Source organism: Lucilia sericata, unplaced genomic scaffold (genome assembly GCF_015586225.1).
Source record: "Lucilia sericata isolate MDLA Ls3-8-SP2 unplaced genomic scaffold, ASM1558622v1 Contig000053F_arrow, whole genome shotgun sequence".
NCBI lineage: Eukaryota > Metazoa > Arthropoda > Insecta > Diptera > Calliphoridae > Lucilia > Lucilia sericata.
In genome coordinates this window covers 579849-651937 of record NW_023994089.1, presented here as the reverse complement: position 1 = coordinate 651937, position 72089 = coordinate 579849, and the positions used below count along the sequence as shown (strand labels likewise).

At 33.3% G+C, this 72089-nt stretch overlaps 2 protein-coding genes across 2 annotated transcripts; both read right to left on the bottom strand.

Annotated features, from left to right (window-relative positions):
- Positions 1–43859: 43859 nt before the first annotated feature.
- Positions 43860–47302, bottom strand: LOC119616038. Its single transcript, XM_037972182.1, has 2 exons — positions 46982–47302; positions 43860–45760 (listed from the first exon to the last, which is right to left on the bottom strand). The coding sequence occupies exons 1-2, from the start codon at positions 47300–47302 to the stop codon at positions 43979–43981; spliced, it is 2103 nt and encodes a 700-aa protein (XP_037828110.1). The 3' UTR covers positions 43860–43978.
- A 294-nt stretch (positions 47303–47596) lies between these two features.
- On the bottom strand, positions 47597–49529 carry LOC119616032. The gene is made up of 2 exons (XM_037972173.1): positions 49008–49529; positions 47597–48942 (listed from the first exon to the last, which is right to left on the bottom strand). Exons 1-2 carry the CDS (start codon positions 49020–49022, stop codon positions 47611–47613), a joined length of 1347 nt encoding a protein of 448 aa, XP_037828101.1. The 5' UTR covers positions 49023–49529; the 3' UTR covers positions 47597–47610.
- Positions 49530–72089: the final 22560 nt, after the last annotated feature.

The window sequence follows — 72089 nt, the reverse complement described above, 5'->3', positions numbered from 1 at the left end:
GCATTTGTGTTTTATCTTTCACATAGAGCCTATTTAATCGTCTATTTTATTGGAAAATCATTATAATCACACAGAAACAAAAGTTTTTTGTTTCAACAGATTATATTCTAAGAGAAAAGTTTGCTTTTGTTATTGTCCTTCATTCATTCTTTCTCCTCACTTTACTCCTCTTCACAACCGAATGTATTGTTCCGTTTAAAGTAAAGAATCGTTATTATTTCTTTAAAAGCACAACCAAAATCGAGAACAACTATATTTGGGTAAATTTTGTTTGGGAATGAATAAGAAAAAAAAAACATTAGTTGTAAATTTGTTTTTTCTCTAATTCTTTTACAGGGGCAGAGAGAGAGAGAGAGAGAAAGTTAATCACATCAAAAACATTTTACTAATACTTTCACGTACTTCCTTATTTAAATATAATTGTTTATGTGTTGGTAAACATGTTTGTCATATTGTGTATGTATGTATACGAAAGTGTTGTGTAAAAGATATATTTCCGTTTCTGTTTCTAGGTGCAGATGTGGGAAAATATTTCAAGAATTCAAAGTTTCTTTTGTAACCAAAAAGTTTCCTGTATTTCTTTTAGATAAATTGTTAAAGTGTGTGTGCAAGTTTAATGTATATTTGTGTATATGGGTGTTTGATTTTGTGTGCTTCAGTGTGTTCAAGGATATAGACAACAATTTTTGTGAGAGATTCTTCACCAAAACACTAAAAGAATTATATTAATAGTTTAAGTTTATTTGGGTTTATTTTCTTTTTTACTTCTTTCTGTCTTTATTTTTACTCACACGTAGTTTGCAAACATATTTTGTGAACAACTATTTTTCAGATGAAATGAAAATACTCATACTTACAATATATTATCAACATACTTTAAAAAATATATATCGTAGATGCTGAGATCAACAGCACTTTCATTCAGGTTTCAAATAAACAAAAAGTAAGTTTAGGTAATAATAAAAATTAGCGAATAATACAATTATTTGTCAAAATAATCTTCATTAAAAAACCAAGACATCTGCACATGTCACTAAGTCACCGACAATATTTATACCCTATACCACTATAGTGAGGGAGGTTTGTGCATAGAAATATTGATTCTGAATCGATTTAGCTCATATTTATGTCATATATTCTAATGTCTTTACAACACTGAGCACAACTTAGTTTTATTTAAACCTAAATTATACTGACCATTATTGTACTGATTTCATTTTACACTAAATCCCATACAAAATCCCCCTCAGAAATTGACTTGAACTTAATTTCCTTATACGCCTACTAGTATTGCAATGAAATTTAGCACAAATAATATTTATATAAACACATATCCCTGCAGTGTTTCATCAAAAAAGTTGCGCTTTTAGTAATTTCAATATCAATATTTAACTGCTGTAGGGTATCATATAGTCGGCCCAACTATATTTTCTTACTTGTCAATTTTAAACTAAACTATTGAATGACAAACTATAAGTATTGTGATTAATAAAAAGTGTTTTTCACATTTCACATTTTTCACATAAAGTTGTCAAAGAAATTATTTATTTAACAATAAACTTGAAAAGTAACATCAATCAAAATTTGAAAAGTTACAAAACGTCACCTGAAATGCAAAAGGGCGTAACAACACTTTTCAAAATTTTACAAGAGAGGCAAAAAACTAAATAAAATGAAAACTATTGTTGTTATAAAAATGTCTCCTTCCATGTATTATATCTAAACATGAATAAACATGTTTGAATATAAATGTGACTCCAGACATTGTCTATTGTGATGCTTTTCAGAACATTCTGACTTGAGAAAATAACTAATTTGTTGTTACGCCCTTCTGAATTTCATGTTAATAAAATTGTTTTTTTTTTTGACAATAAAGTTTAAAAATTTGCTAAAACTTGTATTTCGATGTGGTGAACCATTTTCAATCAAAAAGTCGATTTTAAAATTTATGGTTGTTACGCCTTTTTGCATTTCAGGTAACGAAAAAGAAAAGAATTTAATGCTAAAAACCCTGAAAATTTTATAAAGATCAATTTCATAGTCTACATTTTATGTCGAAATTTCAAGTAGACGAGGTGCTACACCCACATATATACATATGTATAAAATGAATACATATCGAGACCTATAAATCTCCAGGGCCAGATGGCATATTCCCAGCACTATACCAGTAATCGACCACTACCATCATGCCATGGCTAATTATGATATTTAGGAGCAGCCTGGAAACAGGATATATTCCCAAAATATGGAGAGGTTATAGTGGTATTTATTCCCAAAGCAGGAAAAGTAAACAATCGTATCGCCAAAGACTATCATCTCTCCTGATAATTTCTGTAGGGTACAACACGCATACCTGACAGGGAGGTCGGTGGAGACAGTCTTACATGACGTTGTCGGAACTATAGAGAAGGCACTTGAATATGTTATGGCATCTTTCATAGACATTAAGGGTGCGTTTAACAACGTGAACATGTCCGCAATAGTCGGTTATGACCTAGGTCATAACCTAGGTGTTGATCAGCGGATAAAAAATTGGACTGCCCAGCCTTACAAGAACACAGAGTACTTTATCTTGGTAGAGCTCTTTTCCATGATCTAGACTGTCTCAGAGATGCGTCACTAATAAACATGATCGGTTTTATTAATAGCACCGGCTGGTTTACACGGAGACCGAACGAACCAAGTACTCAACGAAATTAGGGAGGGAAACCATTCTCTCAATATTTTAAGGGTATGACAATGGGTCACGAGGCTTCCAAGTGAACTCGCTTGCTAGCGAGCACCCACGTAACCTACCTACTTATCTACCTCGGGGACAAAATGGGCCGATTGGCTTGGCACCTCCCATAGAAAGAAAACATTAAATTAGTATGTATATCTAAGAATATATAATAGATAGAACCCTCAAATCACAGACACTTTAGCGTTAGTGTGATTATTTATTACAAATATTGCAAACATAACTTTAACATTTTTGTGAACACTGGGCGGTCTGTCAATATGTAGCGTGTCGCTTTCCATATAAAGACTAATATCAATTATTATCTATAATATATACCTATTTAGTGTAAAGATTTAACATAATTACACGTATATATTGGTTAATTATTGTAATTTGCTACTTAAGTTGTAAGAAAAATCATTTAAAAAAGTTTATAATTCTAAAAACTACATAATATGTAGTGTAGATGCTAAAAAAGTACAACAATAATTAGAATTATCCATCCCTGCATTAATATATTTTCGTTAATTTTCATTGCAAAAGCAATAAACGAGAGACAACACAACCTCCTTCAATGACAGCTCATATGAGACTGAATTGTGTTTTCTATGCGTGTGAGTAGTCTGTGTGAATTTAGTAACGGTCAAAATACACAGTATATAGGAGTTGTCGATCGTGGTTCTAGACATATACGTAAGTTCTACAATATAATTTTCCAACCCCAAATAGTATATATGTATAATCTCGATCCTTGTAGATAGCGGAGTCGATTAAACCCGTCTGTCTTTCTGTTTCTTTGCCTGTCCGTCTATATATTGGTATAAATTAGTTCTTAGAAAACTCCAGATATCTTCGAGATCCAAATCTTCAATAATTCTGTCAAACATACTTTTCAGAAGTTTCCTATTGAAAATCAACAAAATTTGTCCATAAATAGCAGAGATATAAGCAAAAATCTGAGACTACCTCTGAAAATTTCTTCAACAAATTGTGGATAAAAGCATAAAAAACATCAACAACAAGGAGATAAAGCAGTTATATTTAGATAATACAGCTTATATTAGTATGAGGTATATTGGGTTTGTGCTGATGTTTGTAACGCACAATAATATTGGCCCTTTACCCACCTTAAAGGAGGCTTAGAATCGTTTTCTGAGTCGATTTTGAAGAAAATTCAATGACTATTGGTACCTGACCTTCTATTACAGGGACGAAGCCTATTGAAAATGGTTAACATCGGTTCATTATTTCACCTAGCCCCCATACAACTGAACCCGCCGAATAAGGCTCTTATGTTCATAATTATGTTTAATATAATCGTATCTCCTAATACCCCAGTGTTTATAATCCCTGCGCCCGGCCAAAGCCCGGCTATACAGGATACTTCTTTAAAGGAATTAAAAATGCAACATATACCAAAGTTAGAAGTAATTCTATGATGGATAAAGTGCTTCTTCTTAAATTTTAAACAAATATTCCAATACATTTCTGTTTTAAAAGTGTAACATATTCATATGCTTTATGGCACTTTATGGTGTGTCATATCGTTCATAGACGTTTAAAAATTGGATCTTAGTTATGTTAGAATTCTACGCGAGACAGACTAAATGATATTAGAGCAGCACATTAGAATCTGAGAAAACTTCTTAACATGGGATGTGCAACAGAAGAAACGCAAATCCGGTAGTCCACTATAACTACTCATGGAACGCCAGATATATCCTATTGGACACTCTTTGTCCTGGATTGCAATTAGTTCGTTACACCGATAGATTCTCTCGGAAACCACAGGTTTCACAAAAACGATTGATTATATCACAAAAATTTGCTAAATTACAAGCTTACATACGACGCTAATCTAATCTATTCACTTTATGGTTTGTTCTTATATAAAAGAAAGTCTTGATGATTTTTCAGTAGTTAGTTTTCATTTCCTAATGTTACCTTTTAAATTTATAATAATAACGAAAATAGTGAACTAAAAACTTTTCCCATATAAACTATGTAAGACACCTAAATAACTTAGTTTATTTATAAAATTAAATTAATTAATAACTTTGATATTAGTGTAATAAATTTAGATACTCTTACTCTAAATTTCTTACAAATACTCATTATATATTTATTGATATTAAAGTTACGAATTTATGAAAACTTTTTTATTTTATAAATTTTACAAGTAAATTTTCTTTTACTCAAATTGTGGTACGTAGACGATTCATTATCTTAAACTCTAGCGTCTGGCTTTCTTTTGAGAAAATTTTTACCAAAAATGTTTATGTTAATAAAACTGACTATAAAACATGTGGCAGGAGGAAAAATTTCTTTAACCTACTTGTAATAATTTCATGTAAAAGAGAAAAAAATACAAAAATTTTTACACATACTCATACATAACTTATAAAAATATACTCGTATCGCTTTGTATGCATACATAGTTGTACCTATATGCCTTGTAGTTCGGGATGCCAGTCTTGAACTGGTGATTTAATTTTTACTTATGGTCATAAGTGTATGTAAGTCGGAAGTTGCGAGACCTTGATCGAAGATAGATAATGTGGAACATAGAGGTAACCTCCGTAGGAATTTACTGTTATAAGGAAGACTCTAAGCTCGGACCAGGAACTCGAGCAGATAAGCCTGACACATGTTAAACCGTGCGAGGCAAAGAATGATAAGTCTTCTCAGTTGCAGCTAGTCCGATGTTAGATTGATGGTACCCATTCTAACTAGATTTTATATTTGGGAGTGATGTTATACCGGATATAATTGGACAAGGACAATGAGTTTTTAACATAACATCCCCCTTTAATTTGGAGCTTCCTAACCTACAATAAAAATATTTGAAGCGACATATTTCTAGATTATTTAAGGACACAATGGTTATTGGCTTCACCTATCCATTACTAAGTGTTAAATGTTAAATCATTTAAGGCATACGTTGATTCCTAGCAAAACTGCTGGTATGATATCTATGGGTATTACATGAGTACAAGTACAACACACATACATAAATTTCAACTTTAACAACTTTTTTTGTGGCAACAAAATTACGATAATTTGTAAGCATTTTTGGTTTTTTGTTTCTGTTCATTTCATTGTTTGTAGCAACAATTTTTTAACACAAAAAAGGTGTTAAATAAAATAATGTTTTTGTTGCTGCTTTTTTCGTTCTTTTAAGAAATCATACAAGAAAAAAAACCTTTATACAAAAATTAAAAAAGGTTTAAAAGAAATTTAAAAACTTTTTCGACTTTATGCTTTTTACATTGTAGTCGTAAAGAAGAAGAAAAAAACGAAAAACATTTAAATTTACGTTACGTAAATTTCGTACACGTAAATGTACTAAAAACGAAAAAAAGCAAAATTATTGTAAAAACATTAATTTGAACATAATTTAGAAAAAGTAACAGAAGAAAAAAACACGTGTTAACTTTTTACCGAAAATGTAGACAAACCTTCTGCTTCTGTCCTTGCAATGTTTCCACTTTCTTACTTCTTTTGGTTGGCTTCCTTTTTCGGCCAAAAAGTCAAAAATATTTTAGGTGAAAATATAGTACGTTAATGTTTTCTTCTGCCGGTTTCCTTGGTTAACTTATTGATTTTCAGTAAATTTCATGTTTTCAAAGGCACCCAACCATCCAGCCAGCAGCAGCCATCAGGGTTTCAATTAAGAAATTTTTGTTTTGTTTTACTTTTTTTTTCTTAGGTATTTATAAAACAAATGTTTTTCTATTTGTTTAAATTAGAATTTGAAAACTACGCAAATGGAGTGTAGTAAACAGTTCAATAAACTCAATGGAGTCTTGTCAGTTAAAATGTCTATTATGTATTCTCTTCCTTTTAAAATCAAATTCCTTAGGTATATATTTTTTTTATTTTTCCTTTAAATGATTATTTATAGAATCAAACAATTTATTAAAGATAACTTTGAACACCTTGAAAAGGTTGAAAAATTTTGAACTTTTTTACTTTAAAAGGTCGTAAACAAAAATACTTATACGTTAGAATGTCTTGCAAAGGATGTTTATTCTTTGTAATTTAATTATATTTTATTTTTTTATTATTTCTTGGAACGTAAATTTTTATACCCTACACCACATCAGTGGGTATACCAATTGGCTTAAAATCGTTCTCTGAGTTGATTTAGCTATGTCCGTCTGTCCGTCCGTCCATGTAAACCTTATAATCAAACTACAGGTCGCAATTTTGAAGATAATTTATTTATTTATTTATTCTACTATCCCAGGGATAAAACCTATTGAAAATGGTTAAGATCGGTCCATTATTTCACCTAGCCCCCATACAACTGAACCCACCGAAAAGGGCTTTTGAGCTCATAATTACGTATAATATAAATGTATCTCTATGAAAGTTCGCACAACTAAGTTTTATACAAGCCTCGTTGACTTTGCCGAATTTCGAAATGATCGAACTTCATTTGACCCTAGCCCCCACACAAAGCCCCCTTCAGAAAGTGACTTGAATAACCGCAATTCATTTATTAGCACTGTTATTGCAATGAAATTTAGCACAGACAAATATTATATATATTATATAAATATTATATAAATACAAATCTATCCAGCCCATTTTATCGGGATCGGTCCACATTTGCTCCTATCCCCATATAAAGCCTCTTTTAGAAAATAAGTTTTTCGCCAATAAATTGTTTTTTTTTTTTTTTTTTTTTTTTTGGTCAATTATGGACCGATCCTCGTCAAATTTTCTAGAACGATTTTAGTGAGTCAAGGCCATTTTCTGAATGGGACCTTATATGGGGGGTAGGATCAATTATTAACCGATCCTTATGAAACTTTACAAAACGATTTAGGTTCCTGTAAAATATGTTCATGTCGAATTACATCGCTATAGATGCTTCTTTTAGACAGTTATGAGCGAAAAGAAAATTACTTTTTCTGAAGAGGACCTTATATGGGGGATAGGGTCAATTATACAATTTCACAATGACATTAAGATTTCTATAAAATATATTCATGTCCAATTTCATCGCTATAGATGCTTCTTTTAGACATTTATGAGCGTTAAAGTCTATTTCTGAAGGGGACCTTATGTGGGGGATAGGGTCAATTATGGACCGATCCTTATACAATTTTACAATGATATTAAGTTTCCTATAAAATATTTTCGTGTCGAATTTCATCACTATAGATGCTTCTTTAAAGCAGTTATTAGCGTTAAAGTTATTTTCTGAAGGGGACTTTATATGGGGGGTAGGGTCAATTATGGACCGATCCTTATAAAATTTTACAAAGGTATTAAGGTTACTATAAAATATGTTAATGTCGAATTTCATCGCTATAGCTGCTTCTTTTAGTCAGTTATGAGCGTTAAGTTCATTTTCTGAAGGGGACCTTATATTGGGGTTAGGCGAATTCAAATAAACTGCATCAATATAAAAGGTCTGTGCAAAATTTCAGCCCACTAGCTACTTCCATTTGGACTCTATCGTGTTTTCAACAGACAGACAGACGGACGGATATAGCGAGATCGTCTTAGAATTTAATAAGGATCCAGAATATATATACTTTTATGGGTCTTAGATGAATATTTCGGTGTTACAAACGGAATGACAAATACAATATACCCCATTCTTTTCTGATGGTTGGTATAAAAATAAATAAATCACATTAAATATTCATAACTGGTGTAGGGTATCATATAGTCGGCCAAGCCCGACTATACTTTCATACTTGTTTTATTATAATTTAAGTTGCTTTTTATTTTTAACGGTGTTTTAATTATATATGTAGATTAATTATAAATTAACTATAGAAAATGCAAATTATGATTGAATATATTAAATATAAAATATTATTGATTACAGTTATTAATTGTCCAATTTGTTAAATGTAAAAAATAAAATAATAAAATAAAATTTTTCATATGATTTGACCACTCTGGCGTATGAGCAATAAATAATATTTATAATAATATTTAATAATTATACACCACGTTAGTAAAAGCGGTTGTCAAGAGCAACACTTTCTTTCAACTTTGAAATTCAGAAAAATATTTTACACAGAAATATAACTATGAGTATTATATTTTTATATTCATTTCTATTGCCCCACAACAATCCATCTAATCCTAAATATATTATATCTTGAAATTACATATAATTAATCCAAAAGCTTTAATAAACTCTAAAACATTTGATACAAAAGTTAAAAACTATAAGCAAAGAATCAAAACTAAACTGACACTTATATTTACATTAATTTTCTAAAAAAAAATCTCATAAATTACAAAAAGGGTCAAAGTAATGGACATATGTTTGCCATAACTACCTATATAAGGTAAAAAATGTATGCTTGAGCAATAAATCCCTGAACTAACAAATACAAAAACAAACAAAATAACAAAAAATTAAACTAAACTTCCATGTAGTCTCAAGTTAATTAAAGTTTTTGCAGAGAAAAAAAATTTGCATAAACAATTCCAATGTCATTAGTTTTATTTTCTAAATTAAATTTCTTATAAAAACACTACTGATGTATTAATTTAAAAAAAAGTATAAATATGCATACTTTTTTTATAGAAGTATATAGTGGGAGTAATAATTTTCGTACATTTTCTCTACTACTAGTTTTATTTAAAAAATACTTTATTGTAACTTATCTTATGAATGGCATTTTTCCGATCGTTATAAGATCGTTCATCACATATTATACACTAGATAGGCCGGATGTGACATATTTAACATTTTCAAACGGAAAACCAGAAAAGTAATAATGGGAAAATAAAATGTAAAACATACAGAAGTTCCTTTCTATATATAGTGTATTTGTATATTAGGGTGTCCCATAAATTACTTTTTTGTAGGAATACCTCTCAAGCGATGAAAATATATATATATATATTTTGAAAAATAACTTCTTTTCCTGCCAGCAATTGAAAATCTTGATCACAGTACAATATGTTAAAAAATTAGTTTTCAATCTTTTAGGAATGGATCTAAAAAATTTCTCAATTTTGAGCATATCGCGAAAAAAAAAATAATTAAAATATTTTTTGGAGTATTTTTGGTCTGCAAAACGACATTTTTATCAATTTATCGCTAAATTTTTTTCACCATTTCTCGTTAAATCATGTCGCAAAAGCCGCTAGAAACTGTCAGGTTTAGGTTTTTGCAAAGGCCGCTAGAAAATGTCAAATCAATGCATTAACACTGCAATGTCCGGAAAACTAAGAATATTATATCTACACTATAGCATAAACTTAGGATTAGACTAAAGACTAGACTATAGACAAGACTATAAACTATACTATAGACTTGACTCTAGACTAGATTATAAGTAGACTATAGAGTAGACTATAGACTAAGCTCTATACTCTATAGGCTATCGACTAAACTATATACTAGACTGTAGGCATTTTTTCCCGCAATTGTCATCTAGAAAACGTCAGATTTGAAGGAAAAAGTCAAAATAGGCAGCAGTATTTGAAGCACAATAAAATAACTATTAATTAGTGTTGTAAGTACAACAGAAACATTTTCCAGGGATGATTTAACACAAGGTAATAAAGGCGATGCTAACACATTCAAAGTAAGAGGTTTAGGTTCAATTTTGGGCCTTACATTTGTTAGTAGTTCTCTAACAAGAAGGCTGGACTGGAAAGTCAGTGAATAGTACACTCACAGCGACCATCAGGCCATAATGTTCACTATCTTTGAATCAAATATGAAGTATAACGCAAAAAACATAGCACATGCGAGTTACAGAGGATGGGCATCCAACAAGCTTGATAAAGAATTCTCCAAAGTTGCAATCACTAGTAGCCTAACATTGGAGGGTAAAGCGGCAGAAATTGCTAGACACCTAATGTCTAAAATGCCGACAAGAAGGCTCCCTGAAAACTAGGAAATAAATAATCTCCGAAAAAAATTCTTTAAAGCCAGAAGGAGAAGCCAACGCCAAAGAAACCGACATGATTGCATTGATAGACAACAGGAACACAAAATAGGAAAAATAGAATTCAACGATATTTCAAGAAGCTAGAGTAAATGCTTTTTTATAAAAATGTCTCGAAGCAGAAGCAGACCCCTGGGGGAAAGCATATAAAGTAGTTACTTTTCATTTTCTACTTATTAAGAAGAATAGTTGAAACTTTGTTTCCTAAACACATTAACGTTCTGTGCACAAGAGACACAACTATAAGTCAAGAGACAATAACTACAGTAACGGAGTAAGAGCAGGTTCAAATTGCAATGCTGCTATCTGAAAAAGCACTAGAACCAGATTGTATTCCAAAGAGAGCACTGAAAATAGCGATATTATGCGGTCCAAGCCTATTTGCTAAGTGTTCAATAGTTGTTTGGAAGAAGGTATATTCCCAGAAAGGTGAAAGAAACAAACATTAGTTCTAATTCCGAAACTTTATAAACACTTGGGAGAGCCTTTATCCTACAGACCAATATGTCTGCTTGATTCCATTGGCAAGACCTTGGAAAGCGTTATAAACAAACGACTTCTACCTACTGTGGAAGCAAAGGATTGACTCTCCGACCGTCAATACGGATTCCGGAAGTCAAGATGCACGATAGATGCAATAAACATTGTATTAAATATTGCTTAAAGGACGATTGAAGAACAAGGACAGAAAATATTGCCCAATAATAACCCTAGACGTTAAAAACGCATTTAATACAGCAAATTGGGAACGTATCATAGATACCATATGCAGACTTGGAGTACCCGTTTACTTGGCAAGGATTATTGGGAGCTACTTCTCCAATAGATATCTTTGCTACAACACTGACGATGGCAACCTCAGACGTTCCACAGGGATCGATCTTAGGTCCACTACTGTGGAATATCATGTATTAAATCTTAAATCTTAAAATTCCAGATGAAGCCATGTTTCGCGGACAACAGACCTAAACAGTGCAAAAAAAGACTAATCTCAACATTAGTAATATCGAGGTTCCTACACGTAGCTCCTATTTGTTCGGAAGCTTTTAAAGTAAAAAAGAACTGAAAACCGTGTACAGATTATGTGCTCTCCTATAGAACAAATTCTAAAGACGCAGCTTAAGTTGTAGCCGGAATGATCCCTATCGATATATTAGCGTACGAAGCAAGACGGGTGTATGAGCAAAAAAAATCAAACCCATCAAACGCAAAGGAGATATTGAAAATTTAAAGATTATAATCCATGCAAATATGGCAGAAAAGTTGTGAAAAAAACCTAAAATGGAGATGGACGTTTAAACTGATCCGAAAAATAGAGGCATGGGTATTCAGATCTACGCGAAGTAAACTACTACCTAACGGATTCCTCACTGGGCACGGAGTACCTGTACCCTCCGTGTCTGTACAAATTCTGTACAAATTTGGTCTGGATACGACTCCAAATTGTCCGTATTACAATACCCAAACTGAAGATGCTGAGCATGTTATGTTCTGCTGTCCAAGATTTGAAAATGCGCGTTTGTCCATTGAAGTAGTCATAGGACGGGTTATTAATGTTACAAACATAATAGATGTGGCAATGTGAAATGAATGCCGAAGTGCTTTACGTGAGTACCTATCTCACGGTGGTCTTTTTCAACCACTGGGTGAGCTTTGTGACGACTCACCACCGGCCCTTCAATCTTCAATGAAGAAATCAGGTAGTAATTTCCGTACATGGCTAAAGCCGGTCCATGCACAAGCACTTTGCTCAAGTGCTTGAGCTATCTAATCTCTGACCATTGCTGCCCCGTTGCTTAACTTCCGAGATTTAAAACATCACTTCTGTTTACAACCACGCAGATGTTGATTCGGCAACAGCACATAGAGACGTAACCGGAAGACCAAAGTTCGAATCCATCAAATAAGCCGAGACTGTGTTCTTACTCACAGGGACACTCTGTGGTAATTCTGGTATGAACAGAGTTTACTCTGAACATACCTGGACAAGAATGGAAAATTTAATGGTATCACTTGTGTATGACACCTTTCATCCATCATCATTCAACCCAGCACATACGACTTATTCTAGGTAAACGGGTGGGTGAGGCCCGCATACCCCACATTCATCCCGTACCATATACAATTAACACCAACTCATTTCCATCGCTTAGTCCCACAGTCACTCCTCTGTGGGGTATCTGTTGTTTCGGCAACAGCACCGAACTTATCCCGAAATATTGACTTTGCCTTATATCAGTCCTTTAACCGCCACTTACACGCTCACTTACTTCTCGCGAATTTGAGTTTAAGCCACAGCCACTACGTGGATCCCGAAGGAACCTCAACCAACTGACCAGCCAGGACATAGTCCTGCGGGCAACTGGCCACCCGTAGTACCAGATTATGTGGTTCTCTGGTTAGACCCCATGTCAAATCATACCAAGGACAAGCCGAGGTGTGAAGTGACATCAACAGTTTATAGTCCCGGCAGACTAGAGGTACTGGTAGCACCTCTATACCCCCGATTTGCAATACACCAAGCTGGGATCTATCATCAAGGAAACATGTCCGGGGGGCGTGGCAATGGGAAAGAAAAAACACTGGTTGTAGCTTTATTAAAGAAGTCCACGAAAACTTGTTAGACTGACTGAAGTTCTAATAATATTCGTTTAAAGCGCCGGTTTGTTCGCATAGAAAGAGAATTTAAAAATTAATTAAGTGTAACAAGTAACATAAGCGATGGGAGCCTGTCATGCTAAAAATGCTTCATTGTTTCTCGCAGACAATTTTAGGTATAGATTTATGGAAAGTCGATATCGAGTTGTGTGCATGGATAAAAAGTATGTTACCATGAAGTGATATAATCAAAATCACATTTTTCATTCCGCCTTTATATACGTAATTATTTAGATATTTTAGAAAACAATTTAAAAATATATTCGTCGTCATTTATCAAATGTACACTTTTCAGAAAAATGTATACTTCTTTAAAAGTTCTTCTATTACTATTTCCCCATATTAATGGACACTTAATTCTTCGATCAACTGTATCTACAAAGTATTATATCTCACACACATTGAAACTCCATAAACAATCAGTTTTTCTATCTAAGTTTTCAAATGCTTTTTTTTCTCTCCATTTCATGTGTAACTTTTAAGCAACAGTTGTGTTTAACATTCAAACCATGTCGGAATATTAGAGCGAACGGGTGATGGGGTAAAGGAGAGACAGAAGGAATAAACATTGAAATAGTGTTTAGGTTTTAGTTTTATTTTTTGTTAAAAACTTTTGTTTGAATGTATGTATGTATGCTAAGAGTATATTATGTACGCAAGTGTATGGGTATTATCCTTGAGCTTATAATGTATGTGTGTGTAGTATTTCAAAGTATTAGTACGAGTACGTACATACATACATATGTACATAGGTATAACAAGAGCAGCAACAATACACATTGGCATTGTGTAAAGTTAAAGGTAACTTTAACATCCTCAATAGGAAATACAAGTGGTGTGGGCTTAAGTTTAGTGCTACTAAATTACAAGTACTTAAGAAGTTTTAAGGAAATTTAACTTTGATCGCTGGAATGTTAATAAATGTGAGAAAAAAAACGAATTTATTAAATTAAAGCCATTCTAAATATATTATGAAAACTCTTAAATTGGCGAAAATACTTAATTAAAATTTAATTTCCTGCTGGGCATCCAACTGTTTCATGCATTTTACTTCTTCAATTGTTAAAAGTTTCAGTTGTAAAGTATGACTTTTGTAAAGATTAAAATTCCCACAGCGGTTCTTAGTTACTGTTTGGAGTTTTAATCTATTGCTTGTTTGTAAAAGTTCAATTGTAATTAGTGAAACTAATAGGAAATTGCATGATAATGCGAATGAACATTTTTCCAACTCACAAAGATCGAAAACTAATAAAGTGATTAAAATCTTAATTTAATAATTTACTGCTATAGATTACAATATCAAATCTTTATTTATAGAATTTAGTGTGCAATTGCAATTCTCTAAAGGATTTCATATGATTATTTGGTAAGGGTACATTAGGGTGGGTCGAAAAAAAAAGTTGAGTCAGTCACCCCCTACGATTAAAGATATGTTAATAACATTTCCAAAAATAGAAAAAATATTTTTTTGCCACGCCTAGAAATACCGCCCTTTTTGTTTTTTATATGTCACGCCGCCATTTTAAGTCCGATCGTAACATATCATATATCAATATTTATGGCTTGACTTTAGCTATATTTCACTCTTAGACAATTTTTTATTTCAACGTCATATTCTTTTCGCGACTTCTGATATCTCGGATCCTTCCCCAAAATCTAAAATTGTGGCTATACTGGAATAAAGTACATTTAATTGCATAAAATATAGGCTTTTAAAATGCTCACTTTTATGCATAAGGAGCTATTTTACAGGTATTTAAATATACCTGTATAGTTCAAACTACAAACAATTAATTTGCTACGGATATGGTCGAAAACAATTTTTTTCAAATTAATTTACAATACAATAATTGCATCTTTCCCCTATATTAACAAAAGAAAGATCATTTTATTTAGCGTTTAATTCTATTAATTAATAACAAAATCACAAAGGTACATAAAAATTTAACATTTTATTTTATAAAAATCGATGAAAAATTAAAGTGTTATGCTAAGTTTTAGAAAAATGTTTTTCATGTTTTTTTCCATACAACTACTTGCATGTTTCTTTTTTTTTAACAACTTTTAAAAATGTTTATACTAATTTTTATAAAATGTGATAAATTTATTTTATGATTCTTTTAAATAGTTACATAATTTTAAAGAAGTTCTTTAATAATAAAAACTAATAAAAAACGAATAATCGGGAATGGCCGACCATATGATACCAGATATGAGCATAACTAAAATATGATTTATTTTTATTCCCTACACATCTTTAGTGGGGAGGGTATATTGGGTTTGTGCTGATGTTTGTAACGCACAATAATATTGGACCTATACCCACCTTAAAGTATACCAATCGGCTTAGAATCATTTTCTGAGTCGATTTAGCTATGTCCGTCCGTCTGTCCGTCCATGTAAACCTTGTAATCAAACTACAAGATAATTCAATGAAATTTGGCACACGATCTTCTATGATATTGGAAACGAAGCTTATTAAAAATGAACCCGCCGAATAGGGCTCTTAAGTTCATATTTATGTTTAATATACTCGTATCTCGACAAAAACCTGCAAAACCAAGTTCTATACTAGCCTTGATGACCGACATGAATTTTATAGTTATAGGGTCTCATTTGACCATAGCCCCTATACAAAGCCCCCTTCAAAATTTGACTTAAATGTCCACAATTTTATTCAACAATAAATGACTTAAGTATATCTGAGACAAGGTACAATTCAACTTAAATGCTTTATTATGAAAATGCTTTATTATGAAATCACATTTTATTTTTGTAACAGGTGTAGGGTATTATATGGTCGGCCTCGCCCGACTATAATTTCTTACTTGTTTAATATAGCATTTATATTGAATTTTTTCCTCCTCCGACCAAAATTAGCGATTTCATTGACAAAAAACAAAAGGCCTTATCTACAAAAACATTTAAATATTAAAGGTAAAAAGTCCAATTTATTCATTTTTATATACGCCATTGTCAACTATCATAATAAGTAATAGGTTTCACTATTAAATAATTTGTTTATTTACTACAAATAAATCGCGTTGATAGAAAGAAACTTTTCAATTTCAATAGTTTTTTGCTTCTCCTGTAAAATTTAAAAAATGTTAGGTAGGGCCGTTTGCGTTTTAGGTGACGATATACTATTTGAGCAACTTATTGATGAAAAACTGATTTTCTGAAAGAGACTATATATGGGAGCTAAGATGGACCGATCCTATACAAATTTGGTGGAGGGTTTTATGTTCTTATAAAAGATAGATGTGCAGAATTTCATCCTAATTGTAGTGTTTAAGATGGAATTAACGACCTTGAAGCCATTATTAAGAGCTCCAAAGCTCTATTCGGGGAGTATGGTTGTATGAGGGCTAGGGGAATGATGGGCCGATTTAATCCATTTTCAAACAACTTCGTCCTAGGGTAAAATGAAATATATCAGCCTATTTGCATCGAATTATCTGGAAAATTTCGACTTGTAGTTTGATTACAAGTCGGATGGACAAAGCTAAACCACTATACATAGTGCTGTAGGATATAATAAACTTTCCTAATTTTTGATAGGAAGTAGGATCTGGAAGGGTTTGTAACTGAAAAAATAACAGTTTTATAATTCATTTTCAAAAAAAATGTTTTCGACGGTTTTTCCTGGCAAATTAATTATTTGTTGTGAGAACGGTTGATAATGAATATATGAAAAATTTTAAATATCTATAAAATAGCTGTGTGAGCATAAAAGTGAGCATTTCAAAAGCCTATATTTCATATAATTAAAAGTTCTTTATTGTTGTATAGCCACAATTTCAGATTTTGGGGAAGGATCCGAAATATCAGAAGTCGGGCATAGAACGTTACGTCTAATTTAAAAATCGTCTAAGGGTGAAATGTAGCTACAGCCAAGCCATAAACATTGATATATCATATGTAACGATCGGACTTAAAATGACGACGTAATATATAAAAAACAAAAAGGGCGGTATTTCTAGGCGTGGCAAAAAAATAATTTTTATATTTTTGGAAATGTTATTAACATATCTATAATTCTAGGGGGTGACTGACACAACTTTTTTTTTGTCCATAGAGACCGACCCACTCTAGGGTACATACATATGTGTAGTATATAAAGAGGGAATGGAATTTGTATAAAAATATTTGAAAAATTTCATACAACAGAAAAAATATTTTGATTTAATAATAATAAAAAAGCGAGGGACTATATTCAATAGTCTCTATTTCCAATAACACAAGTTTTATTAATATTTACATATTTATATTTCGAAAACCATTAGGCCGATTAAATGGATTTGTATTCATCATGTGCTCCAAATATTCAGAATGATATTTTTGTAGAACTCATTTGTTCTTTCAAATAGCGATAATTTGGATCTTGTTCCAACTGGAAGAAGACAACTTCTATGGGAAGTAAGCAGGACTGAGCCGAATCTTAAATACCCTCCACCAGCTACTTTTATATTAATACGTTTTTAAAACAAATTTTGAAATAACATTTCTGTCTACAAAAATAGTATGTAAGCCAAATTTTTTATGGGTATCACTATTTGGTAATGAGTTATGTGCCTTTAAGTGTTTTTCTGAAAGGGACCTTGGATGGGAGCTATGATCAATTATGGACCGATAGGAAAACAACTTCACAGTAATATTTCTGTTTATATAAGCAATACTTGTGTCAAACTTTATATGGATATTTTAATTTAGTAATGAGTTATGCGCGTTTAAGTGATTTTCGGGAAGGGTCCTTGTATGGGAGCTATGACCAATTATGAACCGATCGGAAAAAAATTTCACAATAACATTTCTGTATGCGAGAGCAATACTTGTACCAAATTTTATATGGATATCTTAATTAAGTAATGAGTTATGTGCGTTTAAGTGATTTTCGGGAGGGGACCTTGCATGGGAGCTATGATTTTAATTTGTATAATTTTGTAAAGATATCAACATTCTGACGGCAGTTATTAACAAAAAACTCTTTTTCCGGGAATATGTACTTTTGTATGGGAGATATATGAAATTATGGACCGATTCTGGCAATTTTCAGCAGGAATCAAGATCTTGTGTAGAAACGAATGTATGATGACTTTCATGAAATTATCTTGCATAGTTTTCGAGAAAATTACATCAGAATGTGTAAAAAATGCTTATTTTTTCGGAGTTGTTTTAAATTTTGATTCATAACTAATAGTGAATATTTTGGCTGAATTTCGTTAATTTATATTGCTTCGTTTTAACGTGAGCATGTTTTACACAGACGGACATAGCTAAATCAACTCAGAATTTCATAAGGAACCAGAATATATAGACTTTGTTGGGTCTCAGATGAATATTTCTTGGTGTTACACACGGAATGACAAACTTATATATACCCTCTATCAACACTGATGGTGGTGGAGGGTATAATAAATTGGTATTTTTCAGAACGTTTTATACCCTGCACCATTATAGTGTTGAGGGTATTATGTGTTTGTGCTGACGTTTGTAATACCTCAAAAATATTGGTTCTTACCCACCTTAAAGCGTACCAATCGGCTCAGAATCACTGACAGCGCCCCTTATCTCCACTTCTGCTCGTCATGATGCTGGATCGCGTACTACAAATGTATGCCTTGAGGAACTTGATTACACCAATGGTATACATTTGCTCTCTCACTCGCGTTAAACAATAGATGACTAACTGCATCAGTTGTTAAAGATTGGTCTTAAAATTAACAAAACTGTATTCCTGCGAATAAAATAATTCCAACGATGTAGGAGTTAATATAAAGATACTCATATCTGCGTAGTGTTTAACCAAAAGCTATAGAATCGACATCTACTTATATGCAGGTAGTGGTGGAAAAAAATCTTATTGAGACTCCTTCTATATCTAAAATTTAATAAGCGAACATTTTTAAATACGTAATACATATTTAGTAATAAATTTAAACAAATTATTTGTTTTCTTTATTCATTCGTTTTTGTCTCGACTATTTTTCACATTATTTCAATATGACCATGATGTCATAAATCAATTTGGCATCGGTTTATTGACCAAATCTGTTAAAGTACATAATTCTTTTAAATATTTTACAATAAAATCGACTAGACTTTAATGGCACAAACAACATGGTCTAACAATAAATAACATGTCAATATATTCTTATACATACTTATACAGACATATGTATATACAGACATACATACTTATAAATAAAATATTAACTATTCAATCGAAAAATGCTAATTTGGCAAAGGAATAAACGGTATTTGCATGCGGCTTAAATAAATCAACATGAAGTGGTGTCGTGCTGTTCCTCAAAATTCACTTGATAAATTGCACATGAAAATCATATGCTGACTATTTGCTGACAGTTTAAAAAAAATTAAATAAAATGCCAGAGAAAAACTCTTCTTCCCCATAAAAGAAGTGACTTAAACTAAACCAATAAGGATTAATAAATAAAGTTCTGTCAAATGACAAATAGGCGTTGTAATTTTCGGTTCGTGTCGTTTTTAGCCCGTTTGTTAACTGTGTTAAGAGGCAATGGCAGCATGAATAAAATATTTACAATTCCACTATTAATCTCAAGAGGATTAGCTATGTATACTTTTCATACCCCTTTAACTTGTGGCAAATACATTCTTTTTTAAATATGTTTACTTGTAAATGCATAAGTTCATATTGAGAGCCGCATTTAAAGGTAGTCTTTTTTTACGCCCTCTTCCTCTTTTATACCAACACATACTTTAACAAGCCAACAACCGTATTTGGCCATATTTCATTACTTGGGGTGTTGAGTTACACCTTAGTGAAATAAATCAAATAATACAAACTTGTTCTTTCTTGCACTTATCTTTTACTGGTTCTCTTTATTTTTATTATTTTTTCATTTTTTTTTATATTTAAAATTTAAAAAAGCGTAAAAGCTTTACTGGTGGCTAACATTTGTATGTATAAATGGGGGATTTCATGTCAAGTGACTCAACTTTTCAAAGCGATGTCTTCCGATCGGTATAAAATTTAAAGGATAAATTCTAATAAGTTTTCTTATAAGCCAAAAAAGTCTAAAATATTTTTAAAATTTGCTTAAATATTATTTTTCAAAAGATTGAGGAAATAGCTATCTAAACTATTTGGTAAAAATTTTGCTCAGAACAATTGGTAATAAGGTACATATATGAGAAAAAATACATGTTTTGCAAAAATGTCAAACTTTGACTCATAGGAACTCAAAGTGTTCTTGAACGACCTCGTTGGAAATTGTGTCTAAATTACTATCCGACATTAATATTATTGGTACATCCTGATCGAAAGAACTCAGTTTCAAAAGATGGCTCATTTGACATGAAATTACCCACATGTATATCATCACTTTCATTTACACACAAACAAATGTAATTCGATAGTAATAAACGACGATGCTTATGTGATTATGGCTTCCGAATTCATAAGACCAAAAAGCTCTATGGTCTATAAGAAATAAGTTTATTCGCCGAGATTTAAAAATACCAATGGCAAAGAAGAAATCTTTGAAAGTCCGACAAAATATATGTTCAAACTACAAAACCGCCCTAACCCGTTGGCCAGTCTTCTCTCTCAGCTTCAAATAGAACAAGTAAGAGTGTTATATTCGGCTATGCCGAATCTTATATACCCACCATCAAATCACTGCCATATAAATAAACTTTGATATTTTTGAATATTTTATTATTATATATCGATACTAATGTGAACATCAGGGTAATATTTGAAATAGTTCTCTTAATGGGGGGTTCAACTATTGACAGTGAAGATTTCGGATTTGACGGTAGGAAGATTTCAGTTCCTTATTTATTTAAAATTTTATAGTTCTACTTATATTATACGATCCACAAAAAATTTGGTTATGAGATTTTGGATCGCAAGGAATTTATTTGAGTCGAATTTCATTGCTATACTCATATTTTTAAGTCAGTAATGGGCCTTAAAGTAATTTTCTGAAGGGGACTTTTATGGGAGTAGGATCAATTATAGACCGATCCACATAAAATTTGGTGGAAAGATTTTGGGTCCTAAGATACTTACTTATGTCAAATTTCTTTGCTATACTCGTATTTTTACGCCAATAATGAGCGTTAAAGTCATTTTCTGAAGGGAACCTTATATGGGGGGTAGGGTCAATTATGGACCGATCCACATAAAATTTGGTAGAGAGGTTTTGGCTAGTATAAAACTTACTTCTGTTAAGTTTCACCGCTATAGTCGTATTTTTAAGCCAGTAATGAGCGTTAAAGTAATTTTATGGAGGGGACCTTATATGGGGGATAGGGTCAATTATGGACCGATCCACATAAAATAAGATGGAAATGTTTTGGCTCCTAAGATACATACTTATGTCAAATTTCTACGTTATACTCGTATTTTTACGCCAATAATGAGCGTTAAAGTCATTTTCGGAAGGGGGCCTTTTATGGGGGTAGGGTCAATTATGGACCGATCCACATAAAAATTACTATAATGGTTTTGACTCCTAAGATACTAACTTATGCCAAATTTTTTTGCTATACTCGTCTTTTTACGCCAATAATGAGCGTTAAAGACATTTTCTGAAGGGAACCTTATATGGGGGGTAGGGTCAATTATGGACCGATTCACATAAAATTTGGTGGAGAGATATTGGCTTGCATGAAACTTATGTGCGTCGAATTTCATTGCTATATTCGTATTTTTAAGCTAGTAATCAGCTTTTTAGTCATTTTCTAAAGGGGGCCTTATATGGGGGAGTAGGACCAATTATGGTCCTATGTCCGCCATAATTCAGGATTCTATTTCAGAAGTCAAAAAACTGACCTATGCGAAATTTTGTGGTATTTGCTTCATAAACAACGAATTTGTGAATGTTTGAAGCTCTTTATACAATATTCCGGGGGGTACATTTTTATGCGGGCTATGTGAAATCGTTGACCGATTTTGCCCATTTTCAATACCAAACATTTTTGATCAATAAAAAATATTTTGGGAAAATTTCATCTCAATATCTCTTTTTTTGTGGACGCTATCGTGCCAACAACAGACAGACGGACGGACATAGCTAGATCGTCTTAGAATCTTACGAGGTCCCAGAATATATATACTTTATGGGGTCTGTGAACAATATTTCGATGTGTTACACACGGAATGACAAAATCAATATACCCCCATCTTTTTTGATGGTGGGTATAAAAAAGGCTTCGCAGAGGCGATCTTCTAAACCACTAAGATGAACAAATACGCTATCCTTCAAGAGTAAATAATTTTAAGTTTAGTTTTAAAGATTTGAATATTTATACCAGCAAAAACCTGCATTGAAAAGTAATGAATGAAAAAACTAAAACCCCCGCTTTAAAGAAGTTGATGACATTGGAGGCAAGTACTTACCACGCTCGCTTACAAATCACTACTTAGGTAGGTAGGTAGGTAGGTTGATAGGAGGATGTATACTACATCAAATCCGAAGAAATACACCTAGGCCACTATCGGGCCTGTTGTGCGCTCCAATTCAAGAAAAAAAAAAAAAAAAAAAAAAAAAAAAAAAAAAATTGTTCACTGAATGTATTATTTTTCCATGTTCAGAAACTCAGTTTCCTGGACGTAATTCCTAAGAATCTTCCAATCGGTGTTGGTTAAGAATGTTATTTCTGGAATAACATCACTTCCAAGATACTTGGATCTAACTTCGACGAATGCCTGACAATGGCAAAGAAAGTGCTCCAGAGTTTCACTGTCCTCTCCACATGCTCTACATTCGTCTGAATTCGCACGTCCAATTTTGTATAGATGTGCTCGTAATCCTGTGTGTCCACTGAGAATACGTACCATCATACTAACCTCAGACTTGCTCATTTTGAGAAGATTTCTCGTCTTGCTCTCATCAGGGTCACCCCATAGAATCTTTGTGGTTCTACCCACCGTTTCATTATTCCAAGAGGCCTTATGGGATTCTCTCATCCATATTTTTAATTCAGCTTTTGTTGCGTCGAATGGTTTTGCGTTTGTCAGGTTAACTACATCGAGCTCCCTTCCCTTTAAAGCTATTACATTCGCCCTTTCGTTGCCGGCTACTCCCGAGTGGCCTGGTACCCATATGATGTGAACCTTACCTCTGGGAGAGTATTCAGTTAAAGCTTTCTTACAATCCAATACGGTCTTAGATTTAATTCTATCACCTGATATCGCACAAATTGCCTTCTGGCTGTCGGTAAATATATTAAGCCCTGTGGGCGCCATATTTATTCTAATCCAATTTACACATTCCGTTATTGCTCGTACTTCTGCCTGGAAGCTTGTGTTATGATTAGGTAAACGGTGGTATATTTCTGTTTCTGGGTCTTCAATATAGAACCCCAGACCCACTTTGTCCCCTAATTTAGAGCCATCCGTGTAGCAACGGATTCCTACTGGTATTTGCTCTAATGTTCCGCTTGACCAAGACATTCTATCTGGGATTAGCGTTTCAAAGTTTCCGACATATTCAGTGTCTGGTATGCGATCAGGCACGTCCGATGAATGTGTATAACCTTCCAATGTGTCCAGTATACATTGATGACGTGTCCTATAACCGTTTTTGGCCAGTTCGCCTAAAGTAAAGAGCCGTTCGGCTGTAAGCGCCGCCTCATATCTTATATATGTTTCAATGGGTGGAATATCTAGCAACGTTTCCAGAGCCTTGGTTGAAGTAGTACACATGGCACCACTTATACCCAAGCAGCATGTACGCTGAACTCCCTGTAGTAGTTTGATATTACACTTTTTGTCCAAAGCAGTCCACCAGATTATTGAAGCATAAGCTAGAATTGGTCTAATTACACTTTTATAAAGCCAATTTGTCATAGTAGGACTAAGACCCCATTTCATGCCTATGGTTCTCCTACATATCGCCCAGCACCGATGTGCCTTGTTGATCCTATCCTCTATGTGGTGTCTCCATTTTAATTTCCGGTCAAGTATTACACCTAAGTACTTAACTTTGTCTGTCACCGGTATCTTCTTGCCCAAGAAGCAAGGTTCAGTATATGTAGAAATTTTTGTCTTTCTTGTGAAAAGACAGATTTCCGTCTTCGCCGGGTTAACATTGAGGCCTCTCGGTTGAGCCCAGCTCAAGGCCGTATTCAGAGCCTCCTCAGCTCTTCTACACAAGTAATTTGGATCCTTTCCCTTTAAAAGTATTACGACATCGTCTGCATAGCAGACAGGTCTAAGTCCTTTCTCGGTTAGGGTCCTTAGGAGGCTATTAATCGTGGTGACCCAGAGTAAAGGTGACAAAATGCCACCCTGTGGTATACCGCGAAATACCTTTTTCCTGATAGTTATATCGTACATCTCGCAGCTTATCCATCTGTTCCTTAGCATGTAGTTGATCCAGTTACGGAGCACCCGGTCAACATAAAACTGGTCTAGGGATTGGATAAGGGTATCAGTGTGCACGTTATTGAAAGCGCCTTCGATGTCAATGCATACTGCCAGTGTATACAGTTTGCTATCGAAAGATTCACTTATGTAGTGGACAACTTCATTTAAAGCGGTCTCCACGGTTCGTCCCTTTACATAAGCATGCTGCTTATATTTAAGGTCATTGTATGGTATGCTGCTTTTAACCATGCTATCGACTATCCGTTCCAAGGTTTTAAGTAGGAAGGACGTAAGACTTATCGGTCGATAGGACTTAGGTGTCGCATAGCTAGGTTTCCCTGGTTTGGGTATAAATATTACCCTTGCATCCTGCCATTTAACTGGGGTATATGCCAATTTTAAGCATGCAGTGAATATCTGTGACAGATGTACGGAAACCAGTCCCGCCTCCATCTGCAAAAGTGCCGGGAAAATTCCATCCGGCCCTGCAGCTTTATAGGGAGCAAAGCTCTTGATTGCCCCTTTAACCATGTCAGTTGTAATAACTATTTCCGTGTTACCCTCCCCTTCCTCCAATATCGGTTCATCTATGTTATTCGATATACCGGGTGGGAAATGAGAATCCATTAGGAGTTTCATTGTCTCCTCCATATCCTCAAGCCTCCTGCCCGTGTCATCGATCATAGATTCCGGTTGGACATGAGTTTTGGATAGGAATTTTTTTTATCTTCGATACCTCATTTACGCTATCTACCTGTTCACAGAAAAGTTTCCAGGAGTCTCGTTTGGCTCTTCGAACGATTTTCTTATATTCACCAAGTTTATTACGATACTCATCCCAGTATACTGCGGTCTTTTTACGCCGTGCCCGGTTAAATAGTTTGCGAAGAGTCTTCCCAAGGTTCCGGATCTCCCCAGTTACCCAGGGTTTTTCCTGGGCAGATCTCCGCTCTCGCAGAGGGCAGCTGTCCTCGAACGATTCAACCAGGGCACTTGTGAACGTTTCCACTTTGGCATCTATATCCTCTTTATTTCGACATTGAAAAGTGTCCTGACCTAAACGGTTCTTTAGTAAGGCCCCGAACATTGTCCAATTAGTTTTAGACTTATTCCGAAACTTTATCGGCTTTGGTGGTGGCCTTAGTATTTTGAATCTTATGTACCGATGATCAGAAAAGGAGTGCTCGTCCGAAACTCTCCAATCCTGAATTTCGTTTATAAGCTCTTCTGAACATATAGTTATATCTAATACTTCTTCTCTGATTCTATTGACGAAGGTAGCTTTATTACCTAAGTTCAATGTTATCAAGTCTTTAGTATTAAAGAAATCCATGAGGGCTTGTCCCCTGCGATTGGTGTTTGTACTACCCCAAGCTACATGATGCGAGTTGGCATCACAACCTATTACAATTTTCTTATTTTTCCTTTGTGCCTCTTCAACCAGTTTCATCAGATCCGACGTTGGTGGTAGGGTCGGAGAATCGAAAGGCAGGTAAATAGATGCAAGGTATATGTTGCCTCGACCTTGCTTCAGCACCGTTGCATCCGATGTTGATAATCCTGTTGAGAGGAGAAAACATAAGTTCTTGTGACATAAGATACATGTTCTCGGGCGAGATCCTGTATCAGCGTAGAAAAGTTGGAAATTTACGTGATTTAATCCAGAAACCTTGTTGCGAATCGTCCAAGGTTCCTGGATTAAAGCTATATGTATTTTACCTGTGTTGATTTTAGCCATCAGAGCGTTGGTAGCTGTCTCGCTCCGATGGAGGTTTATTTGGATAACCTCAATCATGGTCATCCATTAAACTGTCTTCCAGCGAGTTGGTGGTCACCTCCTCGCTCTTTGGATTTGACTCCTCCGGATAGCCTGAAGTGGCTATTAATGCAGTGAGTACTGTTGATGGCACTGCGGTGTCCTTATCAGGCATAGGAATAGCAGTATTTTTAATAGACACATTCCCAATTCTGGAGAGCATTGCTGTTCTGTCTTCTGGCGGGTGAGTGATTTCCTCCTCGCTTTTAGGATTTGACTCCTCAACATGGCTAGTACTTGCTAATGATGCTTTGGGTACTGTCTTAGGTGTTTTAGTGTCCTTGTCGGGGCCGGTTTTGACAGCCCTTTCAATCGGCGCCTTCCCAATTTTGGAAAGGGCAACTACACTTTCTTCTGGCGAGTTAATGGTAAATTCCTCGATTTTAGGATTTGACTCCTCAACGTTATCAGTAGTGGATACTGTGGTCTTAGGTTTTTTAGTGTCCTTTTCGAGGCTTGTTGTAACAGCCCTTCCAATCGGCACCTTCCCAATTTTGAATATGACAGATTTAGAGGCGAAGTAAGCCCTACCTTTATTCTTGGCAAGACTAGCCATGGATTTCTGGTCGATACCTATTACAAATAAAGTTCCCTCAGGTTCTTCTTTCCTGTAAAAGACATCCCATTTTTCCACGGCCAGCTCAGCATTTTGACCTCCAAGAATTTCCAGTATACGTTCATTAGCCAGTTTACTGCCCCATCCTTTTATGTAGACAGTGGACTTTAGGAGCACCGGAAGCTCGCTCTTCTTTGCCAGTCCCAGCCTAGCGCCGTCCCAGGGAGGAGGGATACTTTCCACCAAGTTCTTTAGGGTGCTAACACATTGGTGAGATGCCAACCTCATCAACATCACGCCCATGCTGAACTCGCAGCTCTCGCTCTCTATTGGTTGTTTGCCCTTTGAAGCTATTGCATGGTCCACTATCTTATTGTTGACCAGGTCTTCTATTTTACTCTGTTGGTCTATTGGAATTTTGCCTGTCGGATTACCGGCATCGTAAACTGCATAGCAGAGATCGTCCCGGTGCCTACTTCTGGCAACTTTGGCGTAAGATGGCGGCTCTTTACCTTTTCCTCCGTCTAGCTTCTCCTTCCTCGTTTTTCGGGGCTTCTTTTGAGATTCCCTTACCTTCGAGGTTGATTTCGCCGACGTGTTCGTCTTCGGAATATCTGGCTTGGCGTTGTCACCCTTACTCGCAGGATTCTCACTTGAGATTCCTTTGAGTGAAGTATGGCTTGGCTTCGACTGTGTATTAGAAGACGGGGAGCTCTTTTTCTTCTTAGGCTTATTCTCAGTTGTCAACTCCTCGGGTGACCTGATCCTTTTTGCCTCAGATCTTGTGAGAGAGTCCGATTCCTTTGGAGTGTCGTGGGATTGACTAACTATGATTTCCTGAAGCATCTTTTTCAACTTCCTCCTCTGTGCTCCAGAAAGTCTTTTCTTAGTAATAGGTAGTTTAGCTATGCTATCACTCACCTCTTTCACCATTTGCTCTACTTCATCCTTTTTGGGATTTGCTATAATGGTATTATTATTATTATCATCTGAGGATTCAGAGTCGGAACCCTCACCTATATTTAAAGGCTGAGGTAGCTTAGAGCTCTCTCCGAGTACATCCTTCTCTTTCACCCCTATATTTTTGCCAGCGGCATGCTGTACACTTGACGCATTGTCCGCCACGGAGGCCAAGGTACCCACCTCCGTAGTAGTATTCTGCTCACGATTGCAGGATGACGACGACACGTGACTCGCGAGTAGATCAACACTTGCCGCCGGTACTGGGTTATTTAGGCCCTGCACCGTAACTTTTATCTTTTTATTTTTATTTTCCATATTTGTTTTTTTTTTTTTTTTTTTTTTCCAGTTTTTTGGTCCGCGGGGAATATAATATTCCCAGGTGGTGGACAATCTGCCCTCCCTCAGCTTAAGTGAAATTAAAGCTGGGAGAGGACAGATGGTCCATCACCACCCCCTATCCGCCACCCGGGGACGCGCTCGGTAGGAAAAATCTGGAAAACTACTTAAATAAGTACTTACAAATAAGGATTTAAAACGTTGTTTTGTTTTAAAAACATAAAATTGCTCACACAGAATGTGAACCTGGGCTTCTTGTTCGTTCGTAATGCAGACGGTAAGTAGTAGTCATTAAAAAGTAGGTGGTTAAGTAAGTACAAGGCATTACCAATATTTTGCCGGGTATTGTTAGGCCTTCATAAAAACTCAAGTGCAATAATTAAATGGAAATGTAAAAAATATGAAAATTATATTCTTACTTAAAATCCAATTACTAAACTCTAAACTAATTTTATGTTTACAGTTTTCTACCCAAATTCATTCCCAACTTAGTAATCAAACGTGTCTGTCTACAAAAAGAAAAATCCTTTAAAATAATACCGCTCATATAGACTATTTAATGGTCCTCATTTAGAATTATAGTATATGTATGTGACTAAAAGATGTTGTTAAGAACAACAAAAACAGTCTTGTAACTGAGATTGTTGTACATGTTGCAAATACTGTTGTGGAAAATTATTGTACTAGTAGAAATAAATACGAATTTCTGTGCCTGGGCATATAAATAAACACATTGAGTTATAGAAATTATATGGGCAATTCCATGAAAAGTTAAAGTACGAATGACAAAATAAACACCTTTAAATAAACATAATTCAACAAAATTTGATATATCTCCTTTTGTTGCACCAAAGATGAAGGCTCTTTAAAACGGTCCATTATTAAACCTAGCCAACATATAACTGGTCCGCATATATCACTTGATAGCTCATAATTATGTTAAATATACTACCTAGGTCCCATTCGAAGTGCAATATCAGACAAATTCTCAAAACTCATATACATACTTATAAGCTCTAGTATTACTATAAAATTTAACATCAATAAGTTTTATATGACCGTTAATCACATCATCAAATTTTATGAATATTGACCCATATTTGACTGAATTTCCCATTTGTAAACAAGATTGCAGAAGTTTGTTTTACAAATTTAATGTGTGTTAGTAACCTAAGATACATATTAATATTGTTATATGATAGTCTTGTTAAGCAATTCTTTATATGCAAATTTCGAATACTATTTGTGGAATTTTATAAAATACAATAACTGACAACATCACAAAAAAGTATTATATAAAAGATTTCCTAAGAAATTTCGACAAGGCTTAGGGGAATTAATGTTATTACTTGATTTTACTAAATTAAATGTATTTTTAGCTATATTTAGATCGAAAGATTACTTAACAGATCCAAAAGGGAAAAATTAAAATCTCAGTTAAACTTAATGTCTCGAAGTAAAAGGTAATCTAATTAAAAAAATATATAGTTTACTTTAATTTAGAAACCACTTTGGCAATACCAATCTTTTACACGTTGTAAATTGGTATTTGGTATGTATTACACCTGATGTTTTTCAAATGTGTGTCTAGTTTTTTTTATTTAACAGATTTACTAAAAATTCAATATACACTCACAAAAATGTTATAATAAACAACAGTTCAGTAGGACATGACTGGTCATATTCTATACCGAAGGTCTAGGATGGTATGGGACCTCAGTTGATTATTGATCAACTACTTACATAATAAGTTACAGTATTTGTGTATGTCCATACGACTAACTGTCTGATTAAAGCGCGTTGGTGTCCGAAAATATACCCTACAGTCAACTTAAACGCTCATAAATTGCATAAAAATTATCTAAAGTTCGGTACATAAACACAAAACCCACTAAAGGCCATATTCTGAAAATCACCTTATTGAAATTTCATTGTAATCACAATACAAAGCCATGACTGCAATGACAACCCGTTTGGATAATTTAAATTTTATTCTGAGTGTATTAGTGGTTGCGGCATTCATAAGTACACATGTGTTTTGTACATGTGATTGTAATGAAATATAAATAGTAAAATGTATATTTAGACATTAGCCACGATATAAAGAATAAAACAGACACACATTTGTAGATGTCTATATAGAAAATCTGTATGCATATTTGTATACATATTAGGGATATAACTAATTTTAGTGTGGCATTCCACCACGTGATGTCAAAAACATATATTTTTTTATCACAGAAAAATTTAATAACACTAGTCTGCAATTAAATCCTTTAAGAAAAATAATAATTGAATTGAATTAATTTACAAAACCTACATCTGAGTTTCATTTGTTTCTGTCACGTCGAGATTCTGAAATATTAGGTTAGGTTTGGTTGATAGGAGGATGTATACTACATCAAATCCGAAGAAATACAAATAGGCCACTATCGAGCATGTTAAGGGCTCCTTTTCATGAAAAAATAACCGAAACGTACCATCATACTAACATCAGACTTGCTCATTTTGAGGAGATTTCTCATATTGCACTCATCAGGGTCACCCCATAGGACCTATGTGGTTCTACCCACCGTTTCATTATTCCAAGAGGCCTTATGGGTTTCTCTCACCTTCAGATTCATCTTTCAGCTTTCTTGCAATCCAATACTGTCTTAGGTTTAATTCTATCACCTGATATCGCCCTAATTTCCTTCTGGCTGTCGGTAAATATAGCACTGTGGGCGCAATATTTATTCTAATCCAATTAACACATTCCGTTATTGGACCTCTGCCCGGAAGCTTGTGTAGTATATTTCTGTTTCTGAATCTTCAATATTTACGCTGCCTACCTGTTCACAGAAAAGTTTCCAGAAGTCTCGTTTGGCATTTTGAACAATTTTCTTATATTCACCAAGTTTACTACGATACTCATCTCAGTATACTGAGGTCTTTTGACTCCCAAGGTTCCGGATCTCCCCTGTTACTCAGGGTTTATCCTGGGCAGTTCTCCGCTCTCTCAGAGTGCAGCTGTCCTCGAACGATTCAACCAGGGCACTAGTGAGCATTTCTACTTTGGTATCTATGTCCTCTTTATTTCGACATTGAAAAGTGTCCTGACATAAACGGTACTTTAGTAAGGTTCCGAACATTCTCAACTTAGTTTTAGACTTATTCCGAAACTTTATCGTCTTTGGTGGCGGTCGTAGTATTATGAATCTTATATACCGATGATCAGAAAAGGAGTGCTCGTCCTTACTGAATTTCGTTTATAAGCTCATGTGAATATATAATTATATCTAATACTTCTACTCTGATTCAATTAACGAAGGTTTCTTTATTACCTAAGTTTAATTTTATCAAGTCTTTAGTTTTAAGAAAATACATAAGGGGTTGTACCCTGCGATTGGTGTTTGTGTTACCCCAAGCTACATGGTTATTTTTTCTTTGTGCCTCTTCAACCAGTTTCACCAGATCCGACGTTGGTAGTATATAGCAAGGTACATGTTGCCACGACCTTGCTTCAGCACCGTTGCATCCGATGTTGATAATCCTGTTGAGAGGAGAAAACATAAGTTCTTGTGACATAATATGCATGTTTTTCGGGCGAGACCCTGTGTCAGTGTAGAAAAGTTGGAAATTTACGTGATTTAATCCAGAAACCTTGATGTGAATCGTCCATGTTTCCTGGATTAAAGCTATGTGTATCTTACCTGTGTTAATTTTAGCCATCAGAGCGTTGGTAGCCATCTTACTCCTATGGAGGTTTATTTGGATAACCTCAATCATGATCATCCATTAAACTGTCTTCCAGCGAGTTGGTTTTCACCTCCTAGCTCTTTGGATTTAATTCCTCCGGGTAGCCTGAACTGGCTAATTAATGCCTGATAAGAGCACTGCGGTGTTCTTATCAGGCATAGGATAGCAGTTTTTAAATCGACACCTTCACAATAACGAAGGAATAAAATGTATGTATTGTATTTTAAAATAATTGAACATATTTAATGAAAAACTTTAATGCGTTTGGTGTGTGAATTAAAAACCGCGGAAAAATAATATTTGTTACTGCTTTATGCAACTATGCTATGCCAAAATTGTCAAAGTTATATCCCTAATCTATATATATAAAATTCTAACGTTACTGACTGACTGACTGATTCATCAACGCACAGCCTAAACGGTTAAAGCTAAAGAGCTGAAATTTGGACAGGGGGTCGGTCTCCCACCAAATAGATCCACTAAGACGGGATTTTTGGAAATTCGAATGTTTAGGGGGTAAAAAAGGGTAAAAACGGGTAAATTCGGTAACCTCATATCTCCTAAACTAGAAAAGATACAAAAAGAGTTTAAAGCTTATCGTCGTTCATTTAAAAAATAAGTGGACAGCTGTCTGGTACTTTTTTTAATTTCGGCCCCTTTAGGGAATAAACGGGTAAAAACTGTATATTGGTACTTTTTTTGCACCCCATGTATCTTTTAAACCAGTGAACAATCAAACAATATTTTTGACTCCTTCATAACTTGACGAAAAAATAAAAATATAAATTTAGTACTTTTTGGTTATTCGGGTGTTTAAGAAAATTGTACCTATTTTTGGTACTTTTTTCATAAAACATTGATTTTGGTTTATTAACTTATACATATAAATACATAATAAATGGCTCCCACTACGATGTTGCAACATTTTCGAATAGAATTTTTATTTCGTTAATGGGTAAAAAAAGGTACCAAAGGGGTAAAAACGGGAAATTTGATTTTATTCAAACACAATGATCCAATTTAGATAAAATTTTTTGATTTAGAAACACTAAATATGCTAATGAGGTGTTATTTGGAACCCCGGTACCAAGTGATATTTTTTGGTACTATTTCATTCTCCATCTGGTACTTTTTGAGTTTTCTATGATATTGAAATCGAAACATGAAATTAATAATAAAGGACTTTTCGGTACTTTTTCGTTCTACACAGGTATTTTTTTGATTTTTCTTTAAAATTAAACCCAGAAGCATGAAATTAAGCATGTAGAGCCCGGAGTAAATGAGAATATATAAAAGGGGACTTTTTGGTACTTTTTCGTACTTCGACTGGTACTTTTTGAGTTTTCTATAAAATTTAACTAGAAACATGAAATTAAGCATGTAGAGCCCGGAGTAAATGAGAATCTATAAAAGGGGACTTTTTGGTACTTTTTCGTTCTTCAAAGGGAACTTTTTGAATTTTCTATAATATTGAATCTAGAAACATGAAATTAAGTATGTAGAGGATGGATTAAGTGAGAACCTATAAAAGGGGACTTTTTGGTATTTTTTCGTTCTACAAAAGGTACTTTTTGAGTTTTCTATAAAATTAAGCATGTAGATCCCGGAGTAAATGAGAATCTATAAGAGGGGACTTTTTGGTACTTTTTCGTTCTTCAAAAGGTACTTTTTGAAATTCCTATAATATTGAACCTAGAAACATGAAATTAATTATGTAGAGGATGGATTAAGCGAGAACCTATAAAAGGGTACTTTTGGTACTTTTTCGTTCTTCAAAAGGTACTTTTTGGATTTTTGTATAATATTGAACCTAGAAACGTGAAATTTAGCATGTAGAGCCCGGTGTAAATGAGAATCTATAAAAGGGGACTTTTTGGTACTGTTTCGTTTTACAAAAGGAACTTTTTGAGTTTTCTATAAAATTTAACCTAGAAACGTGAAATTAAGCATGTAGAGCCCGGAGTAAATGAGAATCTATAAAAGGGGACTTTCTGGTACTTTTTCGTTCTTCAAAAGGTACTTTTTGGATTTTTGTATAATATTGAACCTAGAAACGTGAAATTAAGCATGTAGAGCCCGGATTAAGTGAGGGCCTATAAAAGGGGAATTTTTGGTACTTTTTCGTTCTTTATAAGGTACATTTTGAATTTTCTATAATATTGAATCTAGAAACATGAAATTAAGCATTTAGAGCCAATTTAAACTGGAATATTTTCTGGTACTTTTTCGTTCTTTTTGAATTTTCTATAATATTGAACTCAGGAACATGAAATTAAATAAAATAGGTTTTTTGGTACTTTTTCGTACTTCACTGGTACTGGTACTTTTAGAGCTTTCTAAAATATTGAATATATGAACATAAAATTAATCACGCAGTATCCCAATTGAACGAAAATTGAAAAAGGATACTCTGGTACTTTTTTGTTCTTTTACTAATACTTTTCGAATTTTCTATAATATTAAACCTAAAAACATAAAATTGGACATGTAGCTTCCTGATTGTATAAAAATCTGTATGCGATTTTTTTGGTTTCTGGTTGAAAATTAAACATGCGTCATCCTGATTTAATAAAAAAAAAAATAAAAAAGGCACTGTCTGGTACTTTTTCGTTCTTCAACTGTTTTTTTTTTAATTTTCTGTAATATTGAGACTAGAATCATAAAATCAAACTTAAAGAGTACTCTAAAAGGGGAATTTTTGATATTACAGATACATTTACAATAATGATATTTATTTTATTCCATTACGATGAGGGTAGCGAAGCACACTGGGTATAGCTAGTATGCATATATACATATATGAATGTATAGTACATATAAATTGCATACACAAACATTATGTTCCATTCAGATAAAAATACCAAATGTTGTTTTTGTATAGTTTGTTTTTTAAGAATAAGACACTGCAGCTAACTGCACAACCACGCAAATTTGTTTAGATTACATATGTACACACATGCATACATAGCCATACAAACAAATGTACATGAACCCAAACAAACACACACAAAAGGTGTGAACTTGAGGTAAAATGTATCTTTCGAAAGATATATGAATAGTTACTTGCAACATGCATCATCCATGTCTTTACACACAGATACTCTTTACTCTTGTACTTAGTTGTGTAAAACCTCATCATAAAGGATGGTTGTAAATATTTTATGCACCAAGAAGCAGTCACTCATCGTCATCGCCTTGTGTAAATATACTTCGGTTTCTTATACACTTTTGCTTCATTATGGAAATATATTCACTTTTGCTGAAACCAAATGAAATGGGAAAGTTTTACATGTGTGATTTTTGTTTTCCAACCACTTTATCATTTGAGTTTCTTGTATTTTTGTTAAAATTCATTTGTGGACAGAGGAAACTGAAATAAAAGTAAGTAAGAAATAAAAAACGTAGTAATTTAATGAAACTTAATATTGTTACTAAAATAAGCTTTTACTAGAAACATTTTTAATTCTGTTAAACTTAGAATGTTAAAAATATTTTCTTTTTAATTTACTAGGAAGTAACTAAAACGTTAACAAACAAAACTCCAAAAATTTTTGGGTATAAATGGGACCATGAGTTTAAAAATAACTAGCGCTCTGGAAACATATATATTTCCCTAATCGGAACTCATGTAAGATATAAAGCGGCTGTAAGATATAGTGAGGCTTTTTGTTATACAGAAACATCAGGCGTTCCCGAAATAAAATGTTTGCCGATATAAAACAAACATTTTTATACATTAATCACGTATAAAAAAATCATGGTTAAATGGAATATAAGGGCTAATGTGCTAAATATGGCGCAACCACATATATTTCGTTAGCGAAAAGAGAATCAAGGCATTATCAGATGAAATGGTTCAACTTTAGACTGCACGCTCTCTTACACAAAGTAATTCATTACATGGTCAATGACAATTACTTGTAACGTGTAATTGAGCAATAACCAATTACAATTACTTTCAATTAAATTACTTTCCAATTAAAATTACTTGTAATTGTAATTAAAGTATTACTAATTACAAATTACATGTAATTATAAGGAACAAAATTCACAACTACAAGTAATTGTAATTGGAAATTCTTCAATTACAATTCGCAAAACTTCAATTACAAATAATTGTAATTGGCAAAACTTCAATTACAATTAAAAGTAATTGTAATTAGTAAAGCTTCAATTACAATTACTTCAAATGTAATTGTAATTGAAAATGTAGTCATTACCCCCCAAGCCTGATATAGGATCAGGCCACTTGGGGAGCGGTAGTTATTAATGGACGTGAACTTGAGAAAGTTAATCAGGATTTAAAAATCGATTTAGTGGGATCATGTCTTAGGTTGGCTGTTTAACCTGGTAGTTCACTGCGAGCGAACGGTCAAGTAGAGTCGAAGAGACTCCGCTCTGACCAGACCACTTCACTCGTCAGATGTAGTATTGTAAAGTATTAGATCCAGCTTGTAGCAGTGAGAAATCTCAGGATATCATTAAACTTAGATCCAGATATATCACAAAGGTTAAATATGAAGTAACTGACAGGAAAACGGTTTCTAATAACGGTTCTTCCTTTTCCCTGTCTTTGCAACTGCAACAGTGTTTATTGAAGGGTAGCCCAAGACCTAGCACCCAGTGTCCTGTTATTACTGCTATCAATCTCTCTCTCGTCTACATCGGTTTATAAGGTGTCTTGTGCGTTTCTCATTAAATGAGGGCCACAATATCTAGGTCTAGGTTATTCCACCTATGTTCAGCCTTTTGAAGATAGAATCTGCGGATACTACACTTGATAAGACCTAACGGGATTGCCACTGGAACTGCGTTGGAGATATCAAGAGCAGATCCCGTTCTAACTAGCTCACCTGCCTGTTTATTTCCATAATAGTTCCTATGCGCAGGGACCCAAACAAGGGTAATGTCAGACAGGCGACCCAGCCTTGACAAATCTTTCTTGCATTGTCTAACTAATAGGGAAGTGGTAGTATAAGAATTTAGTGAGAGAAGTGCCGCTTGACTATCGACAAAAATGTAGTACTCTACAAGCTGACATTATCGTGAATATTTCAGACTGAAAGACACTACAGTCGTTGGGAAGACGGTAAGACATACTTACCCCAGATTCTTCGCATAATACACCAGAACCGACAGCACAGTTCATTTTAGAACCATCTGTAAAAATTTAGGTGGTATATTAGCTCGGTAGGTTACCCCTACACCACTAGCTCCTGGAAGGAACTGAAAATCCGTGTGTGTAATATAATCAGATGGTTGGTTTAAGATTCGAGGTAATTGGCTTAAAATCTTAACATGTCCATATGTTTTTATTTCCAACTTCCTGATGAGTTAAACCTCGCTGCTAGCAGATATGGCCATAATATGCAGATCTATGTGTAGGAAGTGAAATATAGTTTTCAGAGCTTCTGAAGGACTATTTCTTAGAGCACCTGTTATCCCAATGCATACTGATCTCTGATCTTTGTATAGCTGATAGACAACAAATTTCTTCTTAGTTCAACATACAAGAGATCCGTATATAAGAATAAGTGTATTTCGCAGTTCTTCGGCAAGTTGCAGCGGTCGAGTTCACCAAAGCATTAGACATGATATCACTAATCACATCTGGTAACATTCCTGATACCAATATCACAACATAGTCCGCGTAAGCAACGACTTTTATCCCTCTGTTGTCCAGTTCAATGAGAATCAATTTAAAAACGATGAGCCAAAGTAGTGGAGAGATTTTGCCGCCCTATGGTGTGCCTGGTTCCACCTACTTGGACTTAACGCTGTTATCAAGACTTGCAGTAACTATTCAGGATTTCAACATAGTTACTAACCAGTTGCTGATATACTCTTCAACATCTATATTAGCAAGAGCTTGTTGAATTGCAGAAGTATTTATGTTATTGAACGCACTTTCTATGTCTAAGAAGGCTCCCATAGTTTTGTTTAAATTCGAGGAATCTTTCTATAACTCTGATAACCTCATGTAGAGATGTCTCTGTAGATCGTCCTTTAAGGTAAGCAAGTTGACTATTTGATTGCCGCGATAGGCTATATAGCAGTTTCTTAATATGTGAGTCAATGAGTCTTTCCAGCGTTTTGAGCTGAAAAGATGAAAGACTAATTGGACGAAAGTCTTTCGCATTCTCATGACTCCTTTTACCAGATTTGGGAATAAAAACGACCTTAACTTTTCTCCAATTTACCGGGACATGGTTAGAGAATGGCTGAGTGTATATATTCTATGAAGCCAGGGGATGATATATTCTTTTGGACTTTGTAACATCATTGGCAAAATACCATCTGGCCCTGGTGATTTGAATGGGGAAAAATTATATCGAGGTTAATTCGATTGTACTTATCCTATCCTACGGGTATCTGACAAATATGGAATCTCAAGAAATATTTCCAAGCTTTTGTCGAAATATAATCCTTATATAAAATATGAAGGAATTTCGTAGCAGATTTATTAACCAATCCTTATAGAACAGATTCGAAAACATGTCACAAATCTTAAGCATGGCTCAAGACGATCATCTTTAGTAGTGGCGAAGGATATTCTGAGACGAGCCTTAAATCTAGAAGATGTTTTTCCAGACTATTTATTCCCCACTCAAAAATAAAGAAGAAATGACTGATACTTCCATATCATATTCTCTAAGTGACTATGGCGCCACTTAAATTCCCGGCTTTTAAATATGTTAAATCGAAAAATATGTTAAAAAGTATTTTTTATGGTAAAGAATATCTGTTCCTTAATTTCAAGAATTTAAATTCTATTGAATTTTTTATGATTTAAAAATTTAAAAAAAAAATAGCTAATATCTTTTAGAAGAAACATTCAAATAAATTCTTCGAAATTTTCTATATTTATAACTTTACAAACTACTTCTTTATTCAAATTTATTATTATTTCTTTTATAACTAATACTTTTTCAGCTACAAAATAACCAACCACAAAGACTGAATTGAAAAAAACGATGCACAGTGGTATAGGAAAAAAAAAGAGGGAAATAATTCGGTAACTTCTAAACGGTTAATCCGATTTTAATGAAATTTGGTGTGCACAAAGAGGAGGTGTTGTCGAGTTTAGGTTTTGAATTTGGACCTTATAGGCCAACCAGGGGCCCGGCGGGGGGTCCTCAAATTAGGACACCTCGGCTATGTTAAATTTTTAAAACGATCCTATTTCTTCATTTGAGTTCCGATTTAAAAAAAATTTCGTATATAGAATCTCCTCATCGAGCACTATAAAAAATGTCGTCGTAGCAGTAAATTATCTCTTATAGTTTAGGAGATATTCGCATTTGAATATTAAAATTTTAAAATTTTTACCGTCCTTACTTTAGTTTTTTTGATAATAGCAGGTCCAAATATTTCCGATTTTCGCCATTTTTTTTTATTTGCTTAACAACAAGTTTATATACCAAGCAGTGAAAGAATTATGTAAAAATCATGACTGAGTCCAAAGTTATAGGCATTTAAATTTAAAAAATTAAAAAAAGGCGATTTTTTGTCATTTTTTTGGGAAAAAAGTATCTTTTTCTTTTTAAGTTATCTAAAAAGTTTCTAAGAAGATGTATATAGAATTTATACTTTTTGGAAAGCTGACTTTACATAAAATACGATAAATGAAACAAAACCTAAAAATTTTTGATACCGAGGGGACCAGGTCCATCCAAAAAAACCCTATTTTTTATGGAAAATTAAATTTTGAGCAAAAATTCTCAAATCGCATAGTCGATATCAAATTATAGTGACCTGTTTTATATGACCCAATAAGTTCTTAATCATTTTGTAACGGGTTTCGATAACCCCGCCCCTGGTATGGATATAATAGGCAAAAAACCAAAAAATCCCATTTTTGGGATTTTTTAAAACTTTTTTGGGAATTCCGGGATTTCTAATAAGAAAATTCGAAATTTTTATTTAATTTTGGATTTTGAGTAAAAAAATCTACCTAACTGTAAAATTTCATCAAAAAATATTCATAAATAAAATTTTTATTGCAATTTGAAAAATTTGTATCTTCGCAAAAACTGAATAAAAAACATTTTTTAATTTTTTTTAAAAAAAGTATTCCGCGAATTTTTTAATTTTCAAAAATTATATACAGTTTTGAAAAATAGACAAAATTACCTTTCCATTGATATATAACATGCCTACCTAATGTTTTTTAAGTGACAAATTAATTAGGGAAAACTCAACATCTTTTAGAAAATTTACCTAGCACTATTATTTTCATCCATATACATATGTAACAAATTTAAGAGTTAACCTTATGGATGAAAATAATAGTGCTAGGCAAATTTTCTAAAAGATGTTGAGTTTTCCCTAATTAATTTGTCACTTAAAAAACATTAGGTAGGCATGTTATATATCAATGGAAAGGTAATTTTGTCTATTTTTCAAAACTGTATATAATTTTTGAAAATTAAAAAATTCGCGGAATACTTTTTTTAAAAAAAATTAAAAAATGTTTTTTATTCAGTTTTTGCGAAGATACAAATTTTTCAAATTGCAATAAAAATTTTATTTATGAATATTTTTTGATGAAATTTTACAGTTAGGTAGATTTTTTTACTCAAAATCCAAAATTAAATAAAAATTTCGAATTTTCTTATTAGAAATCCCGGAATTCCCAAAAAAGTTTTAAAAAATCCCAAAAATGGGATTTTTTGGTTTTTTGCCTATTATATCCATACCAGGGGCGGGGTTATCGAAACCCGTTACAAAATGATTAAGAACTTATTGGGTCATATAAAACAGGTCACTATAATTTGATATCGACTATGCGATTTGAGAATTTTTGCTCAAAATTTAATTTTCCATAAAAAATAGGGTTTTTTTGGATGGACCTGGTCCCCTCGGTATCAAAAATTTTTAGGTTTTGTTTCATTTATCGTATTTTATGTAAAGTCAGCTTTCCAAAAAGTATAAATTCTATATACATCTTCTTAGAAACTTTTTAGATAACTTAAAAAGAAAAAGATACTTTTTTCCCAAAAAAATGTCAAAAAATCGCCTTTTTTAATTTTTTAAATTTAAATGCCTATAACTTTGGACTCAGTCATGATTTTTACATAATTCTTTCACTGCTTGGTATATAAACTTGTTGTTAAGCAAATAAAAAAAAATGGCGAAAATCGGAAATATTTGGACCTGCTATTATCAAAAAAACTAAAGTAAGGACGGTAAAAATTTTAAAATTTTAATATTCAAATGCGAATATCTCCTAAACTATAAGAGATAATTTACTGCTACGACGACATTTTTTATAGTGCTCGATGAGGAGATTCTATATACGAAATTTTTTTTAAATCGGAACTCAAATGAAGAAATAGGATCGTTTTAAAAATTTAACATAGCCGAGGTGTCCTAATTTGAGGACCCCCCGCCGGGCCCCTGGTTGGCCTATAAGGTCCAAATTCAAAACCTAAACTCGACAACACCTCCTCTTTGTGCACACCAAATTTCATTAAAATCGGATTAACTGTTTAGAAGTTACCGAATTATTTCCCTCTTTTTTTTTTCCTATACCACTGTGCGATGGAGCCTATAATTCAAAACTACAATTTCATTTGATGGCTGTATAATTTATAAACAAAAATATTTTTGAAATCCTTAACGAACTAAGTATAAAGGCAAAACTTTTATACAGTTTATATTTTTTTAAGAAAAATTGAAGATTTAATGGTTTTTATTGTTGTTTTAATGGCAGTTTTATGATTTTGTTTTTCTCAACCAGTAAGAAAAACCACTTTTAACTTTCAGCTGTAATTTTTTTTTTCGTCTACCAGGCAATCAAAAGCAGCAAGCAATTCATTCATATAGCCAACCTCTTTTTATCCTTCAATGTACTTATTTGAATTGAAAACTTAAAAAGAAAATAATTCTTGCTTTTTGGGATGTACGTGTGTATATGTGAATTTCGAAGGTGCTTGTATAAATATAACCAATTGGTTGGTTGGATGATGGGTAGATGGCTTGTTTTCCTTCAATTACTCGTAAACTGCCGCAATTACAAACAAATTATGGTTTAAAGTGTTCATTACAACAATATTTTGCAGATATTTAAAGGTATTAACTTTTCAACAATGCAAAGGATGACAACTCCAAGAGCATTCCTTCACCAGAACTGCAGCTTTTCCAAATATCGGAACATATAAACTGCTGCAATTACAAAGTCCCCTTCAGAAAATGACTTTAATGCTCATAAATTGCTACAAAATTCAGATATAGCAATGAAATTCGATATAAACTGGTTCTATATTCGGCTGCAACGAATCATCTAAGTACACCCTTACCATAGAGTGTTAAAAAAACAGTCAAAATTTATTTTATTGCAACAAAAAATACCAAAAATTGTCATTCAGTCAGTATTCTATATGTATGGTTTTCTAAAGGACTCTAAAGGAGTCTTTTATGAGTTTCTTTTCTAATCAGTTTCGACTTATTTTAGATTAGTAGTTACAAATCATTTTTGAGCCATTTTTAAGTGTAATTGTTGTTGTACCATTACAAACAAAAACAATTACATAAAAGATCGAAAAGGTACCAAAAATAGTTCTTGGGCACCGCGGGCCCTGTTAGTATATATAATTTTTCAAATTTAAACACTAATTATACCCTACACCACTATAGTGGGGAGGGTATTATGCGTTTGTGCTGATATTTATCGGCTCAGAATAACTTTTTGAGTCGATTAAGCTATGGCCGTCCGTGTGTCCATGTAACCTTGTGCGCACTCTACGCAATTTTAAAGATAATATAATGAAAAATTTAGCACATAGTATTCTTTTGACCCAAGGACGAAGCGTATTGAAAATGGTTGAAATGGGTCCATTATTTCACCCAGCTTTATTGTTGGAGTAAAAATCCATATTTTTAACACACTCACTGGCGTAGGTTATCATATGGTCGACCATGTTCGACTATACATTCTTACTTGTCTTTTTTAAATTTTTTTATTTTTTCCCATACTCAATTTTCCATCACTGATTTTGGCAATAACAAAACCAACTCACATCTTTTTACGTAACGTGTTCTTACCCCAGGTAGCATTTGGAAGATTGTTGGATGATTAATCAGTAAACTGACTAATTTTTGACTCCTTTTGATGACCTAAACGTGATTAATAAGTTGAGCGCTTAAAAAATGATTCGAAAATGATCCCGATATATGATTGAAAACTGATTATTTGAAAAACAATAACAAAATGTATAGCAATCATAAATTGATCATCCTGGTGTTTAAAATATGTGTACGATGAAGAGCTTTTTCTTCACCGGCAACGATATAGAGCAATTCGGTCTACTTTGAATTGTTGTCTATAGGTTGCTGAAATATTTGATGGGCAGTGATTAATTAACAAACACAAAAGAACTACCGTGGTACCGAGACAAGAATAAAAGATGATGTTGTTCGATTGAATTCAACTATGACAATGATTTATTTATTTAAAAAATTCTTTTCTTAAGCCTAACAATTGATCATGTAAATAAGGGCTACACTGTTGTTATTGTAATATTATTTGTTTCTCACTTCCAATGTACCAACTCAACTTGTTTATTTATATTCAAAATATGCAAAAACAAAATACATGCAATAAGTCTCCAAAATAAGAAATTGCATTTTTAAGAGCAACAACAATATGCTTATAATAAGAATTGTTGTGAGAAACAAATAATAAAAACTAACGGGTCATTACCAAAAATATGTACAGTGGTTAGTATGAACAAAAAATAATGACAAATTACAGTGGCAGCAGTGAGCCAAAAATATGAATAAATTTAAATACAATAAAAAATGGAAAATTTAAACAAAACAAAATAATAATGTTAGTAATTATTATACGGTGACCTAACATTCCGGCCCCATTGAAAGGACACTTTCAAGAAGATAGAAGAGCCAGTCTGTGGATAGGGCGACGTATAACTCCTTTTGTAGTTTTGATGTCGACAACTCGAACACGATCATCTCTTCCACGAACAATGTTGATGATTTTACCCATGAGCCAACGCTGCGGGGGTAAATTATCTTCTTTGATGATGACTAGGGAACCAGGGGTAATATTAGAGTTGGTGCTAGTCCATTTGATGCGAGTCTGGAGCTCATTTATATAATCATGGGACCACTTTTTCCAGAATTGTTGCTTGATGGCGCTTATTCGGGCCCAATATTCAAGTTTGTTAATCTCATTTGTAGGGACATCACGTTCTGGCAAACTACGGAGGGGAGCGCCTATCAAGAAGTGTCCTGGTGTAAGAGCTTCAAAATCACTGGGATCTGAGGATAGAGGCGAAATGGGCCTCGAGTTTAAAACTGCCTCTATCTCAATCATAGCCGTTGCGAGTTCTTCGTAGGTGAGCCTTGTGTTGTCCAGGGTTCTGGTTAAGTGACCTTTGGCCGATTTGACGGCCGCCTCCCACAATCCGCCAAAATGTGGTGCCCTAGGGGGAATAAATCGAAAATTAATAAATTGATTCGAGCAATAATTTGTAATAAAATTTGAATTTTTTGGCTCAAAAAGGAACGACTTTAATTGAGCCAACTTAGAGTTTGCACCAACGAAATTTGTTGCATTATCACAGAATATATCTGTGGGCAGACCTCTACGACCAATCATCCGTTTTAGGGCAGCAATGAAGGCATCTGTTGACAGGTCGGATACCACTTCAATATGGACAGCTTTGGTAGCGAGACAAACAAATATAGCGATGTATGTCTTGTAGGGGACCTTTCCTCTAATTCTTAGGTAGGTGTTGACTGGACCACAAAAATCGACAGCACACCTTGCGAAGGGCCTTGACGGGTTGAGTCGTTCCACAGGCAAATTTCTCATCATTTGTTGCAACAACTTTGGGCGATAGCGAATGCATTGAGGGCACGAATTTACAATGCTGCGACACAAATTCCTGGAGTTGATGATCCAAAATTGTTGGCGAATCAATGACATTAGAGCCTTGGGTCCAGCGTGGTAGTTACTGATGTGCAGATGACGTACGTAACAGTAGACGAAATGGCATTTGCTGGGCAAGATTGTGGGGTGTTTTTGGCCTTCAGAAATTGCCGCGTACTCCAAGCGTCCGCCGACCTTGAGCAAGTTGAAACCATTTGACGAATCTAGGAAGGGGTTCAGACACTTTAGAGCACCTTGGGGATCTTTCTTCTTTAGAGCTCGAGTTATGTCATCTTGAAAATGTAGTTTCTGGATGTTGAAAACGATACAAAGTTTAGCATTTTCTATTTCTTGGGGCTGCAAAGAGTCAGAATTGGAAATATTAGTTTTTGTTTTTTGAGCAAAACGAAACATCCAGGCAATAATACGAATGATTTTTAAGTACGAGCTATATTTTCCATAAGAATCGAGGATGTAGTTAGATTTTGTTTCAAGATGAAGTACGGTTTTCCGTTTTTCTTTGTCGAATACTTGCTGATTTTCTTCGGAGAGTTTATCAGTTTTAGTAGGGAGCCACTGAACAGGATCGAGAGCGAGAAATGCTGGTCCGTTGAACCAGATGGATGAGGCGAGTTCCTGCACAGTTGAACCACGAGAAACGATGTCAGCAGGGTTGAACTGGGTTGGGACATGTCGCCAAACGCAGCCATTAGTTAGATCTTGAATTTCTGATACCCTATTGCCAACAAAAACTGACAAAGTAGATGAATGTTGCTTTAGTCAGTGAAGAACTAGTTGCGAATCTGTCCATAGAACGACTTCCAGATTTGGTATTGCGAAAAGATTTTTGATTTTGGAATACAATTTTGCTAGAAGTTGTGCGCCACATAACTCAAGTTTGGGTAACGATTTTCGCTTTGTAGGAGCAACTCTAGATTTGGCAGTAAAGAGCCGAACAACAACATTTCCTGAAGAAGTTTTAACACGAAAGTAAAAACAACAACCATAAGCACGAATTGATGAGTCACAAAAGCCATGAAGTTGAACTGATATAGAATCAGGAGCGAGACAAAAACGAGGAATTTTAAGTGAAGGTAATAGTTTGAGATCAGAGACGAAAGATTTCCAAGCCGAGTGTATTTCTTGAGGTACAGACTCATCCCAGCCAATTTTTAGAATCCACAACTCTTGCATGATGATTTTAGCTTTTATTATGAGAGGGGATAAAAGTCCTAGGGGATCAAAAAGCGCTGACGAGAGCGACAAAATTGTACGTTTGGTTATTTTTTCATCAATTTGGACTTTAGGCGAAAACAAAAATAAGAAAACATCTTTTTGTTGGTCCCAAGAGATACCAAGAGCGCTAGTTACTGCAGAATCTTCAATATTAAGGTCTTTGACAGTTTTGTCGTCCTGAAAATCTCTATGATTAGAGTGCCACTTATCTAATTGAAACGAACCACGAATTAGAATTTCATTAACCTCCTGCTTCATACGAGACAATTCTTCAAGCGTATCTGAGCCACAAAGAAAATCATCAACGTAAAATGATGACTTAATGGTTTTTGCACCAAGTTCGAATTGGTCCATGTATTGGTCTGCGAGATAGTGAAGGCTTTTGATGGCAAGGTAGGGCGCAGCTGACATTCCATAGGTGACTGTATTTAGGTGATATGTTCGAATTTCTTCCTCTTCTGAATTTCTCCACAAAATATATTGGAATTTTCTATCTTGGGAGTCAATAAGGACTTGTCGATACATTTTTACTATATCGGCAGTAAGAGCGAAGCGATGAAGACGGAACCGAAGTAAAATTTTATACAGCTCATCTTGAATTGTTGGGCCAACCATAAGAAGATCATTGAGAGACTTCTGGGACGATGATGGACACGAGGCATCGAAAACAACTCTTAACTTTGTGGAAGTGCTACTTGGTTTGAAAACGCAATGGTGAGGGATGAAATAATGAAGCTCGTGTAGACGAGGGCTACGAACTAGACTCATATGTCCAAAATCTTCATACTCCTTCATAAAAGCAACATATTGTGATTTAAGATTGCTGTCACGAGCAAATCGTCTCTCTTGAGATACAAATCTTTTAAGAGCCATATTTCGAGAAAGACCTAAAGCGTCAGGAGATTCCTTGAAGGGCAATTTAACAACAATCCTACCAGAAGATTCACGATGAACAGTATCATTGAAAAATGTTTCACATTCAGATTGTTCTGGTGTCAAATCATTTGAGCCAGATTGAACTTCATCGATTTCCCACAAGCGATGTAATTTAAGATCAATATCTTCTTCTATCGAGAGCATACAAGAAGAGCCACAAATATTGGGTTGTTTTGATACATAACGACCTGCTACAATCCATCCGAAAAGTGTTTTGTGTAATTTAGGCAAATTAGGGCCAAGTTTTATTTGACCAACTGCTAAAATGTCGAAAAACGTTTCAGTACCAATAAGTAAATCAATTCGTTTTGATTTGAAGAAGTTTTCATCCGCAAGTTCAGTATTTGGGGGCAAATTCCAGGATGAGACATCTAATTCATTATCAGGTTGATATGAAATATGAGGTGTGACACAAAATGAGAGCGAAACTTCAAAATCTGTGACTCGAGATTTTACATTTGTGGACGACCTATATTTAGATTTGCTAAGAGTGTTACCAATGCTAGAGTAGTTTGTTTTGTACGAGACAAATGTAATTTTTGGGAAAATTCATCGGTTATGAAATTCAATTGAGAGCAAGAATCTAACAAAGCGCGTCCCAATTGATAGCGACCAGTGGAGTCACGAACTAGAACCATGGCAGTAGCAAGCAGCACCTGTTCCGGCGAGGATTTTTCCACATGGGTATTGACCGAGGCAGAAGATTCATTCAAGGCAACATGAGAAGTAGTAGGTTCAGCAGCAGGGGACGAGGGCCGAGAAGCTGGCTGAGACCGATGAAGCAAACTATGATGCGAGCGAGAACAAAATTTGCACTTGAATGTGGAGGAACAACTACTTACTTGATGCCCTTTGGACAAACAATTTAGACAAAGGCTTAGACGTTTTGCATTTTCATACCTTTGACTAACATCCATATCTTTGAACCGAGAACAACGACTAATTGAGTGGTCAGATTTGGAGCAAAGCACACAAGAGCGTTTTGATACCGAAAAAGTATAGCCAGGTTTTGAATTTTTAGATTTGGACTTACCAGATTGATGATCAGGCTTACGAGGGGCCACAAAAGTATGGTTGGTATCAACCGATTCCAAAAATTGACAACGCCTTTCAAGGACCTTGGAGCAATCATCCCATGTTGGCAATCTGGTAAAGTCCAAGGAATCTTTCCACTTTCTTCTGGTATCTTCATCCACTTTTTCCATCACTATGTAAATCAGCATGGAATTAGCAATATCACTATGTGAGCCAAGAGACAGTAAGGAACTATAAAGGGCAGAAACATTATCGACGAGACTTCGTAATTGGGCACAATTGTATTTGGACATGGCAGGAAGTTCAAAAAGGGCGGTAATATTTTCCATAAAAATAAGCGAGCTATTATCATAACGCGTTTTGAGCCTTTCCAGAGCCTTCGGGTAATTTTCGTTCGTAATCTGGAAAGCCCTGACCGTTTCTAGAGCTTGGCCTTGGAGGCAGTTGAGCAAATGATTAAACTTTTCAATATTTGATAGGCCAAACTCACGATCGATAACTTGATTGAACGACGTTATAAAATTCTTGTATTCACTGTACTTACCACTAAATGTGGGCAATTTGAGTTGGGGCAATTTATGGCTGGGAGCTGGGAAACAAATGGTGGACTCGGACAACGTTGTGTTATGAACATCTTCACCAAGCTGCGACTGGATATTCATTTTGGCTGAGATGTACAAATCTTCAATTTCGGGCCTAGCATTATCCTCGGGATCATATTTTTCAATTTGTGTTTGATACGTCAATATCTGTTTAAAATATGACTCCAGTATCCCCAAACGGCACTTCAACTCAGCAGACGAAAGTGTCTTACCTTCACCCCTTCCATTGGCTTCGATTTGGTTCTTGATGCGGGTAATACTCTTCTTCGTATTAGCCCGTTGCTGCTTAACCTCTTCCAAAGTCATCATAAATTTCCAAAAGTTTGGTTAAGTGAGCCAAAAATTTCCAAAAACAAATTTCAAAATGGATGATACTATGTATTGTAGAGCACCGACGCCAAAAGTTTTACGCCAAAAATGTTTATATACAAACTTTATGTATTTATTCACTTTCTATATAAATATGTACCGCAATATTCCGAGCGACAAATTTAGTATACACAAAATTCTATATTATGTACTGGAACCAAAAGCGAACAAATTTATGTATTTTCTTGTATATAAAGATTAGCGGCAAATTTATTTAACCCGAATTACGAGCGAACAAAGTTTATTTATTTTTGTACATAAAAATTTGCGGTAAAATTTTAGAGTCACTTTTATTTATTTTATTTTTCGACAAAAACTGATTCTATTTAGCGAGCCGACAAAATTTGTATAATGTTTGTAATAGGTATTTAAAAAAAATAGATTTGTAGTAGGTACGTCACTACAAATTTGTTTAACAGTTTTTTTTTTTTTGTTATATGTTGCACTGTCTAGTTTTTTTTTTTTAAATGATTTATAATTTTTTTTTGTTGCACAGGTTTTTTTTTATTGAACCACAAAGTTTTTTATTTTTCTTTTTGTAGCACTATATATTGCCCTTGTAATAGAACCACTGTTTCCACTTCACAATATGACCGTACACTTTTTCTTTAAGTTGTACTACAACGAAAAGTTTTTAGAATATACCACGGACCGAGAACGACAAATTTATCAAGATTTAGATTAATCACTTGCCCCACGTTGGGCGCCAAAATGTACGATGAAGAGCTTTTTCTTCACCGGCAACGATATAGAGCAATTCGGTCTACTTTGAATTGTTGTCTATAGGTTGCTGAAATGTTCGATGGGCAGTGATTAATTAACAAACACAAAAGAACTACCGTGGTACCGAGACAAGAATAAAAGATGATGTTGTTCGATTGAATTCAACTATGACAATGATTTATTTATTTAAAAAATTCTTTTCTTAAGCCTAACAATTGATCATGTAAATAAGGGCTACACTGTTGTTATTGTAATATTATTTGTTTCTCACTTCCAATGTACCAACTCAACTTGTTTATTTATATTCAAAATATGCAAAAACAAAATACATGCAATAAGTCTCCAAAATAAGAAATTGCATTTTTAAGAGCAACAACAATATGCTTATACTAAGAATTGGAGTGAGAAACAAATAATAAAAACTAACGGGTCATTACCAAAAATATGTACAGTGGTTAGTATGAACAAAAAATAATGACAAATTACAGTGGCAACAGTAAGCCAAAAATATGAATAAATTTAAATACAATAAAAAATGGAAAATTTAAACAAAACAAAATAATAATGTTAGTAATTATTATACGGTGACCTAACAATATGATGGTTTTAAAAACTTATTTTGTGATCATATTTCTAGCAGATGGAAGATCAAAAATTGTTTCTTATGTAATTGTTTTTGTTTGCAATGGAATAGCAACACTTACACTTAAAAATTACTCAAAAACGATTCAAAAATGAGTCGAAACTGATTAGAAAATACTCCTTTTGAAGAGTTGGCATAAAATTTTGTGTGGCCTAAAATGAGTTGATATAATTCCCATTTCGTTTATAAAATTAAATGTATAAGTATTTCAATTTCTGTCAAGGAATTGAAATTATATTATGCTTTAATTATAATAATTTTATGTGTTTAATGATCTTCTACGGAAGATAGTTGGGTGACTAATCACTAAACTAAGTCTAAATAATTCTTAATTAAAATCTGATTTATTTGAAAAACAATAACAAAATGTACAGCAATCACAAATAGGTCTTCAAGGTGTTCGAAATATGATTGTTTATAAATTTATTTTGTTAGTTACATTTTGAGCAGTCGGAAGATCAAAATGTCTTTTCTGTTGTGTTGTATTTGCCTGTAACAAACATAAAAATTACTCAGAAAAGTTTACAGATTGGTTTTGCACAGTATTGGGCCAAACTGAACTGTTAGGTGGCGCAAAACCTTCGATTATCATCGATTACATATTTAAGGAAATTCTTGGATACTTATGTAAACACTCGAAACGTGCACCTATTGGCAAATAAGCCGATATAACTTCTTAATTTATAACTACCTGATGTTTAGTGCATTTCCTTTAATGAACGCACAAACACTTATAATGTTTCGCATGAATACAATACAAATTACAAATAAACAAACAACATCCAAAATGAAAAACTTAACAACAAAGTTTTCTGTTTGATGTTGTTATTGTTTTTTTTTAATGTTTATAACTTTTCACAAACTACAGTCTTAAAGATTTACGTACGCCAATCCCAATCCATGCAAAGCGAAAACAAACGTCTGTCTGCCCATAAAAAGTGGAACAAACGATCAACGATTGAAGGATGGTGGTGGATGGATAAAAGAGGCATTAACATTTTTATTGTTTTAAAGCCCAGCAATTATGTACGTTTAATTCGCTCTTTTTTTCGCTCCTCCATTTTAATAGTCTTTTGGTTTGTTTGTAAAAACTTTTGCAATTAAATTTTACTCAATATTATTTGTTTTCATGATACTTTCTTTAAAGTTTTCATATGGTTGTTATTGTTCTTGTTGTTGTTGTTATTATTATTATGCTTATAGTCGGTTATGTTTTGTTATGTTATTATGGTTGTTGCTGTTATTGTTATTATTGGCGTTTAAATATTAAGTATACGACTAGTGGCACCACCAGCGGCAATTTGTTTAGTGGTTGCAAGCAGTTTACAAAAACACATACAGTTTTTATTGTTTAACTAAAATAAAAACCATTTATTTTAGTTTTTTTTTTATAAAAATACTAATTTTTTTATAAATATTTAAATAAAAAATCAATAAAATTGTTTGAATGTGTAGCAGAACAACCATTTAAGTTACACATGTTTCAAATAAATACACTATAATAAACATATTTAACAAATTATGTATGCACATGTTTCAAATGTTGCTAAAATAAAATCTAAATAAAATCTACTTCTAACAACAGTGGTGTTTAAAATGTCCCGAATACAAGTGACACTTCAGCCTTTTCGTTACCAAAAAAAAAAAAAAAAAACAAGAAAATGGCAAAAAGAGCAAATTTGTTAGTACAAGACAAGAATAATGCCTTTAATAAAGACAATACAAATGGGATTAACGTTTAATAATTACTAACAGCAGCAGCAGCAGCAAAGACGGAAAAGTAATTAAAAGTTGCAAAACATATGTTGCAGTGTTTTCGTTCTTTTGTTCTTTTATTTAGAAACTTTTTATTTCTCATGGCATTTTTCTGCTTCTTAAAGGCAGAAAAAAAGTAAATTTTTCATTCTTGTCTTGAAAATATTTGTGGGATGAGCAATGTTAACAAATTTAACTTTTAATTTAATTTTAGATTAAAAGCATTATACATCTTACGTATAATTTAACAGTTGGATTATGTAAGTGTTTCATCTTCATCTGCATATCTGCGGCCAAAACACTGACTTTAGTATACTATAGAAAAATTTAAAATATATGAACTTAATTTCACAGAATTTGGATGCAAATTTAAAAAAAAAAAAATTTCAATGTCTTTAAAATAATTGTATTCAAAATTTGTATTTATTATAGTTTTTTTCTTAAACAATGGTTTTTTTCATCATCACCTCCGATTTTAATAAAACTCCACGGTTGAATGTTCCAAAATTTGGAATTTATAACTTCGTGAAGAATTTAAAATATCATACAATCTAAAGGGTTAATAAAATAATTACTCTTTTGCACCATTTAAAATTTAAAATATTGATAGCTTGTACATCTTTTCTCCAATCTGCGTATGGATGTACATAACAGTTTCCCTTGAAAAATTACCCAAATGTTTGCATTAATGACAAAGTTGTTCATAAAATATTTGACGATTCTAGCTCTAGTAGTTTCCTAGATATAGGAATTAATTGTTCTTAATTCGTATGGGAGGTGTCACGCCAACTATTGCTGGTCCGGCTATATTTTCTTCAAATTGTTCATAAGCATTTCTCCTGTAAAATCTAATGACTTTAACTCAAATAGTTTCACTAATCTTATTTCGGCCATTTTTGGCCCAAACTTTTCATACACAGAAAAAAATATGCACAATTTTTTTCTTAACAATCGTTTGCTTAAATTTAATTTCGATTTTTATAAATATTTTTATTTGGGTTTATAACGAATTTGTTTGATGTTCACACAGAAGGAAAATATTTTCTAACAAACACTTTATTGAAATAAATTTAACTTTCAGTAAATATTTTTACTGATTCAATAAATGTTTTTGTTTGAGTTTTATTTTTATGTCAGCATATGGAATACAACAATAAAACCAGTTTTGGAATGTACTAAAATGAATTGATATAATTCTTATTTGGTTTATAACATTTAATGTATAAGTGTTTCAGTTTTCACAGTACAAAATAATAGTTTCTAGAATTAGAAACGTTTTCTTAAAAATGTTGTAAGTATATATGTAATTTTTTTACTACTTTTAGTTTTAAATATTTTTTGTAAAATTTTTGTTAAAATTTAGTATATATTTTTTAACAAAATTTTTATAGATTCAATAAAAAATTTTCTTATTATTATTGCCAAAATACAATAAATAATTTAACTGTTTCAGATAACATATTTGCTTGAATTTCAGTACAAATACTAATAACTTGTGTTATTGTTTCAGTAAAATAATTGTTTGGAAATGTTGCGATTATTTATTAATGTTTTTCGTAAATAGTATATTATTTTAATAAGAAAAATCCTGAAATTTTTTCAATAAAGAATTTACGAATTTGAGTACTTGATTTTACGAATTTCGTGATAGGTCCTATTTTAGTAAAAAAATACTTGGCTTTATGAATTTTTTGTTTGATTTTGAATTCCATTTTTTTTCTGTGTATGGGAGGTACTACGCCTCTTACTGCTAGTCCGCCCATTTTTGTCTAAAATATTCATATTGACACCAAAGTGGCTCCGATAAAGTTATAAGACTCTAACTGTTATATTTTCTCATATAGTAATTTAACATTTTTATATGGGAGGTACCAGACCCACTGCAGCCAGTCCCATCCATTTTGTCCACAAATATTCGGAGGGATGTCAAAGTTTTCTATACAAAATTTGACCACTCTCGTTGTTACAGCCTTCTAGATATACAGATTTTAACATTTTCTTCATATGAAAGTTACCACGCCCCGTAATGCTGGATGTCCCATTTTTATCAAAAATATTCCTTAGATATTCGTACCTAATTTCCTGAATCAATATTTCTATGTGTCAAAATAGAGCCATATTTTTGATTGAGGATATAAATAAATTTATCGTCTAATAATCGTTTTCATACAGAACAAGTGAGAGAGCCGAATCTCATATACCCACCATCAAACCGTATGCCATAAAAGGAATGCTCCCCTAACATCATGATCTCTCATCAAATTAACTGACGGTTTTTCATAAAACTTTTTTTTCCCGATTTTGGTTCATATAAACATGTTTACATCGAATATCATCGTTAAGTTAATTTTCTGGAGGCAGGCTTATATGGACGGGTAGTGTAAGTTACCGACACTTTCCGCATGTAATTCGGTAGGAAGATTTAAGTTCCTATAAAAGTTTCTTATGTCAAATTTCATAACTGTACACGTATTTTTAAGCCAAAAATGATCGTTAAAGTAATTTTCTGAAGGGGACTCATATGCAGCAATGGTCAATTATGGACCGATCCTCAATAAATTTGGTAGAGAGATTTTAACTCGTATAAAACTTATGTCTGTCAAATTTCATCGCTTTACTCGTACTTTTAAGTCAATAATGACCGTTAAAGTCATTTTCTGAAGCGGATCTTATATGGGAATCAATGATATGCAGATTCTCATAAAAGTCAGTGGAGAGGTTTTGGTCATAAGAAACTTACTTATGTCGAATTTCATTTCAATACTCATACTTTTAAGCCAGTAAAAGTAGATTAATTTTCTGAATGGGACCTTATAAAGGAGGTAGGGAGATTTTGGCTCATATGGAACTAATTTATGTTGAATTTTATCGCTGTAGTAACACTTTTAAAACATATATGCCCGTTACGACTCTTTCAGGGGCTATCCGAAAACGTGGACTGATATGGCTTATTTTAAATACCTTACCTTGTAGAAAATTTCAACCCTCTAGCTCATTCCGTTCGGATTCTATCGTGTCTTCAACAGACAGACGGACGGACATGGCTAGATCGTCTTAGAATTTAATAAGGACCCAGAATATATATACTTTTGTGGGCCTATGACTAATATTACAAACGGAATGACAAAATCAAAAAACCCCCCATCTTTTTTGATAAAAACAATTTTCTTTCTGTGTGTGTAAAAAACAATGTGTAAATAATGTACTCATATCTGTATCTGATTATATGTAGGACATTAAAAGAGTACTTAAAAGTAATGCAGGCGGTATGTAGTAGTCATTGAAAAGTAAGTAGTCGGTCATGAAAAAGTTCATTTTTGAATTTAAAGAATTATTTCATAGTGGAATAACTCTACATTTCGCAAAAACTGATTTACATCTCCAATGTTGTTGGAGTAATTTAATGGGGAGTTATTTAATGGCGTAGCAAATATAATGAATTTTTCGGAAAAATATCGATCACTTTATTTTCCAATGAAGGCTGCCAAACTTTTTGTACTATAGGGTACGTTCATGTGTATATATGGAAGATATAAATCATGCAATAAAAAAATATATTTGTTTTTAATATTTTTTTAGATGCTGTGAAAAATAATATACATATGTACATTTTTTTAATAGTTGGTGAGTTTCTTAGAAGCCATGGTGTATTAATTCTTTGCAAAAATTTTCCTCAGAAATTTAATATACATATGTATGTTGTATATTAACTTATGTATTTAAATACTTAAACTGGCAGGAAATTCCATTTTCGAATGAACAGTTATTAAAATAAATAAATATTTGCCAAACCCGAGCGAAAAATATTCACATTTTACGAGAATTAACAATATGGGAAACATTTTCATCATCAAACAAGTAAGAAAGTATAGGCGGGCTTGGCCAGTTATGAATATTTAATGTGATTTATTTTTATACCCACCATCAAAAAAGATGGGGGTATATTGTTTTTGTCATTCCGTTTGTAACACATCGAAATATTCATCTAAGACCCATAAAAGTATATATATTCTGGATCCTTATTAAATTCTAAGACGATCTAGCTATGTCCGTCTGTTGAAAACACGATAGAGTCCAAATGGAAGTAGCTAGCGGGCTGAAATTTTGCACAGACATTTTATATTGATGCAGTTTGTTTGAATTCGCCTAGCCCCCATATAAGGTCTCATTCAGAAAATGAACTTAACGCTCATAACTGACTAAAAGAAGCATCTATAGCGATGAAATTGGACATGAACATATTTTATAGAAATCTTAATGTCATTGTGAAATTGTATAAGGATCGGTCCATAATTGACCCTATCCCCCATATAAGGTCCCCTTCAGAAAATGACTTTAACGCTCATAACTGTCTAAAAGAAGCATCTATAGCGATGTAATTCGACATGAACATATTTTACAGGAATCTAAATCGCTTTGTAAAATTTTATAAGGATAGGTTTATAATTGATCCTACCCCCTATATAAGGTCCCATTCAGAAAATGGCTTTGGCGCTCATTACTGCCTAAACTAAAATCGTTCTAGAAAATTTTACGAGGATCGGTCTATAATTGACCAAAAAAAAGCTATTTATTGGCGAAAAACTTATTTTCTAAAATATTCTTTATATGGGGGATAGGAGCAAATGTGGACCGATCCCTATAAAATGGGCTGGATAGATTTGTATTTATATAATATTTATATAATATATATAATATTTGTCTGTGCTAAATTTCATTGCAATAACAGTGCTAATAAATGAATTGCGGATATTCAAGTCACTTTCTGAAGGGGGCTTTGTGTGGGGGCTAGGGTCAAATGAAGTCCGATCATTTCGAAATTCGGCAAGGTCTTCAAGGATTGTATAAAACTTAGTTGTGCGAACTTTCATCGAGATACATTTATATGCTTCATAATTATGAGCTCAAAAGCCCTTTTCGGGGGCTAAGTGAAATAATGGACTTCGTCCTTGGGTCAAAACAAACGTGTATTCCAAATTTCATCAAATAATCTTGAAAATTGCGACCTGTGCATTGATAACAACTTTTACATGGACACACGGACGGTCGGACGGACGGACATCGTTAAATCGACTCAGAAAGTGATTCTGAGTAGATCGGTATACTTTAAGGTGGGTATAGTACTAATATTTTAATGCGTTACAAACATCAGCACAAACGCATAATACCCTTCCCACTATAGTGATGTAGGGTATAAATATTAACAGGAAAATAATAAACAAATTGACAGAAAACTATTTTTCTTTTAACCTATTTTCAAGGACTGCTGAAATCATTGAATGGAATCATTGAATGGAATAAAATAAAATACACTTTCACCGTTAGAAAACATTACTTATCTCGCACTAGACTTCAGCGTTTAAATAACAAACTGCCTGCTTATATACATACATATGTAATATTTAAATCGCCGAAGTTACAAATACATTTACAGAAAATCTAAAAATAATGTTTCTTCTTATGTCATCAATTATAAGCCTTCAGCTTTCAGCATGCTGTTAGGAACATCGAAATGTTATTACGACGAAGATTTTATCCACATCTTTCTGGAAATATGTATGTATTTGAAAGACAATGCTTCAAATTAGTTTAGTTGCTTCAAATATTTCAAAAGCCACATCCTTTCCTCATAGTGTTCACTGTAGTAGACATAGTATTTGCAACTGTATACGATTACAAACATTTAATTAATATGATTTTTTTTCCTGCTTAACAATCAATTACGATAAGTACCAATAAATTGTAAAACAATACACCTTCATGATGCATTTATACTTAAACAATGTGCAACAATGGTAAATGACGTTGCTTTTAGTTCACATTTTATATGTTTAAATGGTGGCAACAGCGTGTTGTATGTATGACAATAGTGACAACTTAAAATAATAAAACCATACGTATAATCATCCTGCAAAATTTATTTATAAAATTTATATTTTATTGTCAAGTCATAAAATGCACACACAATAACACAGCATGCTAAATGAAAAATATGCAAAATAAAATTAATTATTTATTTGCGTACATAATGAAACAGAAGGAAATTATCTCTGTACACAACAACAACAATTTGAAATTGTTTATTATAGAAATTATTTTTAATTTAACACAGACATTCCCAGCAAAAACTTGCTCATGATAAGTACTTAGACAGCAACTTACTTTTCAATGAATACTATATACTTTTAAGTGGTCTAATGATGACCTACATATAATCATATGCGTAAGTACTTATTCTGAGTTTGACAAATAATGAAAATAGTATCTTTGTGTGAAAACCATCCTTTGCTGAGCAATAAAATAACTAAGCGGTGATAATGTGAGTTCGACAGTGGTCTAGCAAACACGAGCCCCAGGTTCATTTTCTGTTTCGGCAATTTGTTTGTCTCCAATGCCGTGTAATGACTTTAAATACCGATGAACAAGTATTAAAAGTGGTTTATTAGCTTTTTAACTCATTACTTTTCCATATAAGTTTTTGTTGGGTTGTCTCCGCAACATTCAACTTTCAGCACAATTTTAATGATATATTTTAATTTCAGAGAATGGAGTGATGAGACAAGCGGCAAATAAACTGAGTTTTATTTTATTGTTAATATAAGAAATTAAATTATAATTTATACCCTACACCTGTCACATACACAATATTACTCATAATAATCTTTAAATGGAAGTAACTCCAAATACATGGAGACACCACTTAGAGGATAGGATCAACAAGGCACATCGGTGCTGGGCGATATGTAGGACAACTATAGTCATTAAATGGGGTCTTAGCCCTACTATGACAAATTGGCTTTATAAAGATATAATTAGTCCAATTCTAGCTTATGCTTCAATAATCTGGTGGATTGCTTTATACAAAAAGTGTAATATCATACTACTACAGAAAGGCGGAATTCCGAGCAATAACGGAATGCGTAAATTGTATTAGAATAAATATGGCGCCCACAGGTGTTAATATATTTACCCACAGCCAGAAGGCAATTTGGGCGATACCAGGTGATAGAATTAAATCTAAGACCGTACTGGATTGTAAGAAAGCTTTAACTGAATACTCTCCGAGAGGTAAGGTTTACATCATATCTGGTACTCATATGATGTAAACCATAAGCCACTCGGGAGTAGTCGGCAACGAAAGGGCGAATGTAATAGCTTTAAAGGGAAGGGAACTAGAGGCAGTTAACCTGACCAATACAAAACCATTCGACGCAACAAAACTTAACTAAAAATATGTGTGAGAGAATCCAATAAGACCTCTTGGCCACGGTGGGTAGAACCACAAAGATCCTATGGGGTTACACTGAAGAGAACAAGACCAGAAATCTCCCCGAAATGAACAAGTCTGAAGTTAGTATGATGGTACGTATTCTGAGTTGACGCACAGGAGGCCGAGCGGATTCAGACGAATATAGAGTATGTGGAGAGGATAGTGAAACTCTCGAGCACTTTCTTTGCCACTGTCAGCAATCGTCAAAGATCCAAGTATCTTGGAAGTGATGTTATTCCGGAAATAACATTCCTGACTAATACTGATTGAAAGATTCTAAGGAATTACGTCCAGGAAACTGAGTTTTTGAACATTGGAAAATAATACATTCAGTGAACAATTTTTTTCATGAAAAGGAGCGCACCACAGGCCCGATAGTGGCCTAGGTGTATTTCTTCGGATTTGATGTAGTATACATCCTCCTATCAACTTAACCTAACCTAACTCCAAATACATATTGCACTAGCGAATTACAGTTGATTGGTCGTAGAAGGTTTAAAACAAAAACTAGACTTTTTTAAAGGGTACTTATGAAGTCTCTACAGATGAACCCTTATTATTTATCTATCTATGAGTATTCTCCATAAAAACTATTTACATATATACGTGTGTATGTGTAAATTTATCTACATATGTAGTTCCGGATATTTCACACTCTAATAACACATGCTGGCCTTATTCCAAAACGCAAAAATCAATTTTGGCGCTAAATTTAATTATAAATCAAACTTTTAATTTGTTTGTGCATAGAAGACCACAAGAGTTCGTGAAATATAAATTTTTTAGAATTTTTTTTTTTTTAAATTTATGTACATTGTACATACACATGTATAAATTTTGAATTTATACAAATTGAATTCAATTGTTTTTGAATTTCCTTGAACAATATGTATTTTTAACCAGAACTTAATTAAATATGTAATTTATAGTGTTTTGATTTTATGCATAACACTCAAATAAATTGCAAAAAAATATAAATTTCAATAATTTTAAACTATGGAAATATACTTAAATTAAAATATTAATAAACTACTTTCTAATGTCCTTAAAAAGCATGACGAAAAAAAATTTTTAAATAATTTTGAGTTTTATAATCACCATCAATAACGATGAGCAACATATTGATTGAGGAGATGGAGGCTAAAAATTTCAATAGAATACCACAAACAAATGTTGATAAACAATTAAAACTAATACCTTTAAAGTGTAAATAAATGAACAATCACATTAAAACATAAACCAGCAAAAACTTACTTTGCAAAATAAAAAATTAGAAAGCTCAATTATGCACCAATACGGAATAAAACATATATTTTTTTGAAGTTGTCTGAAATTTGCTCTCCGTTTTTGTTGATTTTCAAAAAAAAAATTATTCAGGATAACAGTGAATATATCTATGCATTATTTTTAAGGATATATGGGATATTATAACACCCAATTTACACTATGATTTTTTCATGTTTGCCCAGACGTATTTTTTCATGTTTGTTGATGATTGGTGGTAAGCGGGGTGGAGAAGAATAGGGGGTAAGAAATCAACAAGGTTGGGGTCAATTATGGACCGATCCTCAATGAATAATATTTATGCAAAATTTCAGCTCCCTAGCTCTTCTCGTTCGGACTCTATCGTACTTTCAACAGATAGGCGGACAGATAGACATACAGACAGATGGAGGGACATGACTAGATCGTCTTAGAATTTAATAAGGATACACCTTTGTGGGTCTACGAGCAATATTTCGATGTGTCACAAACGGAATGACAAGACAAGTATATCCCCAATCTTTTTGATGGTGGGTGTAATAAGTATGTATGTCAAGATTTTAAAAAATAGACAAATTAAATAGGTCCCGTTAGGATTAATCAAAGAGATCACAAAGAGGTTCACAAATTTAGAGTGTATGAAAACACGCAAGTTACAAGTTATGGAAACTTACAAAGTCACTAAAGGAAGAACCAAGAATGTATTTTACAATATCATTACAGTGTTCGATTCGTCGAATATTAAAAGATAATCTAATCGGAAACATGTTTGCTCCGTCGAACGTTAAAAGCAAATATGACGATCGAGCTTACCAAGCGTTTCAATCTAGCAAGACACAATCCGATAGTCCTAGAAACAACATCAAAACAATAAAGAATCTGATGCATCAGAATTGCGCGTGCTAATTCTGTTCTCACATCCTTGGATAAAAACAGATTAGAACGATATATCTTAGGTAAAAAGCTCCAAATTCTACCCGACACAAAGTCAGTATAATATTTGAAGGATAGTTTAGAGTCTGAAACTACACCCAAGCATTTATGATGTTCAACAAAATGTTTTTTTTTTTTTCATCTAAACACACATCTAAATTAGAAAATACGTGTTAACTTTTAAAGAATTGACAATCATCCAAAGTCTAATAAAGTCCAAAGACTTCGATAAAACTTATACTACCCCTGAATAAAAGAAAAACATTATCTGCAGAAATGAAAGGCTTGGAAGTAAGCCAGAGGAAACACCATTTACTACAACAAAAACCAAACACATCCATCAGTTTCAAAATCATTTCAGTAAATTCAATAGATTTAAAGGTTTTTGATAAATCCACAGAAATCAAAATACTCAACATATCGGTATTGACGTTTTCCGTAATAGAATCGGTGAGACTAAATTGAAGGAAAGCAGTGTTAAGACCAAACGGTAGCCATTTTGTGAAATACTTATTTTAGTAGATACCAAAACATACATTTGGCCCTTACTAATGTTTTCAACGACCTTTGATAAATCAGGAAGTATGAAAATGGGTCTGAGATCACCCTGACTATGCTCAACTTTGTCCTTAGGGAAATACCGAGAATGTCAAAATTTAATTTACAACATGAAGAATTACATGGATTTAACTTTATTCATAGCCTCCAATTGTTCTAACTCTCCAACACAAGAAAAATTTAATAATCCACCAAGGCCACTAAAGCCATTAAGTCTGAAAAGGTCGGAAACATGAAATTCAAAATTCGCAAAATAGATGATAACCGTATAGAGACAAATGCCACGTCAGTATTATCAACAACAATGCAGCCAGAACCTCTAATAACCTTCCAAAAACCAGTAGAATTCATATAACCAAAAAGCCTAACAAAGTATTTTATTCTTTCCCTACATAACGCCCCCTTCGCACTATTTCAAGGCCTACAATAAGTTCTCCAATTCAAATCAGAGCGATTAGACACAAATGCAGAATAAGAAAGATCATGCTGGGACATAGTAAGTATACACGGGAACATGGCCATATCTGCTTGCAGTGCAGCGAGGCTTAACTTGTCCGGAAGTTGGAAATCAAGAACATATAGACACACTAAGATTTTAAGCCAGTTACCTCCAATATTGAACCAACCATCCGATTTTATTACCTCACACACGGATTTTGATAGAATTTTCAAACTCAGAGTTCCTTCCAGAACCGGTTAGTGTAGTAGGTAACCTACCGAGCGAATATACCAGAATATTTACAGATGGTTCAAAAACGAACTGTGGTGTTAGTTTTTGTGTCTTCTGTGAAGAAGCTGGGGTAAGTATATCTCAAAGTCTTCCCAAAACCTGTAGTGTCTTTCAGTCTGAAATATTCGCGATAACGTCACCTTGTAGGGTACTACACGACCTCAATATTCGAGGCAACATAGAAATTTTTGTCGATAGTCAAGCAACACTGCTCTCAATAAATTCTTATACTACTACTTCCCTATTAGTTAGACAATGCAAGAATGATCGTATTGATATCTCCAACGCCATTCCAGTAGTAACCCGATAGGTTTTATCAAGAGTAGTATGCTCAGATTCTAGCTTCAAAAGGCTGAAAATAGGAGGAATAACCTAGACATATATAAAGGGGCCAAGATATTGTGACCCTCCTTCAATGAGAAACGCACAAGACACCTTATAAACCAAAGTAGACGGGATATATCGAGATTGATAGCAGTGATAACAGGACACTGGGTGCTAGACAGACATGCAAGTCGGCTTGGGCTACTTTTCAATGAATACTGTCGCAGTTGTAAAGACAAGGAAAAGGAAGAAACGGAATTCCATCTTCCCTGCGAATGCCCTGCTCCATCCGTTAAAGGAAACCGTTTTCTTGGCAGTTACTTCATATCTAACCTTGGGTAGATATCTGGATCTAAGCTTAATGTTATCCTGAGACTGCTCACTGCTACAGACAGGATCTAACACTTTACAATCCTACATCTCAGAAGTGGAGTGTTCCGGTAAAAACGGAGTCTCTTCGACTCTACTTGACTGTTCGCGTGCAGTGAACTACCACGTTAACCAACCAACACATGGGAACACACGGGACCTCATCCAAGAATCACCAATATTTCTCAATCTAACCCTAACAGTGGGATTGAAGGCAATCCGAAAGGGTTTATAACACAAATTTGCTTAAAAAGTTTGATCTTTAAATCGTTGATAAATTGTTATGGATAAAACCCTTAAAATATGTATATTTTGTTTTAAAATTTTGCATTAAAGTAAATAAATACAACAAATATTAAAAAATAAAATTTGTAAAAAGCAATAGCAATTTGAATATTTATACAGGTACTATAGTATTCTTTTTACATTAGTTTATATTTATTTTATATTTTAAGTACATACTTAACAACTTTTGTAAGCACTAAACTTATTTTATTATTTGAAAATGAAAAAATAATAAAAATAAAATAATTCAGCAACAAAATAAAGCCAAAAATCACACATCACCCAACACACTGGCTTTGAAATATTAAAATGTTAAAGTGCTGGTTTCTTTTCTGAATGGATTTTTTGTACTTGTGACCATAATGTGTTGCATACATCAAGAAGTAAATTATTTGGAATTTATATAGAGAAATCGACAAACAGAGAAAAACTCAAATAAAAATATTTCGAAGGAACTTATGTATTTAAACTTAAGGTACATGTCTAAATGACTTCTTTATAATATTCATACATTACATACATTTAAGTTTTTTTATATTCCCTAAAAAGTCTAAAAAAATTCAATGTCGTTAAAATGTAATTGTTGTTGTTATTGTTTATTTTATTATTTTGAACTTTTACCAAAAATAACAATTTTGTATTTTTATTTAACCGGAAAAGGATACAAGCTACTGAATGGATTTTTTTATACTCGTATGGAGACATACACATAAACATTCATGTTACCATACTCCCTCATAGCAAACATGTACAATATATACTCACAGATACATACATTTATATATAAAGTAGTTACATACATGAGGTAAAAAAGATGTGTAACACTACATTTACCTCAAAACATTAGATTACTTTAGTTTCACATGTTTAAACATGGTTTTGTCATACGAATTGCTATAAAAAAAGACTATCATTTTTAGGTTTCTTAAGTCTTCAGGACAGTATTTCAAATCAGAGCTCTGGGAATTTTAATCGTTTTGTTTTTATAGTTATTCACTTGCAACTCTATGGTTATTAGAAAAAATAGTATTGCTAAAAGTTATTTAAGGGGTACTGATTGAATTACGCAAAATTATAGAGGTTAAACGAATTACTTACTATTTTATAAACATCACATTATATGAGAAATATGGATATTATAAAGTGTGCTATAACTGTTATATTTTCTCAGATATACTAATTAAATATATTCCTTATATGGTAGGTGTCCGTACAAAATTTTGTATGTCCTACTTAAATTGTCTATTAGAGATATAGTTAGTTAGTTAGTTTCAAAGGAGGATGTAGATACATCAAATCCGAAGAAATACACCTGCATACACGGCCTCTATGGGGCCTGTTGTGCGCTCCTTAACCAGTGTCTCAGGTGGGAATCGAACCACCTCCGGTCTACAAGACTAGAACACTAACCTACCAGAGGCCACAGACATCAGACATATAGGAAGAGTTAAAATTTCAAGAAAATCGGTCCAAACATAACATAAATATACACACATATATGGGTATTTCCTGGAAATGGTCTACCACGACTTAAAAAGTAAACAATTTTCTTACTTTTGCTTTTTTATACCCTCCACCACCATCAGTGGTGATAGAGGGTATTTATAAGTTTGTCGTTCCGCGTGTAACACCAAGTAATATTCATCTAAGACCCAACAAAGTATATATATTCTGGGTCCTTATGAAATTCTGAGTCGATTTAACTATATCCGTCTGTCTGTCTGTCTGTGTAAAACACCCTCACGTTAAAAGTAAGCGAAGGAAATCAATAAATTCACACGTCTTTCAGTCTGTGTAAAACACGCTCACGTTAAAACTAAGAAAAGGAAATCAACTAAATTCACCAGAATATTTGCTTTGGTATTAAAAATCAGCAAAATTGGTTTACAACGTAAAAAGTTATGAGTAAAAATTTCAGACTACCTCGAAAAAAATTACGTTTTTTTCCTAATTCTTTTAAAGTCTTCTCAGAAACTACCAAAGATATTTCGATGAATTTTGTCACACATTATTTTTGCAGGGCAGTGAATATGGGACCTATGACCAATTGTGGACCGACTGAGATCTACGTTGGTAGTATGATTTCTGTTCATAATATATTTGCATGTACAAAATTTTGTGTTGATACCGATATATTTGAGGGAGTTATTAACGATAAACTAATTTCCGGAAATATATACCTTTGTATGGGGGCTATGGGAAATATTGGGTCCACGTTATGAGTTTGAACATACTTGATCCCTTGTAGAAATGTGTGAGAAAATTCAGCGAAATATCTCTGGTAGTTTCTGAGAAAACTACTTAAGTATTGGAAAAAAACGTAATTTTTTTCGAGTTAGTCAGTAATTTATACTCATAACATTTAACGTCGCTAACCGATTTTGCTGATTTTCAATACCAAACTGCTTAGCAAATATTCTGGTGAATTTAGTTGATTTCCTTTTCTTAGTTTTAACGTGAGCGTGTTTTACACAGACTGAAAGACGGACAGATGGACATAGCTAAATCGACTCAGAATTTCACAAGGACCCAGAATATATATATTTTGTTGGGTCTAAGATTTCCTGGTGTTACACACGGAATGACAAACTTATGACTGATGGTGGTGGGGTGTATAAAAAGCTTTTAAAACATTGGAATTTCAATCATTATTTTAACACCGTAATGACATTGGAAGTGAGTACTTCTCACGCTTGATTACAAATAAGTGCGTATGTAAGTTATTATAAATAGGGAGAGACACAGAAAACGAACCTGGTTCTCGTGTTTGTTAGTCTGCTGTCGTACTCTCATCACTGCTACTTAGTTAATTTATATGAGTCAAATAATGGTTTTCATACGTAAATACTATATTCGTTTCTGATTGCTTAAAATAGCAATTGCTAATGCAAAATGACAAAAGTTTAAAAATAACTACTTACATATGTAAGTCACTATTAGGGTACTTAAAAGTATGGTATATGGTAAGTTGTTGTGAAAGTACAAATCATTACCAAGTTTTTGCTGCAACTATATCCATTACTTTGATGGGGGCTATACAAACATATGCACAAACCTAATATGTATGTAACAAAACAAAAGACTTTTTAAAGCCCTCAAAGTAAAACTTTAAATTTTGACATAGATTAAAATAACTTCAGATTCTGTATTTGAAAATAATAGATTTATAGATTTATATGTATGTACGAATGTGTATCTATTTGTATCTATGTTTTTCTACAACAAAGTAAAAAAAGAAAACTAAAACAAGTTAAAGTGCTATATTCGGCTGTGTCGAATCTTAAATACCCTCCATCAGCAAGCTACTTTTTATTAAAACCCATTTTACTATCTAATTTTTAGATAACTCGACAAAAGTTTGGTTTCCCTACTGAGGGTACCAACATTTATGCATATGGAACTCATTTTGATTAGCTCCAGAAAAATTTATATTAATCGACTTATTTATATTATTGACTTATTTTGGACCGACATTACCGATGCCAAAAAATTTAGGAGAATGATTTATATATTTACAAACCACATTAGAGTTTTACTTCGACGTCGATATTTTTAATGAAATAATGTTGATTGCCCTGTATCGGAGCTATGACCAATAATTGGCCAGTTCCAAAACATTTTAGCGGACTGATTTATATATATATGTAACATACTCATGTCTAATCTTATTCGGATATAATCATTTAATAGTGAATTATGTTGTATTAAGTGATTTTCTGAAGTGAACCTTATATGATAGCTAAGACGGACCGATCAGGAAAAAATTCCGTATAATGAATATAAAAATATAAGTCGAATTTTACCCCAATAGCTTTATTAATTAATGAAATATGTGCGTTTAAGTGATTTTCGGAAGTAGACTTTATGTAGGAGATATGACCAATTATGGACCTATCTTGAAAAAATTTCGTAGAGAGATTCATAAGTACACAAAACATATTTGTGTGATTTTTAACAAAATAGCTTTATTTGACAATGTGGACCTTATATGGTAGCTATTAACAATTATGGACAGATTCGAAAAAAAATCGGTAGAACGATTTTTATGCCGATAGCTTTATTATCCAAAGAAATATATGCGTTCAAAAGATTTTTGGAAGTGGACCTTATATGGAAAATTTTTCCGGGCCATCCCGAAAAATTTCGTAGAGTGATTCATATAAAAACAAAACATATTTGCGTCGAATTTCATTAAGATAACTTAATTTGACGGTGAAATATGTGCGTTTAAGTGATTTTCTGAAGTGGACCTTTTATGGGAGCTATGTCCAATAATGTGCCGATCCGAAAAAAATTTTGTGGAATGATTTATATGTATACAAAACATTAATATTTAAGTCGAATTTTATCACGATTGCTTTATAATTCAATGAAATATAAGAGTTTAATTGATTTTCGGAAGTGGACCTTATATGGGAGCTATGACCTGTTAAGGGCTTATCCAAAAATAATTTCGTATAATGATTTATATATAGACAGTGGTGTTTATACAACATCACACCTGGTCCTAGAATGCCGGGCATCTCTAAACGAGATGGCGAAACATTCCACAGTGGGACTGTATTGGATTCCAGGTCATCGACAGATACCTGGTAATACCATCGCGGACTCTCTTGCGAAAGTGGGTTCCTCACTAGCAACAGAGTACACCGACAATTTTGTTGGCATTCCGCTTTCAAGCTGCAAACGCTCGATTCGTGAAAAACTCCACGAGCTTGCGCAACACAGATGGTCGACTGAGGCTACCTGTAGACTGGCGAGGATCATGTGGCCGTCGTAGATCACTAGTCCTAATTCAGTTTCCGAGAGCAAATCTACGGAACTTAATTGCAGTGGTGACTGGCCACTGGCCTTTTGGGCTCCATGCTAGGAGCTGTCAAGACGAAGAAGAAGAAGAGAGTACTGTTCACTTCCTCTGTCAGTGTCCTGCCCTAGCGGAGAATAGATTGAATCTGCTAGGAGCCAATGTCATGCACGACTAAACGGATCTATCTGAGGCTGACATCCGAAGGATAGACTCCCTAATTCGTGCGACAAAATGGTTTGGATAGGAAACCAGAGTAGATGGGTCGAAGTGTAATAATACGCCGACCGCTTTCTTTCTCTTTTCAGGTATCACAAAGGGATCACAACATGGACCCAAGTGTGCCCCTAACCTAACCTTTATATATAGACAAAACCTATTTGTGTCGAATTTTATCACAATAGCTTTATTTATCAATGAAATATGTGCGTTAAAGATATTTTCGGAAGTGGACCTTATATAGGAGCTATAACAAATTGTGGACCAATACAGAACTACGTAGTATGATTTCTGTTCATGTTATATTTGCATGTACAATATTTTGTGTTGATACCTATATATTTGAGGGAGTTAATAACTATTTCCTAATAACTAAACTAATTTCCTGGAATATATATCTATGTATGGGGGCTATGAGAAATTTTGGATCGATTGCTATGATTTTGAACATACTTGATCCTTGATTCATAGAAAAATCGTTGGTAGTTTCTGAGAAAACTACTTAAGAATTGGGGAAAAAAACGAGGTAGTCGGAAGTTTTTACTCATAACTTTTTACGTTGAAAACCGATTTTGCAGATTTTCAATAGAAACTGCTTAGGACAATAGTAAATATTTTTGGTGTCATATCTAAGTCTACTCAGAATTTCACAAGGACCATATATACCTTGTTGGGCCTAAGATGCATATTTTTTTGTGTTCCACACGGAATGACAAACTTATATATACCCTCTATTACCACTGATGATGCTGGAGGGTATAAAAAGGAACAAATAAAACCAAAAAAGAATAATGTAGAATAAATATGTTTTTATTTTTATAGATTTTCTTATACACTCGCTTTTCTTAAAATCTTGTAGTTTACAAACACTAAACAAACAACGACGGCAAACAAATACATACATACACACAATAAGGATAAAGCTTATTGATAGCTGAAGGAATGGGCTGGAGGGAAGCGGGCTGTATGTTGAATCTAAACACATAATAGCCCAATAACCTAGAAAAACAAACTATGCAGACGTGTATCTTTCTTAAACATACAACATAAAGTACTTACATACATGTAGAATGCGGGAAATGCTTTGAGAAAAAATAAATAAGGTTTTGTTTAAATTGGAGTATAGTATTGTTATTTAAAGTATTTAAAGTATTTAAAGTTATTGAATAAAGGAAAAGTTTCAATACTTTCGTGGAATATATAAAATTATTGTTTAAGCATGTATAGGAAGTGAATGGAAGACATTTCGAATTTATTAGGTCAGGAGTTGAAACTTTGGTAGAAGCTAGAGTGTAAATGTATCAATAACATTTCATAAGGCAGTAGTGGTTTCTGTTTTTAAAGTGTCAGCTTAGACTAAAACTACGTATATTTTATAAAAGGACAAAACCTAAAACAAACAGAACCATGTGTAATCCAGGTTCACAGGATTTCTTGTGTATTAACATAAATAAACTATATTATCTTACATGTCAGCTGCATTTGCTGCAAATAATTGCAGTTAAAAGCTCACTATGTTAAGTAGTTAGAAAACTATAACACAATTGTTTTGAATTACTGCAGTGCGAGTAAAATGATATTTAAAAATCACTTTAAATAGAATAGTAAGTACATATGCATGTAGTAGATTTTAGTTTTCATCGTTTTAATTTTTTTCGCTTTGATAACAATTTTCCGTTTTACAGACTTATTGTTGCCACATGAAATGAATGCAAACGAATTTTCATGCAGTTTTACTTAAATAATTTCCTGCTTTTCTATTAGTTTTTGTATATTTCTCTCTATTCACAACTTTTTTTGTTGTACTTTGTAAATTGTCAAATAGCAATTTCTTTTAAGTCGCTATTTACACAATTCTTTTTGTTATTTTGTTCAACTTGTTTTTTTTCCAGTTGTAGCAGTAGTATTTTTTAAGCTGTGGAATTGTTGCAACATTGTGCCAACAAAATGTTATTTTATTGTTAATCTAAGTGCAACAGAATAGAAACAACCGCGTCAACACAGACATCTGCAAAACAATTTTCTATTTTTGCAACTTAAAACTATTTTGTTAGGATTTTCTGTGTTTTTTAGTTTAAATGTTGCAATATTTTAACTTGGAGAAGGTATGGTATACAAACTATGCATAAATTTTAAAAAACCTTTGACGGATTCTTCTCAACGATATAACAAAGAAAATATTGCGTTAAATTAAATATGTCATGATTTGTAATGCGTTTTATTAAAAGTATCAAAAGATGCAAATAAAGAGATTTGTTTAATCGCAAAAATTACAAAATATTTAGAAATTAAATGAAATGAAACGCATTTTTCAAAAATTGTCTATGCCTAACAGTTAATTAAATATATCTATTACCTATACATTTACGATCTTGTGACGAGTGCCTATATCCCTCCAATCCTGTTCTCTAACTCCTGTCCTTGGGACTTTTGCGAATTATAACAAGTAAAAGTATTATATTCAGCCATTCCGAATCTTATATACCCAGCATCAAATCATCCTTATTAATAAACTATGATATTACCGATCTATGTTGAATCATATGTGGATATTAATATGAACATCAGGGAAATATTTAGAAGAAGGCCTTTAATAAGGGCTTAAGCATGGACCGTGCTCTTCCGAATTAAAAATATTGTTTGATCCAATATTTATAACCATAAACTGTTTTTTTTCTAGTAAGAGTGGTTATATGGAGGGTAGAGTCAATTATGGACCTATCCTCGTCGGTTTATACAATAATTATTTGTATCTAATGTCGCTGTACTCGTATCTTTAATTCAGTAATGAGGTTTAAAGTAATTTTCTGGGGGTTTGATCTGTTACCGACCGATCCTCATCAAATTCAGTTGAAAAAAATTTCAGTTCCTATAAAACTACCGTAATTTGTAAAAACTTTTGAGCCATACATGAGCGTTAAAGCGATCTGGAGTGAATCTTATATAAGCGTGAATTATAGACCGATTTTTATAAACTTTCTTTACATAAATTATGTTCTTAAAGAAGTTGTTTATTCGAATTTCATCGCCTAAGTCGTAATTTTAAGCA

What these genes read in the sequence shown, in the direction of transcription:
- LOC119616038 (XM_037972182.1), bottom strand. Translation starts at nt 47,302, where the DNA reads ATGCTCTCGATAGAAGAAGATATTGATCTTAAATTACATCGCTTGTGG. An exon ending in ATTTTGGACATATGAGTCTA is followed by an intron (nt 45,761 to 46,981) that starts GTTCGTAGCCCT and finishes CACTGACTAAAG; the next exon opens with CAACATTCATCTACTTTGTC.